Source organism: Zingiber officinale, chromosome 4A (assembly GCF_018446385.1).
Source record: "Zingiber officinale cultivar Zhangliang chromosome 4A, Zo_v1.1, whole genome shotgun sequence".
Lineage (NCBI taxonomy): Eukaryota > Viridiplantae > Streptophyta > Magnoliopsida > Zingiberales > Zingiberaceae > Zingiber > Zingiber officinale.
In genome coordinates, this window is record NC_055992.1 from 160,813,864 (window position 1) to 160,882,815 (window position 68,952).

The window sequence follows — 68,952 nt, forward strand, 5'->3', positions numbered from 1 at the left end:
CTCTGAAAAACATCCCATAAGATCACCCATCCTCATCTTTCAGCGTGCTTTGTCCTCACTCGTACGCTCCCTAAAAAACATCTCATAAGGTCATATATCTTCAGATTTCTCCAAGTCAAGCACACTTAATTTTAAAATTCTTAAGTTTAAACTTCCGAAAAGGAATATGCACCTTGATGATATAAATAATATCATCTAACCTTTTAAGTCATACTTAACCAGAAACTCAAAATTAGGATATATATATATATATATATATATATATATATATATATATATATATATATATATAGTCCAACCCTCTAGCTAAAATATATATATATATATATACACACTAAGTCCAACCCTCTAGCTAAAAGGGGTAGCAGTGCTGCAATTGTGAGGAAACCATAAGCTCTTTGCACATGATGATGCTGCATTTCTTGATAATTTCAGTCATATGCACAATGCAAACACTGTGAGTTGGTCTAACAAACAGACATTAGAGGGGAAAAAAAAAGGAAAAGAAAGCATAAAGAACAAGTCTTTGTAAATGATGATGCTTCAGCTACTAATTTCAGACTGCTATCAACACTCTCGATACAAAGTTCCAAGATTAGCAACTTCTCATCAGTTCTTTTGTTACAAAGATTGCTGCTTTGCCATTCTCAAACTGGTGGCCAGAGATGTCTGGATTCTGAGCAGACCACATCACCATGTGGTATCATTTAAGACACTTTAGATCGAAAAATGAAGTTGCTAAAAGCTCACTATTTTGTCTGTAAATGAATAACATTACATCATATAAGAAAGGTACAAATAGGAATGGAGAATATGCAGAGGATGAAAATTCACTTTGGAGAGTTCTTCAGTATGCTTCGGCAAGGGAGTCTCTCATACCAGCTCCAGCAAAAGGGGATCCCCTGCGGCCATCACTCTGATTAGCTTTATGAAATCATACTCGCTGTGCACCTTCAGTGGGTACACGGCAGGAGCTTGGGCAGTGTAATAGCTCGTAAATGGATCAGTAGCCGTTGGTTGTGTCTTATAGACAGTCGTCGCTAGAGCTTTAGAATCAAAATTCTCTTGTGAGTCCATTGCAAGAAAAAACACTGGCACGGCAATCCGGTGATGGATATTTAGGTCTCCCACGATTCCCACAAGGTCGGAGAAGTCGGTAACAAGTCTTCGAGGGATGTAGAATATCTCACCGCTGCAGATGATGACCCTCCCCACAGTTGCACTTTTTTTGTAACTTGTCTGAAAATGAACTGGGAAATTGTCTACTATCTTCTTGACCAAATTTGCTTGACTGACATGCCAATCTGTATCATTTCCATCAGTGGAAACCGAAATCCATGATTCGGAAACCTGAATGTAGCGAATGGCTAGTCAGCTTGATGCATACCGTATGAAGTAATCAACAAAAGTTTTACCTTGTTTGTTATCCAAAGCTTCGTCTTGTCGGCTTGAAGTAAGTTCCAATAGTTAAGAATCATATCATCCTGAAGACAGAGAAATCCTTCTGCTTCTTGAAATTTGTCGAATACCTTAGGCAAATACCTATTTCATGCCAATGCTGAATCAAATTATGACCAAAAGCAAAGCTCAGGAAAAAAAAAACCATTCTGATTCAGAAGAAGAAAAACTAGTAACATAAACCAAGCACTTTAGTTTATCGTCAGACAACGTGCCAGAAGAGTTCAGCTTCAACTAATAGAATCAACATTTAAACATATTTATAAAAGGATTTGTTGCAGTAGAAATCTAGCAACGAAAGTCTTCTCGGCATCCACGTGAACAACACATCTCAATTTTATAACCAATGTAATAAACAAGACATAACATGGTAAAAGTGTCAAAACTCAGTTTGAGGAAAATTAGCATGTTCACTTCATAAACCTAACCATAGTCATAAAATGCATAAAACCAAGATTAATGAACACGCACATGTTGATCTAACCTAGTAAGAGTTGAGATGAAGATAAGATGTCTCTTATTACTGTCATTGCTATTGCAATGGAGGATTCTACAGATTGCATCAGAGTAGAAGGCTTTCCAATAGTCAATCGTAGCATAGTGTGCCCATTGGTTTTGGACAATTTAGCATATAGCTTCATGTTTCGTCCATTTTTCAAGCCAAGTGCAATTCAATAGTGAGAGACAAGTCAAACAATAGTAAATCAAGCTATTGTAAACCACAGATGTTGTCATCAACTGGGTAGCCGTAGTTGATAAAAATGTAAATACTATAGCTTGTAGTTTAACTCCTTAACTAGCTCAGTAAAGATCATTTAAAAAAAAAACAGGGAAGACCTTTTTTATGAGAACAGAGACACATTTGAGCAGTTGCAACCAAGTTGGCAACATCTAATTAAGACCAACTTGCAAACATCTTTTAAAGAAAATGGAAAATATTCGATTTTGCAAAGCTAATAGCTCGTCAACATAGTTAAGGATAAATAATTGGTTGACAACCTGCCATTGAGCTGATTGATTACAGTTTCTAGCAATCTCCAAGGTCAGATGTAAAATTCAAATAATTTGAACCAATGAATAAATCATAAAATGTTTAGGATAACCTTAGAACCCTGGGCATCCAATTCATCCTTATCATTGCGACCATGATCATCAAGCCAGGTTTGTCCCAACTATTTGAGATTGGCTGCATGAATCTAATGCCTCCATTAATCTGATCTTTACACAAGGTCCTATCACTAAATATACAAATTAATGTAAATTATTTTTATTACATTAACTAATAGTTTCCTTGGTCTCCCACTATCTTCCACTATAAGAGATTTAACTTTTCTAGCTATCATATTTATCAATCATCTTTGAACATACACATACCATCTCAACCTCTTTTCTCTCCTTTTATCTACCTATCGAAGATATACCTAAAATGATCATGAATCATGTTTTCTAGCGGTCCAATAATCCAATCCACAAAGTATGGCGAGTTATGTTATAGTCTTATAAAAATTCCCTTTTTAACCTTAGGAGAGTATGATAATCATGACTCTAAAACCTCCTCTCGATTTCGACACTCCCTTCTTTATCCTATTAATAATATTTTTATTAAAATCACCTTCTTGTTAAATAATAGATCAAGGGAACCTAAAATTCTTACTGGAATTTCAAGTGGAAGCTACTTATTCTATCGTTTTTTTATTCATATTAATCAAATTAAATTTTACATATTCAATTTTTGTTCTACTTATCTTAAAACTTTTTGTTTGTAAAGTTTTAGAATTCAAGCTTCAGATTTAATCTTAAGATTCATTCATGGCTTTAGCTAGAGTTGTCTAATGCAACCTTTAACCTTTTTTTACTTCCAATTCTAAGTTCAAATCACTTTAAATCCCACAACAATTCAATCGTGTGAATAGAGCAAATACTGGCCCAAAGATTTCAATCGCCACAGAAAAATTCAGCAGAGCGATAACTAAAAGTACTATGATAGTGCCAAAGCAATTCAATCGTAATTAGTCTTATCATTCCATATCTTTCATTAGGGAAAAAATCTTACTTCAGGTCACATAGTCATTTCCAACAGTAAACTAAAGACTAAGCAATTCATAAAGATATCAAGCGGAATATACAAGATCGAGATTTTTGGTCTCTCCATGTCAGTTACTGCTACACTAGGCATGAACAGATCGCATTTCTCAGTTCTCTAAGAGTAATGAAAATAGATTGTAACATATGCAAGATAGACTGGTTGGTACGAGACAAGAATGCTACTACTACAATTTAAATTCTATAGTTATGAGAATTAAACAAACAATAAGCATAGAAAAATATAGGAACTAGCGGTCACAAAGTCAGATGTAAGGATAGAAAAGAAAAATAAAGCTGCAAAAATTTAAACATTAAGGCTCCGTTTGGTATGCATGATAGGATAGGATTATATTTTCAAAAAAATTTTAATCCAGCGTTTGGTAGAGTTGATTAGGAGTAGGATAATGGATGATTATGGGTAGGATTCATAATCCCTTGGCCTCAAGAGGGATTATTTATCCTACCTTTAATCCTATTCTAATCAACCCAATCTTATCCTATCATGCATACCAAACGCAGCCTAAGTAAAGATTGCTGATAAGAAGACTGCACATGTTGTTACATTGAATGAACTATGGGGTAGTAGACTACAACAGAAAATCATTAATCTGGAATGACTTACTTGTATGCTTCATGTATTTGTCCATATTCCACGGCAAGACCTGGGTCACTCTGTTCTGAAAGAATTACCACTGTTTTGAATATCCTTCCATAGAGTAGCCTCCACTCTAGGGCAATTCGATCGACAGGTGCACTGCAAAACATGATAAGAACAACATTTCCGAAATATTTTCTCCACCTTATGAGGTTTCCAATCTCATAGTTAACTGCCCCAACCTCCTCCACTCCAAGGTGCACAGAAGGTAGTTTCTTGGGAATGAACTCCTTGGTATCTCCCTCTCCAATGTTTGCTCGAGGTCGACCCAACTCCAGTGACATAAGCCTCGGTTGCTGGTATCCAATGGCAAGCAAGTCCTGCAACCAGGCAGCTGTGAACTGCACATCCTGCTTTGTCCAGAACCCTTCCTCTGCCATTGCATAACTCAAATGCAAGATCCTCTCAAATAGTGTACGCCTGTTTGATCTCCAGGATACTAGAAACTTGATCAGGCGACCAACATTGACATGGAGGTCCTTCTCTTCTGCGAAAGGATACCCCTCTGCGGTGTCTGCCCGGTGGATGGTTGGCGGATAGACAGTCACAAACCCACCAATCTCCCATAGGATTCGCTGTGCCCAATAGCCCCTTAGCACATCAGACGCCATCGAGCTCACAGAGACAGGTAACATGAGGCCCCAGAATGCTTGTGTGTGGAAAATGGTGTTGAATGAGTTGATCGGCACCATTAGACCCTGAGGCAAAGCTACCTTGGGTGCTTCCTCATCAAAGCTAATGTCGAATGTCTCCAAGGCTGAAGACTTGCGGGTGTAGTAGAAGACAGAATCCACATCAGGGAGACCATTGGAAAGGCCTTGTTGGATGAACTGTCGGCCACCAAACACTTCCGTGTAGAATTCCTCATGCCCAACCTCTCCAACATTCTCCAATGGCAGTCCTCTCGGCCACACTGATCGCTGCCCAAAGTGAATGTAAGGATTCACGACAGTCCGGTTAGGGTCAGCATGGCTATACTGGAAGAGGACAGGGTGCTTGGCCCCTGCCGCTTCGCCCGAAAGGTCCACATCGAAGTGGCGCCCGAGGTCGGCGCCCAGGACCTCGGCACGGTCGTCCGCGTCAAAGATCACTTTCGCACCATGCTGGATCGCGAACAGGTAGCCGATGCTCTTCCGGACGTGAGAGTGATAGGGAAGGAAGTCGACGGTGCGGAAGCCGAGACCGGCCTGCTGATTCAGGGAGAGAAAGATGGCACCTTTGAGAGACCAATCGGGTGGCGTGGCGGAGTTTCCCACGGCAAGGAGCTGCCATCCCTTGGTCCTGGCCAGCGAGCGGAGGGAGTCGGTAGGGTAGGCGGAGACGGACACGACGATCCACCGATCGGAGCGGAACGAAGCAAAGGGCGCAGCGGAGAGGTCAAGCGGCTTGATGGGAGGAACGGATGACCAGGACACCTCTGGGTAAGGGATCCGGGAAGAGGCGGACGAAGCGGAGCCGGAGCATTTCTCGAATCTGAGGAGCGTGATGGCGTCGCCGGAGCTCCGGATGAAGAAGATAGCGACCACGGTGAGGGCGAGGAAGCAAACAAATACGATCTTGTAGAGGTTTTCCGAGGCCCAGGTGGAAAAGTCGAGGCTTTTCGCCGGGACGAAGCGGCGGCTGTGGGCGACGGTGGAAGGAAGCACAGGAGGCGGCGAAGAAGCGAGCTTGGAAGAAGGAGGAGACCGATCTTGGACTAGCATTGCCTCCGTCGAGAATCCACCGCCAACAACCAAAAATCCAGCAAAAATTGTCGGTTTGCTTGCGTAAGAGAAAGAATCGGAAGAGGAAGCGCTATAGATCTGCGCTGTTGCTACCGCCTCTTCCCCTCGCTTTCTCTTCAGGACTAGGTGATGATGAAGGATAGGGCATTCGGTTGGTGGTGCCGACACAAGCAACGAAGGGAGGAAGATTGCAGTTGAAGTTTCGCGATCGGTGGCCGGATCCAAGCAAACCAAAATAGAAGAACACTTCAGTGACTCGATTGATTCGCGGTGGGTGGGAACTAAGCGTCCATCGCCAAGCTCTGCCCTTGTCTCGCTTCTCTTCTCTTCTCTTCTCTTCTCTTCCTTCCACTCCAGCGAGTTGACTGCAAAATTTTACCGTAATTGGAAATTTTGAGAAACTTTCATTTCGCTCCCATAATTATATATGTCCTTCAAACTTATCCCTAAACTTTTAATAATCTAATCACAATTTCACAATCTTCCTGAATTTTAGGGATTTTCATTTTACCCCTGCCTAAACTTTTTTTTGTTAATTGAAAAATAAGAAAATAAGTTAAGAAGATAAATACAATAAATATTTAGAATTAACTTTTTTTTAAGGCGTTTAAATTTATTAGAGAAGAATGAATAATAAATATTTTTAAAAAATTTGAAGTGATTTATTTTTGAATAATAAATAGAAAATTTGATTGATAAATTAAAACAAAAGATTGCGTGGGAGACAACAACGTGCCACCAACTCAAAATTTTAAAGAGGGACAAAATCTAAATATTAATTATGCCTCCGTAAAATTATTAATTATGCCTTTAAAAAATTAGAAAGTTTGAGTTTTTTATTATTAAAAAATATCATGTTTACTGTTTAGGTCGTTCCTAAGTTCTTGGTTATTTTCTAGATGGGGAGTTCTTCAATAAGGAAGCGAGTTAATTTTCAATTTAATCTCTCAATTTTTTTTTACTCGGGGTCTTGATTTCATCTTTCATTTTTCAATTGACTCAATTTTAATCTTCCAATTTTTAAATATTTTTCCAAATTAATTGACCCAATTTAGTCTTACTAATTTTTTAATGTTTTTTCAAATCGATCCTCCAAACCCCTATTAAAATAAATCAGAAGACTTGTCTAACTAATGGAAGTAACATATTATATTATATAAGTTGTTTTTATTACTAGTTTGTTTCTCCAATTTGTATTGACCTAGAAATTGTAATCAAAGACTTGCTCACCATTTCTTCCCCTAATTGTTCATCGATGTAAGAAGATAACGTCTTCTTTCAAAAGTTTCACGTTCAAATTGTCCATTAATCACGCTCAAATTTTCAAACTCTTTTGAGTAAACTCATTGAATTTTCTAATTATATTTCATTTCTAACATTTTCTCTTCAAATTCTAAGTGACAGCAAGAATCGCTTCTTCTTGTAATCACTTTATTAATTTCTTTTAATCATATCTTCTATTTTATATAAATTTAATCTCTATCTCAACTTTTTACGGCTCTTTCTCAATCATTAACAAGCCCTAAACCTTTAATCGATTTGTTCCTCTTCTCCCCAAAATATGTAAGTTTTCTTCTTTTTTATTCATTTTTTCATGATATTTTTTACTTTATTCTCGTTGATTTTGCATATGTGAATCAAATTTCACACTCAGAATTATGGGTAAAAATTTCCACTCGTACAAATCAAACGAATTTAAATATTTGAACCTTTTAAGAATTCAGTGTATGCTACAATGTTCTACCATAAAGAGCAAACGAGACCTCATCTGAAAAATGTGACACATTCATCTTCACACAATCTACTCGAGAAGTTGGAAGCAATATGAAAATCTATTAATCTTGACCAAAGAAAGCTAAAACGGAATTCCATAGTTTTTTTAGGCGGAGGGGAGTCTCTAATTTGATTTTTTGAGGGACTAAATTTAGAATTAACCCATAAGAAAGCTTATAAATGACTCTTCTCTTTAGGTTGATTTTGATATGAGAAGAGGTTAATTTAGACGACATGAGCGGCTGTGATTTTTTTACCGATAATAATATTTTTATAGTATAAAATATAAAAGGGATGATCGGTCCAGTTCTAAAAAAATTTTCTACTGATCACTAGAGAAATTTGAAAAGTGCAAATTGGTCACAGGAATGGTTCACCATCATAAGTGGTTTGAGAGACGCAAACATTTATTTGTACTATATGGAAATTGAATTCTCATTGTTGAGAAATTTATAGGTTCACTTACCATCGCCGCAATCCTCGAGGGCATTGATAACAATATTTTAGATATTTTAGTATTTAGAAAGGTTAGAGTAGACCCGATTATGATTTTAAATCGACAATTCAATCATTCAAAATCACCAGTTCAATTATTTTTTACAGTTTAACTCTTAACTTTAATTGTTTAAAATAGTTATGATTCACTATTTGAAACTGTCGAGTTCGTCACAATTTAAAATTATTATTATTTTAAAAAATATTTAAAAATTATAAATTTATATATATATATATATATAAGGGATTGAAGTTGTATACATATCTCTTATGATTTTATAAGAGTATTTTGAATCACCGTAGATAAAAATAGTTAAAAAAAAATCTCCTCAACTCTCCTAACGATCAGGATCATCAATCTAACGTCCGGAATTAATTTTATCCTTTCCCTCTAGATTTTAAATTACACTAGCATAAACAAACTATTATATATGTAAAAGTTTTTTTTTTTTTTTTTGCTTTGTTACTTTTCTTTTAACTACTAAGAACAATGATATAGTAAAAGAAAATTATTAATTAATTATTGAATAATTAACTAACATATAGAAATGTTTAAGTTAGTGGTGGATTTTAACATTGATTTATCTAATTTTTATTATGGTAAGATGACAAATGAATTTGGCCAGAGAATCAAATAGGATTATTCATTAAAGAAAATTTATTAGATATAGATGTCTAATGTCATATTTTACAAATTGACTATTATAATTTAAAAAAAAATATTTTGAATGAATGGTAAATTAATCTCTATCAATTGTATTTTTAAAAATTAAGGTTGAAGGACCTAAGTCATGAAGTGCATGGATAAGAATGCAAGTCCATGGGTGTAAGAAATAAGCTGATGATTCCTAAATAAGCTCGCATAAAAAGTTTGGATTCATAACAACTTTCTATAAGATAATTACATCCTCAACGGGTGGGATGAGCGCAAAGAATTTTTTTTATTACCTATTATAAAAAGGTTTTTATAAATTTTATTATTATTATTATTATTATTATTATTATTATTTTACTTTCATATACAAATTCCAACCCACCTCCTTTTTCTATCTCCTTTTTCTTTTTAAAAAAAAAAACCAATTCAGATAACATCGAATTTGAAATAATCAACCTCATCCTATAAAAATTTTCCACCGACCTTCTACGTCTTTTTCTTGAATCTGTCCGAGGTGGGATGATGTCAAATAAATTCATTAAACATCTTCTTGTGCCTCGAGGGCGTAGCGCAAACGGTGGGTGCATGGTATTTTGTTTACCTCGTCATGCGCCTATGGCCTGTATACCTGTATGAACCTCCCTCCATATTCGTAGAGTCGACACTAGGAGGACTATTAAGGTAGTAGATCTACCTTTTATTAAAGATCTTCTTGACTTAAATTTAGGATTTAGGATTTAATGAACGGTTAAGATTCTTTAACTCTAAGTCAAGTCTTCTAAGAATTACAAGTTTATGCAATGTATTCATACGACTACATTAATTAATTAGATCGAATCTTTTCGAGTGATTGTGGTGATTGAAAAAACATTGCCACTATGGAAAAACTTTCAAAAAATTTCAAGAATCATCTCAACATGAATTAGATGCGTCCTAAAGACCTATTTAGGATATAACAATCCTATAAAGAATGATTTAAACCAACAATTTAGGACATTTATCTTATTAACTTTGAATCAAGCAAGGACTCCAAAGCAGCTGGTCCTAGCAAGTGTGTCAAATTACCTCAAGCCAAATGGAAAAAAAAAATGATTAATCAGATCGATTACGTCGAGTTTGGGGTGACCGATTCGGTCCTACGGAAATTTTTCATCGACCACCAGAATAAATCGAGAAGTGCTCGCAACGGGCAGCCCAAGAGCCCAGCATCTTTTAGTTGCGTGTTCCATTTGGAGAAAAAAATCTTACAAATTCATCATAACTAGGGTTCGAACCGCAAATACCTAAGTGACAACCTAAATACCCTATCGCTATACCATAATCCAGGGGCACCTCAAGCCAAATAGAGAAGAAAGAGATGTGTGCTTTTGAGGAGGATTATTGACATATAATTGTAATCAACACTAAGTTACTCTCAATTCTTTTGATGCCATTTTAGCATACATACGACATTTGTATGTACTAGATAAAAACTAAGAATATTACAGGAAAAAAAAAAGCCGAAGTTTTATGGTACGGCAGATGATGTGGAACTTTCGAGTTGGATGAAAGTTAGAGGATCGGTTGACATGACAGTAAAATTTAAGGAAGGGTCCATTTTTAAAGTCAGTATAACATCTCGACTGAGAGGTTATTCAACCATACCATTAGGTCAATTAGACATCGAGTCCATCGAGTCATTCGAATACCGAGTCTATTAGGTTATTCGACAAGACCATTAGATCGGTTGGACGCCGAATCCCTAAATATTGATAAATAACTCAAAACGAGTCATCACTTTTCGGAGTGAAGACTTATTTGCCACTTGAAAATAGCACGATTAACTAGTTGGATTGAGTAGTCCTCGTGATCGAAACTATAGTCCGATCAGACAGAATGGACGCCCAATCCAAATTGAACCCTTTTGGCTAAACAAATAGGCCGAGTGAAGGATGAGTTCCCGACAACACTCTATAAGTCTGATCAGTTGGTCCTTATGGGCGATTGTTAATCGGGTCATAGGAAGAACTTGGTCAGTTGGCCATGTAAGCATATTGTGAACCCTTCAATTCAACAGTCTTATATTTCTTTTTGACATTTTGTGTTATTAAGGACGGAGAATTTTCTACCTACAAGTTGTACATAAGATGTTTCCTTTCTGTCAAATACAGAGATTGACACAAAGAAATCAAAGAAATCAAAGCATCTTTATGATCTATCCTTTTTTGGACACGCTTTGAGATTTATGCACAGATAAATAGTAACACTAGAAAAGATGTCTTCATCTATAGGTGCAAATACACGAGACTACACAATTTTACACACTCATAACTATTGTTTCTCACATTATTCATCTACTCGACTTGATCACTGATTTGAGAGTTGAAGGATCTACGTCAAAGACTCCTTCCCTGGCCCAATCACTAATACTTCTTTTGGCACATAGGAACGCTTAGAGCCACTTTTTATTGAATAGGAATCTTTAAACAATTAATATCAAAACCACATTTCTAGTCAGTCATCTTATCTATTTTCAAACAGAATTATAATACTCGTAGGAAAAAAAAATCCAAAAATACACTAAAGTATACATACTAATAGATATATTTAATAATAATAATAATAAAATAAGATAAAGTTCATTAATGGTGGTAGAGTAAGCAGAGTTCAAGAATCCATATCATAGGAAAAAGGTGAAATTATTGTTATTATATTGTTCATGCATTTGTGGACTAAGCTAATGAGGTGGGTACTGAGGAAGGTAAATACCACCTGAACCATAAAAGGAGGCACATGCCACCAATCATGAAGTAGATGACTGATGGGAATCTCCATGAGCAATTGCTATCTTTTGCCCAAAGCTCTCCCATGGGTTGGCCCTCAGGCCTCACACTTTGGGTGCAAAGTGGCTGGGTCAGTGTTGAAGCCAAAAGGCATGGCATGTGTTGAAGCACCGGCGCTAGCAAAAGGGAAGATGGCTGTTGAGACATATGGTCGAGCACCTTGTGTGGCGGAACCATTTGTTATATATATTTTTGGCGTTTGATTTACTGCCTTCACACACACTGTTTTCAGCTTTTCTTAAAGACCATCTCCTTTTGGCGCATATCCTCTTTGACTCTTCTTTGCAGATTGCTCTTAACTGTTTCTGTTGAGAATCCTGTCGCATTTAAAATGCTAAAGAGAAAGTTGCTCTTCTTTGCTGCACCACCTGCTTGTCTCATATTCATGGCTTTATGTGGATCTGTGCGATTCCATGCATTGCCATGGTTGATCATCCATCTTAACAAGCAGTCGCCGAAGGTCACAGCTATAAATTCGGGGTGGCAGCCACATCCAACCCCACCATTCACAGAGGAAGAGAAAAGAGCTCACCCTCTCCGGACAGCTCGGAGCAATGGCTGCAAGAGAAGTCCTCCAAGTTATTCTCTCCTTGGGAGTAGCTCTCCTTCTTGCGGCCTGTGCAGCTGCGTACGGTACGAAACGGGCAGATTCGTAAACCCGCCCTTTTCGCTCTTCTTGCTGACCCTGAACTGAATTGTCAGCAGACACGGTGAACTTCACGTACAGCGGAGCGAATGGACCGGCCATGTGGGGCAGTTTGTGCCCCCAGTACCGGCTCTGCTCCGAGGGCAAGCGCCAGTCTCCGATCAACATTGTGAACGCCGATGCAGAGTACAACCCCAAGTTGATTCGCCTGCGCCGGAATTACAGAGCCTGCTCGAACGCCACCCTCCTCGACAACCACTGCAACATCGCGGTTCGCCGTCGCCTTCTTTGTCGATAACCCCAAATTGATAATCTGAGTGTATGGTTTGCGTTCTTGGGTGCAGCTTCGGTATGATGAGGATGTGGGCTACGTGGTTGTGGAAGGGAAGAAGTACAGCTTGTTGCAGATGCATTGGCACTCGCCTTCTGAGCACACGATTGATGGAGAGAGGTGTTCGGTGGTTTGTATATTTCTTTCAAAATTCAATTTCGGAGCTGATTTCCGATCGGCGTGGAGGACAGGTTCCCGGTGGAGCTGCATCTCGTGCACAAGAGCGTCGACGGCAACATCACGGTGGTGGCCGTCCTGTACCAGTTTGGCCGCGCGGATCCCTTGCTGATCCAAGTAATTATGAATAAACTGGACTTCATTTGTTTTGTTTCCTTCCGTTCTGGGAGACGATGATTAAGAAATCAATTGTGACCGGACTGCAGCTGAAGGACAAGATGGCGGAGCTGAAGAAGGAGGTGCTCGCCGGCGATGAGCAGGCGCGTGTGCCAGTCGGCGTCGTGAAGATGAGGTCGCTGAAGCAGCACACTCGCAAGTACTACAGATACGTCGGATCCCTCTCCACCCCACCGTGCACCGAGAACGTCGTCTGGAACGTCCTCGGCGAGGTAATTAATCAGATCAGCCACTTCCGTCGAACACCTCGCTAGGGCAGTCGCCGGTGCCAGTTTCAGTTTTCCTGCTTTACGAGTGTACGTTGGTGGCGGTGATTGGTTGCAGGCGAGGAAGATGAGCAGGAGGCAAGCGGCAGAGCTCCAGGCCCCGCTGAAGGAGGCGTACCGCCGGAATGCAAGGCCGGCGCAGGCGTTGAACGGAAGGGTGGTGCAGGTCTACGACGAGAGCCGATCCCAGTAACTAAATTGTCTTACCGATTGCTATGTAGTTGATTTGCTGATAAATGTTCGATCTCCCCTGTAACGTGCCATGATTGATCATGAGAAGCCATGGGTGATTGGAGTTTCAAGTGTGTAGTTTTGTCACACAAATTTGTGGATCAACCTGCAAAAAAAACAAACAAAAAAAATTAGGAGGAACGAGGAAAAGTAATCAATACAACGCAATTACAAATCAAATCAATCACTAGTGGGCCACAAACATCAATCTCAATGTATCATGCTTAACTAAGGAATTTAATTACGATGCATTAGAGATATCACTCGAGGTATACATTTGTCACCTCCAGAAACAAAAACATACATGACTTTTGATCTTGATCTCGTGGAAATAGTTATAATAGCATTGAGATAACATATCTAACAATGGCCTGCCACTTCTATGGCTTTGACCGGAATACTTATTTGCCGACTGTGCTTATCCATATATTTACATTCATCGAGTTACCGACCGACCGACTACATGAACAGTTTGTGCTGCAGGTTCTCCTAGCAACTTCTTGTCTCTCATCACACCCCGATGCACTGCTTTATGAGCACCATTGGGTGATCTGAAGCTAGAACGACTTGTCCCTTCTCAGTTATAAGCGCAGTAATACATACAACACTGGTATAAAGGCCAATCTCCGAAATGAGTTGTTGTCCGGAGCAGAAGCTGCACATGTCCAAACAAGATTGTTGGCAACCGTATACAAGAAAGTAAACAATGCATTAGATTCAATGATGTATATGATTGTTGAATTTCGATCTTGACATAACCAGTGGTCATTAGAAACTATGCTAAAGATGTAAGGAAAAGTGGCATTACACTACATGTCTTCATTGTATGAGAAATGACATAGTTTAAGCTACACTAATTGGTAGCTAGTAAATTGTAAACTCTGAATTGAACACTAATTTGCAAGTCATAATCACTCTTGTGTAAAGCAGTTCTACATTATTATACTTCATGTGTTTTCCATTGTCTGATTAGTATTACTACAACCTCTTCTTCGATGTGAATGTAAAATTGTGTTTTTTTACTTTGTTATATTATGTTATTCATTTTTATCCATATAAATATTTTTAATATTTTTACTTTGTCATGCAGTGGGGAACTCCACCTGCATACACTTTATGAAGCCTTGAGAAATGCAATTGAGTAAAGTCATCAAGAGAGATTTCAACACAATGATGATCGTGTTCCTATGTCTGCGGAATGAATTTGGCATTTGGCAATATACGAATTGGATGGTTAAACTTAAAGGAACAGAATTTCTGACAATTTAAATACATGTCTAATCTTAAGAAGATACTGTTATTAGAACATAATGCAAAACACCCTTCTATACAAAGATGCACTACCTAGAAGGTTGACTTTGATGGATTTAATTTAAATAAATTGTGAAATTGGACAAAGAAAATCAGGCTCCAAATTCGGGATAGGTAAGACAGTTGTTTGGGCAGACATTAAGATATGCAAGATTAACAGTGAACACGGCACTGATTGTCATTTTATGATTTTAAACAAAAATTATATGGCAAGAAATGGACATGAGATTAAGAAAGAAAACTAGAGATCAAAACCAAACAATATTGGTAATTCACTGGACACTCATCATGCTGTCAATATATCAACGGATCAAAACAAAGGAACAATGTTGAATACACTGCAAAAAAATTTTAGTATTCCAGGATTTTTATTTATATGCCACTAGTTTTTTTGTCAAAGCACTTTGATATTCTAACTGTCCTGAAACAAAGAAATGAGGTGGTGCAGTTAAATTGTGCAGGGAGAACTTCATAATATCATATCATATATTAACTCTTGCTCATTTCAGTTATTTTAAGCCCTGCTGCAGATATTGCTAAAAGTTTATGAGTAGTCACAGGAGAAAATACTCACATGAATATGGACTAGGTGAAATTGATGGTGTTGGGCCAGGAGCTTTGTTATCTTTTACACTTGCACGAGGTGGTACATGTGGAAAAGAAACATCAGGCTTTGGAGATGATGATTGTATGCTGGGAGCTGGAACAGCCATACTTTCATGTGCACGAGGAGAAAGTAAATGCCATGGAACACTTGAAGGAACACTAACATGATGTGGAGCACTCACAGGCCTGTTACCAGAATGCTTCCCAACAGCTGCTGGACCAGAAGAATGCTTTGGAGCACTCACAGGTGAAATCAAATGCTTCAGAGCATCAACAGGTGAAGCAGCAGGAGCAGAAAAACCCTCTCTTTTGTTTGAAGATCCATGTCGACAGCCAGAAGGGGCTGAAGTTTTGTAACTATGTTCTGGAGCAGCACCAGGAGAAGGGGCAGGAGCAAGAGCACGTTGTGTGCGATAATGATGCTTATGGTGTTTATGTTGGTGGTGCGGGTGATGACGTTGATGGTTTGTCTGTGGCTGAGGTGCAGGACTTGGCGAAGCATTGCTGCTTCCCCTACTTGAGGAATGCTGAAGAAAAGAAGAAAGACGTACTTGCTTTACTCTACCAAATACAGTGTGATTCAGGCCAAGATTTCCAGAGGAAGAACCCCGAATCTTTTTAGCCAACTCCTTCCACCTAGGGAACGAAGGCTGTCGATTTCCAACTGTAAGTACAATTGAGGTTTTCACAATTGTTGGAGGAGAAACTGTACTCCCCTCTGAATTAATCAAAATCATGTACAGATTCTGCAGCAAGAAAAGAGGAGGTAAGCATCTCAGAGACTATTAATCTCAGAATCTGCAATTTGTGAAGAAAATCAGATTTACTTGTCAAAGCTTCAGCTTATATGGCAGAATGGTAAAAAAGCACAAAGCAAAAACGATGCCAGTGTAGATATACTCATGCTAGGCAAGCTATGTCAGATATACTCGTGTAAATTCACTAGAATTCCAGTGAGCAATGCACTCAGTACAGAATGGTGCAAGTGTCACCCTAATGCCTAGGGGTGTAAATGAACCAAGCCGCTAGCTATTCAAAGTTCAATTCGATAAAAGCTCACTTGAGCTCGTTTAATGAGGCTTGTTAAGATAAACAAATCAAGCTCAAGCTTCACTCTACTTATGAAAAATAATAGTTTTGATATTGAATTTATAAATTTTACACTCTACTTATGAAATATATAAACAAATATATTAAATTTATTTATTAGAATAAAATTGTAAATTTTAATAAGAATATTATAATTTTCTCTAAATATATAATTTAATTTTTAATAAATATTTAAATTTATAATTTATATTTATTAAGCTCGTTTAGGCTCGATAAAAGCTCGAATAAGTTTGTGAGCCATGAATATATTCGTAAAATAAAGCTCGAGCTCGGCTCGATTATAAACGAATCAAACTCAAACATTCAAGAGTTCGGCTCGGCTCGGCTCGATTACACCCTTACTAATGCCTACTTTTCGGCATGTGGTAGGATAACTATGATATAAAGAATGATACTAGAAACTGTCAATTAACTGGAGGGGAAAAAAATTGAAACATCTCACTATTTCTAAGTCATGGCTATCCTTGACATGTGAACTAAAGAAAATGAAAATAATGTTTCGAGACACTTGCAGTAGTGGCAAAAAAAAGGCCAAATAAACTTATTATATTATATTTTACATGAGAACTTGAAGCAAGGTCCCATGAAATAGGATTTTTAATAACACTGGATAAATTTCATCACTATCAAGCATTCTGCAACAATATAAAGTTGTAGGAAGATAGCCAGGTCCAGATGGCGTATTTAAGATAACAAATGTTATGCAGTATACGTAACTTGAATTGCAAAAAAAAACATTAAGAAAAAGAAACATTTTGTTTGCAGAACAGAATAACTTGGGCAAACCTCATTGGTGTTGAGAAGTAGTCCAGACTTCATTTGATCCTTCAGTTCACTGAATTTATCTTGGATCCGATAGATAGGAAAGTTTAATGTGAAATAGAAAAGCATTTGCACATTCTGTAAAGGAAAGGTTCTTTGAAAAGGTATTATGACGATGCCTCCAGAAAACTTGAGCACCTCGAAGAAAGATGAGTTTCCAAATAATGATGTAGTCAGGTGAAGAGTTGACTGTCTTAAAACTAAGGACACAAAGGAAGCTCTCAGAATGCTTAGCTCAGTCGATGATAAATATGAATTCTTTGGATAAGGCCATACTGAGAAAATCACATTTGTCCAATTTGATCTACTTGTAGGTTCCAGATCAATAACAGCTACCTGTTTCATGAAAAGCATTTGTGATTAGAGCAACTTTACATTTGATAAACAAGGGAAGGATGCAAGAATAAGAGAAACCTTACCGAAGAACCAGGAACACCAATTTCATCAAAGATATCAAGCTGAAGCTTTCTAATATTGGACTTCAAGAAATCAACAGGTTTTTGCAGCTTGAAACTTGCAACAATATCAGCTGAAAAAGATTAGTTAGTTAAATACTAACCAAGATGATACAAATAAAGAAAAATATAAATAAAAATAAAGTTGTAGTTATTGATTCATGCTGTTACTATGGATTTGAGCATATGTCAATTTATATATGACAAACAAATCATGCTTAGAAGCAATTGTATAGAAACAATTTTCCTGAGATTTTAAAACAACCTGAGAAGAAACAATTCACCATTGGCTTTGTTGCTTTAAACTGAACCAATCAATGAATTGAAGATTAACAACCTCATTATGTTCCAAATCCAAATATCCAGTGACCTTAATAACTCAACTGTTTTGCAGCACCAATAGATGTCCATTTAATTGCAGGGGCTAAGAAACTAATAGCTACACTGCAACAGACCAAACAATGGCTGATTTAACCAGTAAGTTCATTCATGGCCGTCAAAATCTGCATAATCATGGAGATTGGATGATCTAAATATGGTCAAAATGGTAGAACTGTTGGAATCGAAATCTTGGAAAATATTAAAAAAAGTATATATTATATAATTTGATATAAAAAGATGACAGATAATGTTTGATCATAATAATTATATATAATATTTTTCATGATATAGCATAGTGACACAACATAACAAGCAGAATAGATTTGCAGTATGTTTACCAAGTCCAATAGGTAATCAAATTGGTCCAACTAACCATGCTAATTGGTTTCTAGAATGTCTGCAACGGAGTGTTAAAATTGTGCTAGCCACATCCCCTTCCTCATTGTACCCAACATTTCCTCAGCTTCCATTATCAGGGAACCCCCTTCATATCTAAATGCACATAGACATCTTAGTACCCTTGATTCATGGAGCTTCTCAGCAAGCAGTTTTAGCAGCTTGGTCATAGAAGTCCAGACTGCAACCTCTTTTCTAAGCTATTATGGAACAGAAGGTATGCTAATCCAGGAAGTGAATAGAATAAGAAAACTTGTTAAAATCGAAATTTCTTATAGCGACATAAAACTTGTTAAAACAGTCCTTCCCCACAGCAGAGATGAGAAGGCATTGTATTTTTCTTCTTGGACAACAAGAATCCACAATTAGAGTGAATCCAACTAATTCACCGAAATGCCTCAAAAAAAAAAAAAGGCCAAGATCCAAAATTTCAAATACCTCACCTGAAAACCGCGAATCCCGACCAGGGCGACCAGACCCATCGCGCGACCGCAAGAAGGGTGGCAACCAGAACACAGCCGACAGCAGCATCGCAAGGGCGAGGATCAGCGTGACCACGCAGCGCGGCCGCACGATCCGCCCGATGCAGCAGCAGCGCGGGCACCCATCGCAGGCATTACCCTCCGGAGACTCCGTCGCAGACGCCGGCGGCTCGGGCGTCGCTTGTTCTTCCTCGGATTTCCCCATCGCGCCGCCCCCCAGATCTGCTAGTCAGCATCACCTCCGCCGAACGGCTCCTCCAATGCGCTCATTGCCGCGACGAAGGACGAGAAATTGGGGACGATGTCGAGCTCACGGGTTGGCGGATTAGGGTTAGTAGGGTGGAGGCAGGGGCGGGGAAGAGAGAGAGAGAGAGAGAGAAGGGGGAAGAAGAGTTAAACTGGCGAGGTCAGTGGTGCGCAGTATCGTGCTTTTAGCTTTAACTTCTTTTTTTTTATATTGCGTAACCATGTCTTATTGGAAGATGTCACTTTGCATTTACCACCTTGAAAGTAAGAATGAGGGCCAATTCCTAGTTATATAATGGCGGAAAGGATAATAAAATTGACATAGATGAAACCGAAAATTGTGATTTTTTTTTTAAGAAAAAATAAAGTGGCGGAAAAGTTTAAATTTTATAAAATGATTATTTAAAATATTAAAAAGGTGATTTTTAAATAAAAAACTTGAAAAAAATATTAAGATTGAATGATGAATTAAAATTCAAATATTTTGATTTAATTTTTTTATTCCATTTAGAAAATTAGTTTCCAATTTCGAATGTCCTTCCTTCCTAATAATAAAAAAATTTAAAAATAAATTTAAAGAATTGAAAAGAAATATTAAATTATTTACTTTAATATGTTACATATTATAATAGTTATGTTGTAAATATTTTAAGGATGAAAAATATGTTAAAATATTATTCATAAATGATAACACAGACCGCTCTTTACAGAATTAGAAGTTTTTATGGGGTCTCGTTGCAAATAGCCAGCGGCGTTTGGAAGGCTCCCGTGACAGATGCACGTGTTCTTTTCTTTGTGGCGAAGGGAGAGTTTCTAAATAGGACTGCAACTCCGCCATTTATTACCAAAAGGCCATTCAGTGTGATATAGTTTTTTTTTAAATTCTTTGGATAGATAAATCTTTTATATGATAAAAAAATTTTACAATGCACCACAATTTAAATTCGATTTTGAATGTTTGACTTAACCAACATGCTCCGGGACACTGTGATAATGAACCGCGTGCGTCGTTGGCCTTCACAGTGCATTAAGATAAGCAATTTCCGAAATTATTTGGGGATAATAGAAAGTTAACAGTGATGCCATGAAATGGCTCAGCTTGTGGTCCAATTGACCCTTAAAGACGTGGGTCAATTGACGGTGGCTTGAAGATTGTGGTCCTATGGATTGAACCGGTTTGCCCATTCAAACAAATCAAGACCGGTCTGACAATTACATACATCTCCTTTTATATATATACTAGTGTTATCGTGCACACGCGTTACGTATGTAATATAATAATATATAAATTATTTGAGCCCCAGCAATAAACTATTGTAATGGACTTCCCTATGAAAAAAATTATTTTAATTTAATATTACATTTATCTTAGTAAAAAAAATTAAGAAAAGTATATATTTTAACATCGGCTTAAAATATTTATAGAAACTTCTTTGATCATAGTGTTATCAATTCTAAAATATAGAACTAAAGATAACTTTATTTTTTTATATAAAACAATCAGAGAAAAATTCATAATAATACATCGTAGCTGAGTCTCGAACTCTAGATCACTGATTGTTTCGCTTGTGGAATTACTAATAAATCTTGAAATTATTTTTAATATGAATAGAAAAAAGGACAGTAACGTAAATTCATTTTAGGCTTCACAAAAATTAGTTAATAAAGGAGGAAGATTTTTAATAAAATAGTAAGATATATATAATTTATTATTATTAAAATAATATTTTATCCCTTTTTATTTTTAAAAACACTCTTATTTTTTAATAATATTATAGCAATTACAAAATTATAAAATAACTTTACCTCTAGTACTATATTATTAACAACGATCATAACTACCCTACAATAACAACTATTAAATGGTAACAGTTAAATCTATATTATGTAATTGTAATAATTATGAAATTACTATTATTACAAATTGTGCAACGATCTCATAATTACTAGAGGTGGATCCAGTAGGGGGTGGTATCGGTGGTCGTCCTCTCTTGTCGGCGATGAAAGCTCTAGTATTATAGTTCCACCAATAAAAATAGAGGATATTATTTTTTGTTCCGAGTAAAATTTATTCCTTCATCTTTCAATTTCTGGATCCGTCTCTAATAATTACTATAATAATTTTAAGAAGCAGTGGGTCAAATAAATCTTTAAAAGACATGTCAATCATGTCCATGATTTGACAAGCAACATGTTAATGTCATAGCCACACTCTTGTTGGAACACAGGAACAGAGGTTGACCATGCTCTTGTCTGCAAGTTTGGAAACAATAAAGAGAGTGCAGCAAAGATAAGCCGTAAAAATTTGAGTTTTGCGAATGCTCAGAGCTCCAAAAGATGGTTGCTTCACTCGTATATCTGCAGATTCTAGAGTTGCTTTGGCAAACCTAAGTACACAGACACACAAGAAAAGTGCTTTGTAGAATATGAGCTCACATAATTTAGCTTAAATCCAATTAAAAAAAAGAGTAACAGCCTGATGTAGATCAGTCATTATGTCCTGTTCTGACTGTTGTTACATAGGCAACATCACATGTGGATGGGGTATATTGAGTTTACAATGAGACAGTACATATTTATAGATTCATTGACTACTTTAAACAAGAGAAGAAAAAAAATACAAACAGTAGATTCTTGTTGCATATAGTGACTCATTTCAAGCTGGAGCAGGAGAGGAAAAACATCCCAAGACTCTTTAGTTTACAACTGTCATGGAAGACCAAAAAGGAATCATTGACCAACCAACATAATAATTTGACAATGTCGGATGAAGGATCACTGATCTAGGCTGCTCAAAAGCATTAGCAAATAAAACAACAGGGCTAAACATGCCATCAATTTTCCTCCGTTATGTGTATTCCCTCATGCACAATCAAAAACTGACGACCTGAGGTTTATCCCGCCATGCGCCTATGACCTGTGTACCTGCATGAACCTCCCTCCATATCCGTGGGGCCGACACTAGGGGGGCCGTTAAGGTAACAGATCTACCTTTCTTAAAAGACTTCACATCTAGGCTAATATATATCAAAACGAAGCTTTAGAGAAGTAATTCAAAGTGATTCATCATGCCAAAGAAAACTTGTTATTCTAGGATTTCAACTCTAGAGCAAGGCCTCTATTTTTGGGATGCTTACATTAGTTTGGTTCTGGTTTAGGCCAGATCACATGATGTATAGCAGTTATGAATCAATTATGCAAATTTACCAAGCCACTGAATTTTATTCTCTATACTAGATAACCTAGTTGTTATCGATACAAGAAGTACGAACAACTAAGCTTTTTTACATCTATAGCTCTCAGAGCTTCACATACAAAGAATCTATTTACTGAAGAGTATAAAGAAATTGACCGAACAAGCTGAGAGAATGCAAGCCGAGTTGTCGGCTTCTTTGGATCTATGGATAGAAACTATCAGGACTCCATGTATCAGTAAAGAAAGCTATTGACACAGTCTCACCATTGCGGTGAAGTTGCAAACTACAAACTCCAATGGCATTCATAACTGAAGCATTGTGAAACACTTTGACTTCCAGCCTCGTTTTTTTTGAATCAGCTATGAAGAAGCTTACCTAACGCTAATAATCCATCCTTAAATGAATTACCACGAGTAGGTCCATGATTTTGGTTGAAATAAGTAAAATCTGTTCATGGAGCTAAAGAGCTCAAAAATGATATAGAACCAGATTATATATATTCATCTAATTCTAATTATTATATGTATACATTCAACTATCAATTTGACATAATGTATTAAAAATAATAATTTTTTAAATTTAAATCATTTAAATTAGAGTTTTTTTAATGGATTACTATAATATAGCAATCCCTTCGTATCACTATTTATTCACATATCTTGAATAGACTACCCCACTCGAATTAAGTTTTTTTTAAATTCTTTACAGAATCGATTCGTATTAAAAAAATCATCGCTCTCAATATATTATTTTAAATTAATATTTGAGCGTACAAATATAATCAAGAGAATTACACGAATATATAAAATTTGATTTCATGTCATTCTGAATCTTTTAGGTATGGAATTTACTCTATCATAGATTAACCAGATTGAATAACGTCGAGTCTGGGGTGACCGATCCGGTCCTACGGAAGTTTACCACGTCCAAGAGCAAGTTTACCCAGCATCCTTTAATTACGTGCCACATTTGAAGAAAAATTTCTATAAATTTATCATAGCTGAAATTCGAACCGTGAATATTTGAATGATAATCTGTCATGCACCTTTTACCTGTCTATCAAAATTTATCTTCCTGAAATGATGAATCCACCTTTGTATTTATCTATTTCTATTTATTATATTCATATCTTCGAATATAAATTTAGAATAATATCTTAATTGTTCTACCGTAGTAATGATTAAGGTAAATAGGAGGGTAAAATGGATATGATGTTACTATTTTAAAAGTTGGGCAGGTGATCTAGATAATTGACAAAGTTACCTACACGTAAAATTTGACCCATCGAAATCAGGTTTTCTCGATTGAACCGGACCAAACCAAGTTGGTCCAGTCCTGACTCAGCCGAGTTACTCCTTAATTTGAACCCGATTGGATTTCTTAAACCGGACCCAACTTGTTTCGTAGGGTCAAATATCACTCCCCGTCTTTTGGTCCTTCAGAATTCTAGCCACCAGCGAAACGGATCGATCGGGCGGCGGATGGTCTTCGCGGCCGTGGCCTCGGCCGCCGCCTCTCCTCTTCCGGCGTTCTCTCTGACGAAAAGCCCGGTACACTCTGCCTTCCTCCTCCTCCTCCTCCTCCTCCTCTCGCCGTATCATCTATTATCTTGATCTCAGTGATCTCCTCCATGGCAGTGCATGAGCGATGGCTTGGCGAAGGAACACACTCAGTCGGCAATGGTGTCGCTTCCTTCCTCTCACAAGTGGCGCATGGTCATCGCCTACGACGGCACCAAGTTCGCTGGTTCGGCTCATTCTCCTTGCTATCGATCTGATTGATGTTCTTAGCCGCTTTATCCTTAATCTTGCGTTTTCAAAACTCGTTCACAGCTTTGCTTTATGTTCTACATTGACAAAGGAGTAGTTTCGAACACAGATTTATTCATTTTGTCGGATCTTAGTGAACCATTGTTCGACGCATAATTGCACGAGAGTTCTATGTCTGTACACTTGAACTCAATGCCTTTAACCTGTTTGCGGAAATGCTTGTTCCAGGGACAAGCATCCCATCCCCTGTCTATTAAGTGTCATTATAAATATCTGACAAAAAAATCTTCCATTTTTTCGATATATGAATCTCGATCTTCATCTTTCGGCAGTTTTCAAGTATGAATTATTAATTTCAATAATGCATCTTAGGCTGGCAATATCAGCAGTCACCACCAACAATACAATGTCTCATTGAAGATGCCTTGACACGCGCTACAAAGCTCTGTCGAAAAGAACTTTGCTTGGTTGGTGCGAGCAGGACTGATGCTGGTGTCCATGCTTGGGGCCAGGTTTGGTTATCCTTTAATACTCCTCAAGTAAACAATTCTAGTGATGGAAATTGAAGGTTAAGCTCAATATTCTAGTTATTATCACCTTTGCTTTTCAAGGCAAATCAGTTGCTTCATCTTTGATGTTCTGAAGAAGTATACATTAAGTTGCCTCCTCCTTTCTCAGGTTGCTCACTTCGTCACACCTTTCATGTTTGATAGCTTGGATACTCTTCACGCTGCTTTGAATGGCCTTCTGCCTCAAGAAATCAGAGTGAGAGAAATTAGTCCAGTCCAACCCCAGTTTCATGCTCGTTTCTCTACAACGAGCAAGACATATCACTACAAGATATACAATCATGCGATAATGGATCCTTTTCGGTGTCTTTTTGCCTACCACAGTACTTATAAGCTCAATCCAGTTGTCATGAGGGAAGCTGCCGCATATTTTGTTGGAAAACATGACTTTACCTCTTTTGCCAATGCAGCACACAATGATCGGCTGGGAAATCCAGTGAAAGAAATTTTTTGTTTAGATATCGTTGAAACGGTAATCAATTACGCCCAATGCAAACAATCAACTATTTCGAGGAAATATACAAGCAAATTGCATTTGCAGGGTGCCGTTTTGCAGCTTGAGGTTGAGGGTTCTGGATTCTTATTCAGACAAGTGCGCAACATGGTAACACTCCTTCAACAGACTGTTTTTACATCGAAGCTAATTAAAATAGCCAAGTAAATTATTGAATTGAATGCGAATTTAGAAGCATTCTCCTGTCAAAAGGATGCTATATCTTGCACTCTTCTAGGGATTTTTGAAGTTCATTGTGAATTCACTGGTTACATGACCGCAGGTAGCTTTGCTGCTTCAAATTGGAAGAGAAGCACTTCCTGCAGACGTCGTTCCACAAATAATCTCGGCTCGAGACCGCAAAGAACTTGCGAAAGTGGCTTTATCAGCTCCACCACATGGTCTATGTCTCATGTCTGTGAACTATAACAGTGACATCTTAGAACCTCCTCAAGGTTGCCCACCAAGTAGCTTCGGCAGAACTCATTCAGTGAGCAAATGTAAGCTTCCATTTTATTGATACATTTTTACTACATGAATGATATCTTCAGTTTTTTTTCTTAAAGTTAAAGGCCCATAAGGCCTTGTTCAATGATTTGAATCCTCTGCTCTTCCAACAATTAGTTAAAACTTCTCTAATGTGGTCAGAAGTGATCCAATTTAGTCAAATAATTTTTGAGTGACGTCAACTGCAGAGTAAATATCTAATGCAAAATATACTTCACACAAATTGAAGAATTCAAGTTTGAGTAAACATTTTAATACTTTTTGCATAATCCAAGTTTGAATAAAGCTCAAGGGTGTACCAAAAAGATGATAAGGTGCTAACACAAAACGTTCAACCTTCATAATTTAACAAGAAAATCAGAATAAACTGATTAAACAAGCTACTAGCAAAATTCAAAACATAACGAGATGCACATAGCTCATTCCTCATCCTCCTCCTCGCCGCCGGCAGCCTTCTTTGCTGCTGCCTTTTGGTTCTTTCTCTTCACCCTTCCAGGACGGCCACCGCCAAATGGACTGGTCAAGGAGAAGTCGATGTGCTTTGCGGAGTCGACCCTCACCATAAATGATGGGATATTTACCACCTGCCTACCAACTCTGCAAAGATAGTTTGTATAAGAGACCAAGAAAAGTTTGATGAAGCAATGAACCTTATTACTTATCATCATTCCTTAACAACTATTGTGGATCAAGGAACTACGGAAACTAATTACAATGCGACATTATGATTTTTAAGAGGAACAAGAAGGTATGGTTGCCAGAGTTGAGAGGAGCAACTATCATGTACAATGGCACTAAGCAGCCAAATTCCATCAAATTTCAAATGAAGATTGGCTATGTTTTCAAAAGATCAAATATTAAAACTGTATGCTTCTACTTTAGGCCCTAATTAGACATTTAAATGACAGCCTAGAGCACGAAACTCCCGCCAATGTGGGCGGATCACATTAAATTTATTATACTCAACCTTATTTGAAAGGCAAGAGATTATTTCGTGACTCGAACAAACCCATGACCACAAGGTCACACAACATTTACAGATTTATTAATATGCTAAATTCTAAATATCCCAAAGAATGTCAAATTTGCATCTATATCTCATGTGAATATTGCTTGCGCATGTGTTTTAAAACCTTGTAAAGGAATAGGTAGCATTATTTAACTCATTGATGATCAAAGATAAAAAAATTTATCTTTTGTATGAAGAAGATAAATCATCAAGCATGAAATTAACATATGATGTGAACTAATTGTATGAAGAAGAGAGGAAAATGTGTAGCAGGTTGATGATCAGAGAACTATAGGTAGAGATAAGTATGTTGCTCATGGTCAAAAGAATGACAATTACATTTTGATGAGGAAAATCTATTAGCACGATCAAGAGGCAACAAAGAAAGTGAATAAAAATTAGGGTTTGAAAATTTCAGGCAATTCTTGCAATCAATTGAAGAAAAAAAGAGGTGTACCTTATGTGACGCTGTCTGATGAGGACCCTCGCATGGTGGATGGACTTTGCCATCCCCGACTTGAAGACGATAGTCTGCAGACGCCGCTCCAAGAAGTTCTCCACGGTGAGGGCGAGGACGTAATCAAGCTTGTTCTGTCCTTCCCCGAGGAGGCCATATCGGTTCATCCGGCGAAGCAGGGCCTCTCCTTCAAAAATCCGGCGAGGGTTCTTTTCGTCTAGCGTGAGAAGTTCCCTTGCAGCATTGCGAATCCGGCTCAGCGCGTATTGCACCCTCCACAGCTCCCGCTTGCAGCGAAGCCCATACTCGCCGACCAGCTTCAGTTCGGCATCAAGCCGCTCCTTCTCGTAGGGACGGCGGGGCTTCTTGAATGTCTTCCCGTCTGCAAGGATTCAAGCGGATAGGTTTAGCGGTTGCGAGCCGGAGATTAAGCACCAAATCCAACACCGACATTCATCAAAAAAAAAAAAAACTGGATCTTTACAACGAGAAGTTTCAGATCGAGGACAACAAACTTTAAAATTGTAAGGAAAAACAGATTTCGAGAAAGAAAGAAGATCTCACTTACAGTTTCGGTAGAAACTGACATGAACCATGGCTGGTTCTAGAGCTCTACCTCCGACGGCAGCCGAGATCAGACGATTGCGCGAAGGGAGGTCGCACGGGTATTTATAGTTGAGCTCCAAAACCCTAAAATCCGGGTTCTGTTCTTGTGGGTCGAAATCCAGACAGAATCAGACTTATGAACCGGAACGAGCCGGCTTTAGTAGGATTTAGTTACATATTTTCAAAAATAAAATTTAATCACCATATTTTTATTATAAAACCCTGACTTTGTATTATTTCAAGAAATAAATAAATATAATAATTTTCATTTTATTTATTTTTATATTATTTAAATAATGTTATTGTGATACAATCTAGGACAGTAAATGAATCAAGCATTCATGAATAAATTTAATGTTCGGCTTGATAAAAACTTGTTTATGTTCATTAAACATACATAAGATTAATTAAACAAACAAGCTTAAACAACTTGTTAAACTAAATAAACAAAATTTAACACATATATGTTTAGTTCTGAACAACGCTCGTGAACAATATTCATTAATAAAACTCTTTAAAATATGTTAAATAAATAATAAAATAAATTTAAATTATCAAACTTAATAACTAATAAAATTCCAAACAATCAAACAAGCTTTAATTGAGAGCTTGATAATATCTAAACAACCAAGTTCAAGTCAAACTTAGATTAAGAACTCAATAACATCTAAATGAACCAAGCTCAAACCAAGCTTCAAACAAGCTCAAGCTTTCTCAGGAACTAACGATCTGAGATTTATCCCACCATACGTCTGACGCCTGTGTATATGTATGTACCTCCCTCTATCCGTGAGACCGGTACTAGGGAGGTTGTTAATGTAATAGATCTACATTCAAACAAACTCGAACTTATAAAAAAAATAGACCAAACTTAAACATTCATCTCAAAAATTTGGTTCATTTTAAACTCAACTCGATTATCTTATTAAACAAACATGAAAAGCTTTTAAACTCAACTCGATTACCTTATCAAACAAACGTGAAAACTCCAAAGCTAAGGGTGCGTTTGATTTGCTCCATTTTCATTTTCATTTTCATTTTATGAAAAACGCGCGTTTTTTATTTTTTAGAAAATAACTTTTCCACGTTTTTTCGTTTTTTTAAAAAACACTTTCTCATTTTCGTAAAAAATGAACGTGAAAAACACAAACCATACGCATTTTTTATTTTTTTAGAAAATGAAAATAAAAAACAACGTAAAAAACGTAAACCAAACGCCCCCTAAACTTGTTTACCGTCCTAGTACAATCTAAGAAAAAGGATAATTTAATAAAATTATAAAACGCCCGTGATAGATATGATTTGTTTTGCATAAGATAAAAATATTTATATGAGATACTTTAACAAGAAAAATTATTAAAAACTATAGTAAAAGTAAATCTCTTCTCTTGATAGGAGGAATTTTCGTTAAGCAAAAAAAAAGAACAATGAATGAAAAAAAAGGCATTAATCAACTTTATAAAATCATGGCTGACGACAGTGTAAATAGTTAAACTTCAATGACATGATTAGCAAAGACCAACAATTTTCAACAATCATTCAACCATAGAAGCTCATCTCATAGTCTCAACACCACACGAGATTGATAACCAATTCTAAAATTTGTCTTGTCTAAGATGGATGATTTAAAGCACTAGATACCAATTTAACATGTTCCTTTTAATCCAGATGGTAAACCACAGAAATGGTGCCAAGAGTTTCCCATGCTTCAATCTGTTTCTTTTTTGTCATCCGACAAGTTTTCTTGGGTCTTCGCATCTCCAGGTGCATGTTCAGTTTTTTCCGCTGGCTCTGTTAAAAGTAGAAGGCATTCAGTGCACATGTTTACGATATCGAGCAAAAGGCAAAGCTTCATTGAATATATACTACTATCAGTATTCTAGTGCTCACTCCAGGTTTGTTTAATTGAAAACTAGATGAATACTAACATTGACATAGAAGGATAGAGTTTGAAAATTCCCAGCCTTGTGAATTATGATATAAAAATATGCAACACTACAGATATTGATGGCAGACCAAGATCACAGTGGCTTATTCCCTCACCATGGACATCAAAAGGCGGGAGAAGAGACAAACCGTGGGGAAATTATTTCCCTAGCTTTCCCATAAATCACTCCATCCGATAGAGAAACCAAATACCTCTCCCCCGTTGAAGGTTAATCTCTCCTCCATCAGCACAAATGGAGAGGGCACTGTTCTTCCACTCCCAACACATAACAAGACAAGATAGGAATTATGAAAATTTAAAATGGAAAAATAGTGATTGTTTAGTGTGCTTCCTAATCCTTTATACACTATACCCTCCTTGGTAACTTGTAGACCTCACCATAATCTTTTTAAACAGGCTTGTGAATCTCTTCTTCCCAAAGATCTGCATGCCTAATTTCATTCTACCTAATTCATTTGATTATTTGAACTTGATTTGTCAAATATACCTTCATCTTATTATCTCGTATATAATGCATACAATGGAGAAATCATTGTTTACATGAGAGAAAAAGTAACATTAAGGTCAAGGGGTATTTTGTTATGATTTTATAATATATGGAGGTAAGATGTAATATTCTAAACTGAAGGATAAAATGAAAAAGCAAATTATGAGGTCCGAATGAAATTTTATCAACATAATAACATAAAAGGAAGTGAAGATAATCATCTATTCTTTGCCTTCTACCCTTACTTTGTTATTCACTATTTGCTTTATTTTAACATTTCTGCATTATACAATCCATCATTTTCCCCCTTCAGGCTGTTCTATATCCTAATTCAGGCCATACTAATTTAACATGGCTAAAATCAAAGTTCAGCAAATATTTCAAATGGTTGTAACATTGTAAGCTATATAGTGATCTCCTTGAAGATAAATATGAGTTATTCAGCTCAAATACATGAAAGGGTGTGGACTATAGGAGGCAATCAATTATAAAGCTATTAGAGTCCTTCAGCTTGGTCTGACACAAAGTTCTTAACAATAAACTTTCATGCAGCAAAATGGATCGCTGATATTTGGATATCAGAGCATAGGAACAAATAAAGCAATGAAATTAAATTACTATAAGGAATTAACTAAATGGTAGCTTCTACAACTTTACCTTCATCATCGCTGTCTTCAAAATCATCATCCATAGCACCACCACCCATATCACCAAATTTCTGGAAATGAATATACAAATAAATCTAAGATCAACCGAATTAAAGTTTGCAGGAAGAAATATGGGAGGTGACCATTACCGAAAAATCCATGCCTCCCAAATCCAAATCAGGCTGACCTACTATACAATCAGGGGGGAAAATTCAGTAACACCAATAGCATATGAATTGCAAAATTGTTCATAGAAATAAAATCTAGCCAATGATTTGTCAATTAAAAATACGGAAGAACAAAAAAACCGATTGAAAGCGTTGAGCTAATTCAATTATACATTAAATATATCCAGCAGGTAAGCCCAAGTGTCTTAAGGTTAAGCAAACTAGTACTTTAGTAGTAGCATGAACAATACTTTCTACTTGGTAAACTGAAGAAAGTTATGTAGTCTAAACATCACCTATGAAAGGTAATTAATTTCTTCACACATTAGCTGGAAGAGGCAGGTTCAAGATCAATAAATGATACTGTGAAAATATCAACCTGAAATGTTCTGGTATTCATCTACATTAACAAGACAAAAGCATTGGCAAATAAATTGATCGCATAAAAATCAAGGTAAAAAAATCCTTAATAAGCCCTATTTCTTAAGTAACATGACCATAATATCACATGAATGACTAATTATCTGAGGATATGAACATCATTGCATACCCAAAATGTTTTAGTGTCATTGATCTGTTTGTGGAAACACTTTCAGAATTCACGATTTATCTGGTTTTTGACAAAAGCATTGATGGACAAGATAATAGGAAAAAAATTGGATGTGGACAAGAAAAAGCAAATTTGTTCTGAGTGAATACATGCATACAGGAAATAAAAGTAAATAAAAAATCAAGTGCCATGGCACTTGCTGACTGGACATTCATCATCTGACTTTTAGCCAAACTAAATGAACCTTAAATTTTGCATCATACACCTCCAAGATATACATTCTACAAGCATCCATGTGTAGAAAGGAAAAGAAATGCATGATTTGCATGCATATGATAGAAGTATTCATCATGATGGTGCCATTTTGTTACAACCATAAGCAAGAAAGTACAAGGGAATATACCATCATCATCTTCATCTACCCACTTATCCCAATCAACTTTCACATAGTGAGGAGTCTTTCCCTCACCACGCAGTAGCTTCTTCCACCACTGCTGCTCTGCTTTTTCAATCACACAAAAGATAGACCTGACACCTATATTAATTTTGCTTTCCTGGTAGGTAATGCATTACAAGTTAGGTGATGAGAAACAAGAAAATATCAGTTGATTAAGAAGGAATTAGAAAACATTACCTCTTTATTTACTTTATCAAAAAGTTCTAATTTTAGCTCGTAAAAATTATTTGAAACACCAGCTGTCGCAGAGAAATTGAAAATGCCATCAGGCTCTAGATTAACTTTCACATCTCTTGCATCAGGCAATTGAACAGTGATGTAGACCTTGTCAATACGCTGTGCCCACTTGATTTCAGGGAAACGACTGACATGTAAAATAATTCATAAGAAAATCATTTTTTTTAACTATAGACAATCAAACTGGCAAAAAATGCCATGTTTCCATAATGGATTTCTTATCCTTTATACTATATTAAATTAACAGACTAATACCACCATCATTGAGCTTAAGGAAAAGCTGCATAAGGGGATGAGAAAATCCTTAGTGCCAATGTTCAAGCACCTTAAACTTTTCCACGTGAGAATTTTGATCAGGCATGACCCAGCTAGCATCTCATCAAAATGTCAAGTGATATTTGATGAACTACATGCTCGGCTATTGCACAAATTAAAACATGGACAAAATAATGAGTTGAGAAAAAACTTTCAGAAACAAAACAAAAAAAAAGTGCCGTCTTTCAGATACTTTACAGGAACATGACATGCACTTTCTTATCTAGCTCACTTATTACTATTCACTCTTTCATCATTGTTACCTCGACAATTTTTTGCCTTCCTTACCTAGATAGAATCTAATGCAACATCACTTCTGTTAATTCCACTTAAATTAATCTTCATTCATGCTAGATGCATAAATACAGGATCTCTAATAAACTTTAAAAGCTCAAGTTATCAATTTAGAGAAAATATAATTTTATCTTCGCTGTCTTTTTTTAGCCTACGGTCAGCCAAGCTCATTAAGCATGAAAAATTAAAAGTCAAGGAAAAACAATTATGTTGAGACTACGACAATAGGGCATTGATAAAATGTTCAATATTTTCCAAGTACGGGGATCAAAATTGTTTCCAGTATTTCAAGTAATCTCCAATTTTATGTTCCATGTACCCTAAAAGATGGAAATTTTCCCCTGAAAAATTGCAAGTCCACTACACTCTTATGGCAAAAACAACTAGCTTAAATAATGCAACTAGATGTTGGTAAGTGATGCTCCAAGAAAATTATGGACTATTTAAATGTACGAACAACAATAATTGAAGCTCTGGTGGTGGTAGGCGACAAGAGTTCCCACGGGCATCATTCCGTACTCTTCGTTCCCGCAGCATAAAACCAAGAAGAGAAAAGACGAGAAGCACAAGAGCGAAGAAAGATGCGGACTTCCAAAGTGGAAATTACACAGACCTCATTCTTTTTGGCGAGCTGCAGCTGTCGCGGCCACAAAGCGAGACGAGCGAGGCGGCGACCTAAACCCTTGCTCGAAGCAGGAAGGTGGCTGTTCCGATGGCTTCCAATTTAAGGAGACGTTCGCACGTGTGATGCACGTGGGGTAGAATCCTTCGATAGGTGCCACGCTTTGATTTTGACTACTTTACAGTAAATCAATTTAAAATGAGCTTTGCACAAATCAACTGCGTAAGTCGTGACGTGGGGTCACTGGACCCTCAAGATGACCTTCGTTATCAATTTAAGACGTAACCCGATTGGCTGGGTACATTTTTAATTTGGTAGGTATTTAATTACTTTAGTTTCACAAATTACTATTTGAGATTATTAAATGCTAATGTAGAAATTCGAAAAGCAAAATAACTATGGAGAAATCAATAAATAATATTAACAGCAAATCATTCAATACCAAGAGCTACATAATATGTTTTAATGATTTAGACGAATCGATTCGATTTTTATTACCTTTCATTTCGTTTCTATAAAGCATAAATAGTAGTCTTTTTTTTTTTTTCAAAGTTCTCAATAAATTTACTTGATGAACTATTTATTTTAGATAAAAAGATAATACTAAACTATGGTAACTCAGTAAATAGGAATAAGTTTACACGACCAATTAGAAGGAAACCACTTGCTCTAGTGCAATCAATATCACCCTTTCTTTAGTTGTATGGGTTTAAGAAACCAAACACATGGTGATTCAGAGGCGCTGAAACGCAACGGTGCAAACACGAGATCCTTCTATGCCACCAAACAAGATAGTTGGATAGGTTCGAACATGATCAAGGTACTGGAAAACCACATTCTCATCACTTCCTTCCTGGTCCTGGTCCAGATCCTGTATATCAAGCATTTTGTGATTGAAGTTTTCAACTTCTTGCAACAGCTCGTCTTTTGTGCTATTACATGAGGTAATCACCTGAATAAATCACTACGTGTTCAGTAAATGGTGAAAGGGGTAAGAAAAGTTTAGTGACTTATAGGAATATATCAGAACCAGTTAATTTCCAAGCCGCATCAGAATACATTAGCCTAGAACGATAAAAGGTAAACAATTGAAAGAAGTTAGCAGTTACCAGGATCCCACCAGGTGCCACCAAGTTCGATACTGATTCCCAATACATTAGCCTAGCAATAAGAGAAAAGGCATTAGCCTAACTGAATGGGCTAAATATTAATTTATTTAAATCCTTTTATATCTAAATAACAATAATTTTAAGTAAATGCATTTGACACAAAATCTAACTGGTAGACTAATACAAATTAGACTATTTATTCCGCATGAATCCAGATTAAGATTATTTATTCCCAAAAATAACATGAACGAATTTCTACCATGCTTTCCCTCCCCAGTATTGGAAGAGAAATGTTAGGTACCCCACGAACAAACACTTCCCCCAATCCACCTATTCTTTCAAGTATCGAGTGAAGGCACACAAGTGATGGCAAGGCTAAAACCAAGATCAAAGCAAAATTTCCAAATGTAGAATTATACATACCTTTTCATTTGACCATCAGGGTGCAAGCCAATGGCATCCAATGTTCCTTTGTCCATTACAAGATGGAATTTTCTGTTCAGTTTTGTCTCCAAAACATCATCAACCTAAAATCACCCTTCTTTGATCAATCAAAAAAGAACCACTGTCGGAACTCAAAATTCAAATAACATGAACAAGTAGATCATGCCTAGATATCTTGAGGATCAATAACCATATTATAGTTTCTAAAAGACCTACAAAGAGAGGGGCATAGTTTAAAGCAAAAATTTTGATGCATGAGTAGTTATTATAGATATTTAGATAGTCATTTAGCATATTAACTGTTCAGGTGCAATATAAGAAAGGGTGAAAATTTAACTGGATAAGTTTAAGTATTCATAAATCATACATACAATTAGACAGAGAATATAATATACAATCTACTATATATCATATATGATAAAGAAAAACCTGGGGGAAAAACAAAGAACAAGCCTTTTCAGGTAACTAGACAAATTTTGGGCCAAGTCCAGTTTGTTGTGAAGGCTGACTGGATAACTGACCTAGTTTCACCCCTGAGTATACTAGACTTGAAATTCATCTTGAAGTCAAACATTTCCCAAATTAAATGAAAATTGAACAGGTCACACATTGAACGTAAGTTCCATTTTATAAACATAGATTGAGTAAAAGCTTATGGATAATGAGCTACGTTATATGATCCTTGATTTATATATAGATTATAAACTAAATAAGAAAACCCCACAAAAGAAACTCCCAAGTTAAACTGGAAATTGCTGATCAAGTGACAAAAATGCAAAAAAAAAAAAAAAAAAAGCGTATGTCTTCAACATAAACTAATCATGTAAACTTAAAGGACAAAGTACCACACTATCATGTTGACTAGCACATATCATACAGCAAAGGAATGTTGGCATACATACCATAAAATTTATATTAGGAAAACCATTTCGAGTGGCAATCTTTTGTGCAAGAACAATTGCTCCTTCGCTATAATCTGTTCCAGTTAAATCAGAGAACCTGAAATTGGGGCACACAAACTCACAGCAGATTGGCATAAAATACTACCCACAGTCTGCTCTAAATATCATTAACAATAATCACATAGATGGCACATACTACTTAGTTCTATGAGGAAATATAGTGAAAAACACCTCATGGATACAAAGAGCCAAAAAGAATTTCCAACAGAGGCAACAACCAAATCTATATTTACATCATGTTTATTTATGAAATTGGTAGGGTTTTGCCTTAGAACAGATGAGGTACAAGTATAAAAATATAATAAACTCCAGGCAAATGCTGGATGCATTGTGCCATCGAATTCCTTATGGTTAAAGACATTGATTTTGTAGTTTCCTTAGTCCTTTTAGTAGCATTCCCTAGTGCCTTGTATGCATTAGTGTAGTTGCCAGCAATAACCACAATTTTTGTGGTGATAATTAATGAGGATCAACGATAAAGTATCTTACATAGTTATAAACCATCGAAGTGAAACATGCTGTTGAAATAACTTTCAAAAACACTTTACCAATATTTTGAAGGTATGCAAGGTAATAAGTATCAAATATAGTACCCTTGTTTTGCTAACTCTTGCAGCAGCAAACCATTCCCAGTTCCAATATCAAGTACACCCCAGCTAGAGAGATCTTTAGAGATGCTAGCAGGATCAGGTCCAGAGTTGCTACTGCCTTCTGATTTATGTGACTGAGAAATGTTTGCACACAAAATTTTGGTCCAAGTTGCAACAGTATCCATCACTTCAATTCCAAACCTATCAGTTGAAGAAGTTGACTACATATGGTACTACCACAAATAGCAACATTGAATGGAAAAAACAAAGAAAAGAACCATACAACAAAATTTTACCTCAAAAGCAACATAACAAAGAAACAATTTGACACATAAAGGGTTAAGAAGAGATGTTGATGATGAAAATTTGCATGATCTGTGAGTTTGAATGATAAAAACATTACACACTAGTCTATGCAACTTATATTTAACATCTTGGGTTCATGTAATTTGCAGATGATATTATTTTCGTTGATGAGAGGATGATTTGATCAAATTTGAATCTGAAATTGTGGATAAAATTTTAAGAAATTAGAATTTTTTAGATAGCAAAATAAAAACTGATATATGAATTGTGGATAAAACATGACATTAATGCAAATGGTCAATCAATGGAATACTCATGGAAAATTTACAGCAATTGAGTAATGCCATATTTAGGTACGACATGCTACATGTAAGAATAACTTAAAATGGAAAGAAGCATAAAATTGTGCGAGTGTGCTATAGTATCAACTTCTCAAACTAGGAATATGACAGAGTTCCATATAAACTAGGCTCACCAAATTTCACCAGCTTGGCCATGTTCATGAAAATTTGCAAGATCCTCGGCGTAAGAAGCATCCCAATAGCTTTGTAACCCCAGTAATGATGCTTCAACCTCATTTGAGTCTGGCCCCTCCTTATCAGAACTGTTACATCAGTCACAAACAACAAATGAACTGGAAATTCAGCAATAAACAACATCAGTCAATCCAAAATGACAGATGCAACAAATCAAGCTTAACTTGTCGTATACATTTTTCGATGTTTAATAGACTTTAGGTACTGGATCAATGCCAGAGAAAGTATTGAGGCACCAGATAGACAACCAGCTAGAGCCTTCAGAAAACTAAAGATTTATCTACTTTGTTGCTTTTAAATATAATAGAAAAAAAAAACTATGCATTGGCCTCATGCATGCAAAGACAACAAACAGCAAATGTGCTCATCCATGCTGGAAGATTGCAACACATTGCATGCCCTGGAACGCGACAAATGGATGAGGAAAGGTTTTTGTGTTTCGTTTGATAGAACGTGGTGAACTAAGTAGCTATTTCTGAAAGAAATCTATTTTCAGATGGTACAATAAATAAAAAAATGTATTTCCAAAATAAGATAATGCAATCAGTACATTATGTTTACTATGCATCCCATTAAGCAAGGTTTCAAAAGACATATGCTAGTGATATATAGTCACACAGCGCATATATATTATTAGGCAGGAGCATATTGTTGAAGTTAACAATTGCAAAATAATTGTTGCAAAATATTATTGATACTAAAATATTATAAAGTATTTTTATTAACATATAAGGTATTTATCACTTGCAAAATAATTGTTGAAGTTAACAATTGCAAGTTACAAGTTACTAAAAAAAGTAGCTTAATTAGTTTAGATGAAGCAAAATAAGTTTTTTTTTTACTGCATATGTTAACTGCGTTTGCCATATGGAACCATATGGGGTCGCTTTTCAGTCCCCTTTCAAATCCGCCTAGTGGATACAGGATATACTTTCTTTCGTTTTTGTCTTTCACAGCACAATTCAAACCAAGTCTCAAAGTGATAGGTTTATTTAGCAGTACAAACGAGGCACTAGACTTAAAGAATGCTATAACATCCAATCCAATGAGAAATAAGTTGCAGGCTGGAAATCATTTAAACACGGGGCAACCGAAAGGCCAACAACACTGAATTACCCACTGAAGAAACCAAGATCATTTTTTAATGTCGAACAATCGATTCAAAAGGCATGAAAGCGAACAATACAATGGCAAAAAAAAAAAAGGCGCAGACAAAAGGGAAGATGGAAACCTGTAATCGGAGGCGGCGGGGAAATTGCAACCGGAGAGCATGTCTACGGCGTCAGCGTGGCGCTGCTCGTCATCCAGAGTGCTTCCGTACTCGCTCTTGATGGACCACGAGTCGGCCGCCACCGAGCGGTCATCGTCGGATATCATCTGCTCAGCTGCGGCAGCAGCGGCAGTCGCGGCCGCCGGCCGCGGCGGGTTCAGATCGGAGTCCTCTGGAGGCCACCGGACTCCCGCCATTCAAAGATCGTCGGAGATGAACAGGAGAAGTAAAAGAAAACCCTAGAAGAATTGAGTCGGGCGGACGCGACTGGCGAGGTTGATGGATATATAAAAGGCTGGCAATTGATTTGAGGGGAAGCGTTGAAATGGAGAGAAGAAACACTTTATTAATTAATCCAATTTGTTGGAATATTATGAAAACAAAGTAGTGGCTTTTAATCACGATTATTTATTTATTTATCCCTTGTTTTTTTAACTCATTAAAATAATAATAATAATAATAATAATAATAATTGAAAATTCACTAAAAAAAACGTTAGTCCATAAATAAAAAAATAATAATAAATAAATAATAATGTAGTTTTTTTTTTCAAACTTTATTTTTTATTAAAAAAATTATTAAAAGAAGGGGCCATAAAATACATTTTCCCATAAAATACTCCAGTGAATACTTTGACGTGTCAGAAGGGGCCCAGTTGGGCATCCTCGTGTTCAACGATATTTCCATTTCTACCCTCGGACGAATTTTGAGCCGGTCAATTTAGGAGGGCAGATGAGTCATTTGGGCCGTCGCTCTCGAGCGTGGTTCTTCGCCTCTCTGAGTCCAGATCCTCTGCGCCCGCCTCCCGTGCGCCCTCTGCGTCCGTTGCTACGCGACAAAAAACCCACGCGCTAAGCACATACGTTTCTCCGCTCCAGTAATAAAACCCAACTCCGCACACATATCCTGATCGATCAACAGACCGATCAGCATTCCAGCATTATTAACTTTTTTTATTATTATTATTTTTTTAAATCAAATAAAATAATAAATAAAAAGTATTAGAGCAGGAATGCTGATCGGTCTTGCTGACCGATCAGCATTCCAGCATTATTAACTTTTTTTAATTTTTTTTTCTTTTTTTTTTAAAAAATAAAATAATAAATAAAAACGTTTCTAATACATATAATAATTATACAAGTCCAATATACTTCGATCCATATTAATCCTAATAAAAAACGATCAGTCTGCTGAAAAAGCCCGCTGAAAAAGCCCGCTTCTCCTCTCCGCTTCTTCTCCAGCCGACGACGGAGCTCTCTTCGCTTCTCCAGCCGAAGACGGAGCTCCCTACGACCGCAGGACCTCGCGAACCCTAGCTCTCCGCCGATTCCCTCTACGCCCTCTGCGCCCGCTGCCCCGTGTGCCCTCTTTGCCCGGAGGTAACAAAGATTGCATCATAACGAATTATGAATTTTAGTTGGCCTTGATATTTGGGTGGCTACATTGATGTTTCAATAACTTCCTTATCATTTCTAATTTTGTAAATGTCACAGAAAAATCCTGTGCTCAACCATGTTACTAAAATCCTAGATATTGGTTTTGTATTTAAGGACATGCTTGATCCTTATGTTGGAGTAGGAAACCTCATTATTTCTCTGTTTAACTTACTTGCTCATGCAAACTGGAACCTAAAATTTTAAGTTGAACTAATGGTAAATTACTGCTTCAAATCTTGAATTTTTTTGCTAATTGGCCGCAGCCTCACGCTCTGTGAATGAAACCTGTTGTGATTACTGAAAGCACAGCACTTTACAGTATATGGTCCATTGTTCTGGATCAGCTTGAAGTGCTTGCACAGTTTCAGGATTTTTCTGTGACATTTTTTCACATGTTAAGTTTCCTAGAAAGTTGTTCATTGCTATTTGTTAATAATAAAACTGATATTACTTAATACTTATTGTAGAACATATCAGAAGTATCCTCTGAAAGGTGTTCTTGTTAAGTCATGGAGGGCGAATCTACGAGTTGTCATAGGTTGAATTTTGATGAGTCAATTAAAGAGTATTCTGAAGCAAACCAAGGCTGTGGTGATTATGAAGTTAATATAGAAGAAAGGGCTGGTGAAGGTAATAAGATTCATAGTGCGTTATATTGAACTTTATATACTTCGTTTTTTACATAATTTGATTATCTATGTACATTATTAATTGATTTGTTTGCATTAATTGATTAATTTTAAAGGCAATGAAGATGATACAGAGATTTTCCCTCCATTAAATATAGATGAATTGGTGCCAAAAATTAGTATGAAATTTCAAACAGAAGAGGAAGCGTATGACTTTTATTTGAAATATGCTAAACAAGTTGGATTTGGCATACGAAGGACAAGAACCCATAATGATAATTCGGGCAGATTAATTGACAGGACGTTTTGTTGTAGTGCACAAGGAAAAAGGGGAAAGGACAAACGAGATATTTATGTGAAGCAAAGTCGTGCTGAGACAAGATTTGGTTGTGATGCTAAACTGAGGATTAGTTGTCGAAATAATGACAAGTTTTGTGTGGTGAACTTCATTAAAGAGCATAATCATTATCTTTCAAGCCCAAACAAAACACATCTCTACAGATGTCATAGGAACATATCTTCTTCTGCAGCGATACAAATTGAGATGTCAAGTGAGGTGGGAATCCCCCCAAAAGCATCTCATGATCTTATGATGAGACAAGCAGGTGGGAGGGAGAATTTAGGGTTTATTCCTGAAGACTATAAGAACTACTTGCGATCTAAAAGAACAAGAAATATGAGAGTGGGGGATACAGGAGGTGTTCTAGAATATTTGCAGAAAATGCAATGTGATGATCCAAATTTTTTTAATGCTATTCAAGTTGATGAAGATGATTTGATCACAAACATTTTTTGGTCTGATGCTAAGATGAGAGCTGATTATGGCAATTTTGGAGATGCTGTTTGTTTTGACACAACCTATAGGAAGAACAATGAAGGTCGTCCAATTGCATTGTTCGTGGGTGTTAATCATCATAAGCAATCCATAATTTTTGGTGCAGCTTTATTATATGATGAAACTACTTTGTCATTTGAATGGTTGTTTGATACCTTCACTAAAGCTATGTCTGAGAAAAAACCAACAACTATTCTTACAGATCAAGATGCTGCAATGGCAAAGGCTTTAGCTTCCAGATGGCCTGAAACGCATCATCGTTTATGCATTTGGCACATTTATCAAAATGCCGCAATACATTTGAGTGGAGTTTTTTCTCAATTCAAAGAGTTTGCTAAAGATTTTGCCTCTTGTATATATGATTTTGATGAAGAGGAAGACTTTCTTTCTACTTGGAACTTGATGTTGACTAAGTATGCACTTGAAGATAATGATTGGTTGAGACGTTTGTTTAGCATAAAGGAAAAATGGGCGTTAATATATGGAAGACAAATATTTTGTGCGGATATGACTACAACCCAAAGAAGTGAGAGCATGAATAGCATTTTGAAAAGGTATGTCACTTATCAGCATAAGTTTTTAGAGTTTTTCAATCACTTCGAAAGATTGCTTCAGGATCGTCGATATGAAGAGTTAAAAGCATATTTTAGATCCAATTCAAGTGTTCCATGTTTATTGTATCCGGTTGAAATATTAAAACATGCTAGTTATACTTATACTCCTGAGGCATTCAAGTGTTTTGAAAAAGAATGGTATAAATCTCATGATTCTATTGTAGAAATTTGTGAGATTGTTAGATCACATGCAACATACAAAGTTACTTCGCACAAAAAGAAGCACCATCATATAGTTACACTCTATTCATCTTCTGAAAAAATTCAGTGCAGTTGTAGCTGTAGAAAATATGAATTTGCTGGGATTTTATGTTCTCATATTTTGAGAATATTTTCTATGAAAAATATTATGAAGATCCCAAATGAGTATATTTTGAAAAGATGGACAAGAAATGCAAAAGGTGGATACTTTGAAGGTAATGATACAATTGTGAACAAAGATAGTTTGGATCCAAAAATTCTTCACAATATGCGATATAGAGATTTGTGTGGGTTATCTGTTCAATTGGTTACCAAAGCAGCAGAAAGGGATGACACCCACATGGTTGTTAAAAATGCTATGTTGAGCTTATGTAAGATGGTTGATGAAAAATTACAAGTTAATGAATCAATTGTGCATCAATCAAATCTTAGCCAAGAAGCTAGTCAGTTGGTTCAATATCTAGATGACACAACAAGAAATTTGAATGAAACAGAGTATCAAATTGGCGAAGGAAACGATCTTACAGTCAAAGGAATTAAACCTAAGAAGAAAACAGTTTCAGGCAAGAGGTTGAAAAGAGGCATAGAACAAATTTCTAGAAAAAAGAAAGGGGCAAGCAAAACTAACCAAACTCCAACAATTGTTCAGGTTTCATTCTTACTAATATTAGATTTTTTTTGTTTGATGTTACATTTAAAAAGCATATAGAATTAAATAATTTTATTTTTTTAATAGGGTATAGAAGATCCCAATATAGAAGATCAATTTCCACCACTTTTGCCAACACAACTATCTCAGGTTTACTTATTTTTTAACATTCCAAAATTAAATATTTATTAATAAATTCAGGCAACTATCTCAGGCTAACTTTGTTAGTGATTATTATCAGGTGACTTCCTCAACTTCAAAATTTCGGACTGCTATCTCAGCTTTGGACAACAGATTAAACGAAGAACAAGTAAGATGAATACCACCTGCTATCATATTTTATTATGATAGTTTGACATTTACATTATGTGTTTATTACAATACATCATGAGTATTATTGTCTTGCCTAATCTGCTTATTATTGCTTTGCCTACTCTCTACTTCTCACATAGTTATATTCCCCCCCCTCCCCTTTTGCAGCGAAGATATCCACCTACTGGATACCACTCGCTGGATACCACCTGTTGGATACCGCCTGCCAGATTTTTTCCTCCAGGACATCCACCTACTGGATATCCACCGTCAGGATATCCCGCATCTGGATATCCACCTTTCGGATATCCTCCAGTTGGTTATCTACCTTCGGGATATCCCCCAGTTGGTTATCCACCTTCTGGATATCCACTCTTTGAGTATCCTGGTACATCAGCTCCACACCACGGTGAGTCTCATTTTTTATTACCAATATTCACATATCAAGTTTATAGGTGACATATATTTACATGTGGGCATATTCTGAATACAGGCGGACAGCACGGGCATCGAAAGGAAAAACATGGTACCTCTTGAACAAATAGGAAAAACATGGTACCTCTTATTCTGTAGGTACCTCTCGATCTTTTGTTACAGTGTAAGATTGCTTATGTAGTAGGAATTTGGTAGACCTCAAATTAACTGCCTTAATTAGAAATGCTACATGTATTATGTAGGTATATGCTAAACTGCACAGATTGTTTCCTTCCATATATAAACAAATTTCTCAATTCAATTGGATTTTTTTTGTTGAAAATATTAGTTCTTATTATACAATTCCTTTTGGTGATGTTTAGTAATGGCTAGTTCCTTGATTCAAGTCATACAGTTTTGTGTTTTGAGTTTCATTAATATTATTGACGATCCTTTACAATGAACACAAAGTACTTGTCATTCGTGTTAAAAATCTATTTGATGTAAGTATATTGTCTGTTCAATATTATTTCTATCTTGTGTAGGAAAGTTCAGCTTGGGTTACTTCACATTTTGGGCAATCATTGCCGTCGCCTGGGGTTCTATTGCCTCCGCCTTAATCATAGTCTTGCCAATACTGGAAAGCTGGAGGACAATTACATGTGTCTTGAGTGGCATGTTCACCAACGATGCTTTGATTGAAAAGGTTGATGAAATGAATATCCGGATGCGTGCCATCATGTTGGCAATGCCAGAAATCGAGAGACACTACTTGCTGGAAAAGGGCACGGCCAAGAAACTTGATTCCTTTGAAGAGGCAACCCCCGGTGTCACAGGTGGTGGTTGCTGAACTGTGGCTGCTTGCTATGAGGAACTTCGCGACTTTGTATCATCTATTATGTGCTGTGTAAACTACTTACTAAAGGTGCATAATTTGTTGTACGCTATGCTCTTGCTTTTCTCCTTCAGCTTTGTTCAGTTTCCAAGATTTTAATGGCAAAAATATTACTGTGTTTGACATAAGATTTATTTTGAAAATGGTGTAACACTTTCAGTGATTTGAATTGACCCCTATCTTCGATCAATTCTACCACAGCCCATGTTTCCTAAATTTTGTGGAATGATGCCCATGAATCTTATATTGAGCATAAGAAAACTGTTAACTTGAACTATTATGTTTTGTTAAAACTATCCACAAAACATTATGGCATCTGTTCAACAGGCTCACACTTTAGTTCCTCATCATGTCACCCATCATATTGTGAACTCAAAGCCAGGTGGTTATCTGATCGGTCACCAGACCGATAAGTAACCGATCAGTAACCACCGAGAATTATTGATCGGTCTACAGACCGATCAGTAACCGATCAGTAACCACCGAAAAGTTACTGATCGGTCTGTGGACCGATCCACAGCAGGCAACGGAGGCAACGGAAGGATAGGGGGATCGGTCTGTGGACCGATCCACAGAAGGCTGATCGGTCCACAGACCGATCAGCAGACTGATCGTTAATGCAGTATTACAAAAATATAACATTCCTAATATTACAAAAATATAACATTAGTATTTACTATTTTTTATTAAGATTAATAGATCGAAGTATATTGGACTTGTATAATTATTATATGTATTAGAAACGTTTTTATTTATTATTTTATTTTTTTTTAAAAAAAGGGAAAAAAATTAAAAAAAAGTTAATAATGCTGGAATGCTGATCGGTCAGCAAGACCGATCAGCATTCCTGCTCTAATATATTTTTATTTATTATTTGATTTGATTTAAAAAAAAAAAAAAAAAGTTAATAATGCTGGAATGCTGAGCATTCCTGCTGATCGGTTGACCGATCAGGATATATGTGCGGAGCTGGGTTTTATTACTGGAGCGGAGAAACGCACGTGCTTAGCGCGTGAGTTTTTTGTCGCGTAGCGACGGGTGCAGAGGGCGCACGGGAGGCGGGCGCAGAGGATCTGGACTCCGCCTCTCTTCGTCGTCTTCGTAGCGGAGCTCCACGTAGGTCTTCGTGGAACGGAAGGTGCTCCGGTCGTGGTCACTGGCGGCGTCGGGTTCGTGGGGAACCATCTGGTGGACTGCTTGATCGCGAGGGGGGACAGCGTCATCGTGGTGGACAATTTCTTCACGGGGCGGAAGGAGAACGTGCTGCACCATTTGGGGAATCCCAACTTCGAGCTCATTCGCCTTGATGTGGTGAATCTTCTGCTCTTGGAGGTGGATCAGATCTATCACCTCACCTGCCCGGCATCGCCGGCCCACTAACTAGTTCAACCCCGTGAAGACGATCATATCCTTTTCTCATCCTCCATTCCTTTATCATCGCTTTACGTACCAGCGACAAAGATGGATCCTTTTAGGGTTTTTTTTTTCCAATGAAAATCTTCCATTTCTACTAAGATTTGTCCTTTCTTCGTTCTTTCTTGATTTGAATTTGTTTCTAAAAAAGCCTATCTTCATTCTTTTTGGATTTATGTCGATCTTTCCATTTTCTCATCTTTTTCCAGAGAAATTTGTGTCTAGTAGAAAAACATCGATCTTTTGATTGAGCAAAAGCAGGAACAGATAGATGATTCTTGTTAGTTGTGCAATGCTTAATTCACTCTTTTTTTTCCTTTTTTTTTTGCGCTGCTGTGCACAAGAACAATGTGGTTGAAACTCTCCACATGCTCGGCCTGTCCAAGCGAGTCGGCGCCAGGTTTCTTCTCACAAGCACCAGTGAAGTGCATGGTGATATCCCTGCAACATCCACGAGTTGAGGCCTACTGGGGCAATTCCAATTCAATCGGTAGACTCTTGTCCTCAACCACTTTGGTGAATTTTCTCTTCAGTTGTTTGCCTACTGAAAATTGAAGTCTTGGACGGAATTCTTACTTGCATTTCTGTGCTCGCCAACTATAGGTGTTCAGAGTTGCTATGATAAAGGTAAGCGAACAGCAGGGACTTTAACCATGGATTAACATCGCGGAGTCCAAGTGGAGGTCCTCTATCACCATAGACCAAAGTGCAGTAACTGCAATGCAACTAATTCTTTTAAATGCAAACTTGATCCATCCTTGTTTCATGTTACAGGTCAGAAAAACTGGGATCTTCAACACTTACATGCCTCAGATGTGCATTGATGATGGTCGAGTTGTGAGCAATTTTGTTGTTCAGGTGTGTTATAGAACACATTGAAATAAATATTGAACGCACGCTCACGTTTACATACCATTTGAAATTTGTATGGTCTAGGCTTTGATGAAGGATCCTTCAACTGTCTAGGGAGATGGAAAGAAAACCAGGAGCTTTCGGTCCTTCTCTGATCTGGTAGTTCACTCCGTCTGTATCTCTGACTTGTTTCAGTTAGACATCATCATTTACTTAAGCAATATCTATGTGGTTTCCGGTTTCTTTTGTTTTGAAACTGGATTGAATCTCAATAAGTTGCAGTGCTCGCAATAATTTACACTCAGAGTAATTCCTTCTCACATTACTGTTTAGATGTGTAAAACTGACAAAAAGAGGGAACAAGCTTTTGATTATCTCGTGCAACAAGCTTTGCTGAGTAGACCTTTAAGCTGAGAAATATTACAGGTAGAGGGGGGCTGGTGAAGTTGATGGAAGGAGAACACACCAGTCCATTCAACCTAGGGAACCCCGGAGACTTCACCATGTTGGAGCTTGCAAATGTGGTGCAGGGCATGATTGACATCACTCGGGCTGGGAGCCAAAGATCTCCCTCCGAGATGGTCTTCCCCTCATGTGTATCTTTGCCGACCACTTAGACAATGATCCAAGCACCACAACTACTGCTCTGACTGAAAATGGATCCTTCTGAAAATGTATCAGTATATTATCAACAATTATTTTGTTCATCTAGTAACTGAGTTAAATTTGTAGAGCTTTTTACCTGCGTGCAAGGTTTGAATTCATAAAATGGCATATCATATTTCTCAAATGGATAATAGTCTCACATCTAACATGAGATGGAGACACCTCATGGTAAAAAACTCTCAAAACCATTACTATAAACAATTTAAGTAAACATCATTTTAAACGGTTTCCTTCAACAATTTTAAAAATAATTATCAATAGTTCTATAAGTATTGGTAAAATCTGTCATCTTCTCTGGTTCACTGAAGGAGCTTAATTGTTGTGTGATTGCAAATGAGTTGATGCTTCTTTTATATATATATATATATATATATATATATATATATATATAGGATAAGAGGGCATATACACAACACAGGTCATGCATGGGCATCTGATTCTAGTCCAAGATTCTTGAAATAATTGTCGTAGTTGGAACAATATTTTTAAAGATTCAAAGTATCAGTAGTGTGTCCAGATGATAATTACTGTTCTTATTCTTCAGAGTTCAGATACAATTTGGTGCAGGCTATTACTGCAGAACAACATGTACTATTAAAATTGACTTTCCTGTATTTGATTTCAAGTGTTTGTGATAAGTAACAATGGCTTCCAGATCATGGGACATGAACTGCATATAATTAAGACTGAACATCTTATCTGAATTTAACTAGAACAGGCAGATAAGTTACAGAAAGCTATGCACTTCCGTACATAATCTTTACACAACTTGTAGACATACTGCAGTTCATGGTTACACTGTCATTCTTAGACACCATCAGAGCTACTATAACAGCAACACATAGTTTCCATACCTTCCTTATTAAAAGTCCCTAGCACTTGTACTATAAGCCACATTTTGGTGGCACTTTAAGCAACGTTAGATCCTTTAGGAAACATCACACACAGAAATCCACCATACTTCTTGACTACCTGATTGCTTTCCAGAACTGTCTCTTTCTTTGAAGGTGTGAAGTACTCATGGTGGTGGTCGTGCTTCTGGGGTAAGTGTAAGTTTCGCAGAGGGGGCAGTGGAGGCGGCGACCACCTTCCTCTCGATGCTGGCAGGCTCCTTTCCAGGTCCCTGAATGCTTCCATTCCTATCTTGTTAAGGTCTGCCATGGAAATTCAAGTACTTCTCTGTTAGATTATGAGGAGTTCATTGTGTGGCAAGCCGGTTTTATAGCAGATATTTTTGTGGGCCTTTTGAAATAGGGTAAAAATCAAGGAGCACTCTAAATTATGCAAGTGGGTGTCCATTTTTCAAAAGAAAAGTTAAAAGGGTCTCCCATTGCATGATATATCTCGAGAATACATTTAATGTGTAGTATACTTTCAATGTGTAGTTGCTATGAGTAACTATTACAATGTATAGTAATTATTCTGTAACTGTTACAATATGTATCAATTATTCTATAATTGCTACAACATTGTACCTTATTTTTAGTATTATTATAACAACTACAGTGTTATTATAACAACTACGATTAGTTGTTACAATATATAACTGCTATAATATGTAACAACTAATACAATTGTGTAACAACTATTTCAATAGCTGTTATAACTTTTTTAAAGTAATTTTTATGAAGTTTAAATAATTTTGACCAAGTTGATAAAAATATTTTAATATAATTGTATTGAGATTTAGGATTTAGCACTCAAAATTTTTAAATTTAGGATTTAATTATAATGGTGTAACAACTACCTAAGTTAATAGGTATATAAGTTAGGTAGTTATTGCAACTGTAGGACAACTACCTAAATAGTTACTATAATTATCTTAAAATGATTTTTACTAATTTGATCAAGTTTATAAAAAAAAATATTTTGATATAATAATATTTTGTGCATTTGTAATCCTTATTGAGTAGTTGTTACCATAATACTAAAATAAGATGTATTTTGAATATTAAATATTAGATTGGTACTATTTTAACTTTTTTTTTAAAGCACTTTGACAATTTATATAATTTAGGATTTAGAATGTTTTTCTCCTTTGTTATTTTAACAGCCTCTCTAGGACGGTCTTATGAAAGAGAATAAATCATGAGAAATATTTATCTTAGCATAGTAACTCTTTGCATGAGAAATGTTAGACATTGAGTGAGATATTTTTATATTCGTTGAAAATTGATCTCAAAAATTGATTGTAGTAAATATTCATATCGATGTATACTAACTGAACTAATCCATAGGTATCTATTGAGAATTATATTTATTGGGAGTGTGAACAATAGATTGGCGTATCTTGTGATTCTTGCATGACTCTTGAAACAATTATAGTCAATGGACATTAGTAGGGATATGTTTTGCTGGTTTCCAGATACACTTTGTGGAGGATATTGCCGAAGAATATTTGATAGTCCAACTTTATAAAGAATCAATATTAATGCAATTACTCCACGTCTTCTTTGGAATCAGAATGAATTCAATTTTATCTACGGTTTATCCAAGGGTCGGTGCAAAAAGAAGAGTCAAAAGAAATATCTTTTTGACACCTTCATTTTTTTTTTTTTTTTGCCAACTTGTAAAAGTTCAAAAGACAGTGATTAAAGTTTAAATTAGTGTGTATAAATTATGTTTTGTGCAAAAATTAGAAAAAGGGTTTTTTTTTTGTTGTACAGTCCAAGAGCATTTTTTTTATAAATTTTTTATCAAAAGGATGCCCATCTGCCTCGTTATAAAATTACATAGGTACATTAGTGTACTGGTCAATTGATTTTGATTTTCTCATAGTCGATTTTAAGTTTAAATCTTGAATTGATTGGCCAATTGTGTGGACAAGATAAGTTTGTGGTGAATGTTAGCGAATAGAATAAATTTGTATTGTTGTAATTATAATTTCATAGTTATTATAATGTAAATATTAAGTAAATATGTCAAGTCTGCATTGTAGTAACTATTAATTTAGTTGCTATAATATAAATTATAGTAGTTATGAAATTATAATTGTTACAATATAAATATGATTGAACAAGTCAAGTTGTACGACTTGTGTAAACTTAAATTTGATAGGTGTTTAGTATCTATTTCACTGTTAAAAAAAAAGTGTTTACCGTTAAGAGTGTTGTACCTTTAATTTGTTATCCAGAACAACCATATGCCTGTAATCTCAAATGGAAAGTACGAAAACTGTTTTGTTTTGCTTCTCTAAAAATATGTTCATTGAATCTTCTATTAAATTCAGGATGGGAAGTTCAGGGCTAAACGTGTTGCAAGAAAAGGTTCTGGTATGTGTTGGATTTTCATGCCACTCTGGAAGGTTAGCCTCAAAAACTTTTTAAACTCTACCGATTATCTTTGATTAGGATTTTGTTGAATTCATTGTGAAACTATGAAATGTGATGAATTAGACTGTAAAATGTTCTGGTTGCCACTATTTTTACACTTCTTTCCATCCAAAAATCTCCTAGCAAATTGTTTGAGTTGAAGAAAGCAAAGATCCATACAGCCAGTTTCAAATAATCACAAATAGTATGGGTTTGTTGCATCCTTCAAAGCGAAGATCTATATATCTATATCTACATATATGCATATATTATGTTTTTATTGTCTGATTCTTTTTCCTTGTTCCGATTGCAGCTCAAAAGAGAGGCCGTGAGAAAGAAAACGGCCTTCTGGATGGGATATTTAGGAATGTGCCTACTGTTGGGATGCACTTCATATATATTTTCCCTGGTGAGTGATAGTGTATACATGTTGCAATGAATGATCGATCGATCGATCGATCAAATATGTTTACGTCACCCCCTTTGTAATGTGTTTGCATTGTTCTTTAGCTAGATGTGTTCCAACCCGGCCACCATGTACAGTAGAAAACATGATGGAATGCCATTGGATATAGTGGAAAATGATGAAGACGGTCAGTGGAAAATTCCCATTTGACCTCCATAAAGTACCTCTTCTTTGAAGATTTTCTTTAGAATTTCAATACCATCAAAACTCCAAGTCATTTCTTTTTTATCAAATGACTTTGTAGCTCTTCAAATGTTCAACTTTGCCATGAGACTTTTTTTTTTTCAGTTTACCAACTTGTAAGATGTGTGTAGACTGAATTTATGAATTCATGAACAAAGAACTACAAAATATTCTTATAAATAATCCGACCACAGCATACTATCTACCACGCTTGCAAGTTTTATGTTGTGCAAAAATTATTAATAAATGTAATTACATTTGATCTACTATAATAAATCGCTTGACATAGATGATTTGATAGATAGTTCATTGGTTTAACATATTATATACGTCATTAAGAACCCAAATGACTCATCTAATTTCTCATGTTTATAATTGCTAAAACAATGTAATAAGTTTGACTAAATCTTACCAATGTAACCTAAGGGATTCAAAGCAAAGGTCCAGTATTGTCAACCCTCTGGTTATATATAGTCATATAGGTAAGTAAATTATGGAGGATATTTTGTGTCACATCTAATGGGATATTTTGTACACACTAAGAATTGATCCCAAAATCTATTAGAACAATTACTCGTATATATAATTGCCAACCGTGCCAATCCATAGGGGTACAACAGATTTAACTTTATATGTTGAACCAGGTAACATTGAACTTAGGATGACCAGTCTGATCCTATGGAAGTTTCAGGTTAAATCGGGAAGCGCTCACGACGGGTGGCCTAGAAGCCCAATATATCGTGGTTGTGTGCCCTATTTGTAGGAAAAAAATCCCTACAAATATTAGGGATTGAACCGTGAAGAATTGATTCTAAGATCTATTGGAACAATCATCTATGTAATTACCAATCGTACCAATCTGTAGGGTCATAATCCGGATTCAACATTATATGTTGAACTAGGTAACACCGAACCTAGGACGACCGCCCACAAAAGTTTTTTATCTGCCGTTAAGGTAAATCAGAGAGTACTCGTGGTAGATGATCTAGAAGCCCAGCATACTATGAACGCACCATTTAAAAAAAAAAATCTTATAAATATATTATAATTAGGGATCAAACTATAATTAGATGATAATTTGATATCCGTTCATCGTAACCCGGGGGCACACAATGGATTCAACATTTCTGCATTGATGGAAGGTTGTTGTACTTGGTCAATTTTCTTGACTGGACATATCTAAAGAAAAATTAAAAGACATATATGATTCTTTGTTGGACATTCATAGAATAATTAATCAAATATTTCGTTGACCAACTTTAGTTCATTTCTATTAAATTTTGTAATTGAAAGTTAAGGCTATTTTGATATTAATAAAACTTTGAGGGTGTTTTGTGTAAAATCTATTAGTTGCTGGGGGCATGTTAAAATTAAACCGCAGGGCGACATCATTTGGTTCATTGGCCGGTTCGATCGGACGGTCAGAGTGGCTCAAGCGGAGAGGTCGGCAACAGATGGGGCAATTCCGTCCATGCGATCACCATCCTACGGTGCGCGATTATTAAAGCATTCCCGTGGGCCTCGGCCTCCATGTGGCGTCTCCGTCTTTTCCTTAACGGCGTTTCTCGGCTGTGACGGCCATTTGACGACGCCGTCGCGCTTCGAGTTTGGGGAATCCACACGGTGGTTAAAGAAAAAAAGGAAAGCCCCCAAATTTCCTCTCCAGTTCTTCGATCCGGAGTCGCGCAAAGGCAGCAGGCTTTAGAGGGCGAAGGAGCGACACGATTGGTGAAGAAGAGGAAGTGCGGTCTTGGTTGGAGATGCTCGTGGAGGCCGAGGTTGCGCCCTCAAACTTTCCGGTCCCCGGCGTGCAGTGCCGGTGCGGGTCCGGAGTCGTACAGGAGGTCGCCGAAGTGTCCTCCGCAGCTGCGGATGCGACGTCGACCTTGGGGAATCCGTCTCCGGAGGTTCGACTGGACGATGGCGGAGCAGATGGTGCGGATGCCGATCTTGCGGTTTCGGATATGGTGAGATTTGGATTTGGATTTTTTTTCCCCCGCTAGATTTGTAGGCCACTCTTTCATGTAGTTGTGAGCTCTTTTATTGTGTTCCTTCATTATTTGTCGATTCAGTTAAATTTCTTCAGTTTCGTGCACGATCTTGAGAATAGTAGTAAGAAATTTATATTAATCTGTGTTTGGTTAAGTATAGTTGGATATTTCCTTGGGCTATACCGAAGTCTGGAAATCAACACTAATTATAAATTGCCTGTTTTTGTAAATGAAATATAAATATGCACTTGAAGTTGAGACGTGGTTGTTGCTGTTTTCATTTTTGAGTATTGAGACTGGCAGTACAGATCTCAGACATTGTTAACTATAACGTACTAGAAATGCTGGTTTTACAGTATGTAAAGCCGCACAGTATATGTTGTGCGAATTTGTTTGTTTGGCTACAACTTAATATTACTTTGTAGGTAATCTAGTGCTATCATGTCTTTGAGATCATACAATCTCATTTGTTTATATGAACTTTTGATTTTTCAGGCAGATTCTATGCATGTGCTGTTGACATTGATGGATGAGACTTTTGTTATTTAGTTATGAATATGTAATGACCCAAATATTTGGTTTCAATTTATAATGTTTATTTTGTCATAATAACCTTCCTAGATTTCCTTGAGGATATATTTGATAATAAAGCTAGAAATGAGTGTTCAATTGATTATAGTGAAATAATCTTTTAAACTTCCATTGTATATCACTGGCTTATTATTTATTTCATGGAGATTTCTAGCTGTAGTGCTGTAAATAATCGATGTTATTTTCTAACTGAGATAAGATTAGATAACATTTCATGCTTATTGTTGGTATAGGTAATCAGGAATATTATTGGTAAGTGTTATTAGTCTAAATATTCTGAAAGGGAAATCACATGCAATGGTCAATCACATCCATTAGAACTTTCCTACTAAAACTCAAACATGCAATTTTTACCTATATAGTCATTGAGAATTTGGAAAGCCTAAAGGTTAACATGCAATGTTCTCTTGAATATAATGTTACCAGTTGTCACCATCGGTGGTTCTTGTTAGCTGATTGAAGGTGAATTGAATTCAGGTTCTGTGAAACACAATTAATTTTTTTGATTGTTCAAGAAAGCAGTCGTATTGGCTTTTATGTTGCCGCATGGGTGTAAGCGATGAAAAAATTTATGTTTCCATATATGACTAGAACAAGTTTGCACACACCTTATGCGAGCTGCACACGGATTATGCAAGACAAGCATATCATTTATAGTTAATGTCCAAGTTGAAGTTCAATCTAATTGTGATTTGGTCAAATTGGTTTCATCCAAATAAACTAACAATTAACATGATTGCTTAGGTTATGAGAATGTTCTTTTATTGTATTTGCTTTGGTTAACTAACACATATCGTATGCATATTATCTTATATGACTGCTCGAGTTCATTTGGGAAGTTTTTCTGAATGGAACTACAGATTACTTAGGTTGACTAAAATGTGATGTATTAAGTAAACATTTCTACATGTATTGCATAATTGATTAATTTAATATATTTTGTGTTCGATGTGGATTTATGCATGCTGTCGTAGACAACATTCTTCCTTGTTGCCAGTATAATCCTTGTTAACTGACATTTTTCTATGGACTGTTTGGTTAACAAAGCAGTTAGAACATGGGAGCTGATGTCTGAGTCAGTAGCCCAGCTTTTCACACCTTAGAGCTTAAAATAAGGAGAAACCGAACAGGACCTTTCCTCTTCCCATGAATTACATGAATGATAAATGAAATGAATTACATGAAAAGCATGCCTGCTGATTGAGACCCAATACAAAATTAGATAAGAAGAAATTCATACACCTCCCATATTGCCACTTGCATATATGTCTGCATACTGCTAAAGGATTATGTTGTGGCTTCACGCATATTTATGGTCTGTTACCTAGTTTGAAAACATTTTTAGGGTCCGTCCTTATAATCCTAAGTTTTGACCAGTTGAGTCATTTATCTCAATTCGTGGTATGTAAACTTCTCACACATCGCATATAGGGACTGCATGTTAAGTTTAATGAATTATTAGAGTAGGATTGATTTTGCTTCCATCCTATTTAATTTATATAATTTCTATGCATTTAATTTTGACTAGAAATAACAGGGTGCTAGTAGTGATTTTAATTTATGGTTTTATTCAAAAGAATTCAGCTGTCTGAACATGAACTTTCAACTTTTGGATTCATTAAAAACATTTCCCTGAAGTAACAATGACCTAATTGGTGCGCTTTAGGAACACCTGAAAGGATATGCTTGAAAAGTGCACATGATTTGCTTTCCTTATTTTATGCTATTAAAGACAACATTTCTCACTATATCATCAGGTAACTTAAATGACAAATTGAGCCCATATGGGACCACCTCATTATATTCAGACAACAGTATCATTGTAGCTTTTACGTTTCAGTATGTTGCTTTTGAACCTTCAGTTTTCTTCAACATTCATTGATAGGTACTTTTTTCTATGTGTTGCTCATTAATTATTTATGTTGTTATTTCTTGCCTTCAGAGTCACAAGCTTAAATTTACTTCATTTATTATATTTTTCAGAATAATACTCTGTATTTCTCGTAATCCATCATGTTTGTCTTTTACTAGTACAATTAAAATCCATTGACCTTTGGTGGCAGCTTATTGTGGTCAAGTATCTCAAAATTAAGAATAAAGGAAATTGATATTGTTTGGATCTATTGCAGAGTTTTTTTATAGAAATATTCTCCATTTTCTCTTTTATTGCCTTATTGCATTCATGACAAATGACAATATTAACATATACAATCACCAGACATGAGAATCATTCATTCTGTAATTGCGCTTGTATTGATGTGAGCTTCACTGAAGCTGGATATGATTGTAATAATATATTGTCTTTCCTTTATTGAGAACCTTCCTCTTTAGTCGGCAGGTTACAATGACATAAAAACATATTATTTAAAATTTTCTTGCCCTGTTAATTTGCTGTTGAAGACTTATCTTTGAAAACTAATAATGTGTTAGGCCGCTGAAGACCCAGTCAAAATCCTATAGAATAACATTTGACTCATCTATTACCTTTTCTAGTTATTCATTTGGCTTCTTCTTTGAATTGGATGCATTTTGCTTCTCGTTATTTGTTGCTGCATGTATTGATCTAGACAATTTGGTTATAAATCACATGGTTGCTTTGGTTCCCAAAAGAAATTTGTGCTCAATTAATGAGTTCTGCAATTTTTTTGCTATGATTTTGACTCAGGGCACAAGATCATCACTTGTTGCAGTCGATCCCATTAGATCATATCAATTTGTTCCTAACCTTCGTTCTGGTAGCTTTGCCAATGTTGGACCTAGGAGATACATGGAAGATGAATACATTCGCATTGATGATCTCTCAGAAAATCTGGGCTCTATGCTTAGATGCCCAACACCTAGCGCCTTCTATGGGGTAAACCATATAACTTCACTCGGTAAATGGCCTCAATTATACTGCTGCAGATAATAGTTTCATTACAAGAAAAAACCTTGCTTACACAGATATTTGATGGCCATGGAGGTCCAGATGCATCCGCCTATATTAAACGGCACGCCATTAGGATTTTATTTGAAGATGCTGGCTTTCCGCATGCAGATGAACCTGATGAGGATTTCATGAAATCAGTGGAGAACTCAATCAAAAGTGCATTCCAGCTTGCTGACCTTGCTTTGGCCGATGAGTGTACTATTAGCAGCTCTTCTGGAACTACAGCACTTATAGCACTGGTGTTTGGCAGGTATGTAATTCTGAAAGTAATCACATTGGGTCTTTGATGTAGTAGTGTAAAGTGTGGGAGGGTGTTAAAAGGCAGTTTATGATAATCTTCTTTCTTGTGAGGTGGGTGGTTATATATATCAGATTTTTAGATATACATGAGCCATAATTTTACATCTCGAGGAATTTTTTGTCTCCTATTGAATTTGATCCAATGTTCAATTGGTTTTGCCTGAGGATCTCGTTTGGTTTCTGTTGTTGGTGGTTCAAATGAAGAATTCTATTACATCTCGTCTGCTCTTTTTCAATCAGGGATTTCCATTTATTACCTCTTTTTCCACAGGCTCCTCATGGTTGCCAATGCCGGGGATTGCCGAGCTGTTCTATGTAGAAAAGGTGAAGCAGTTGAAATGTCACAAGATCACAGACCCACAAATGCAGTTGAGCGTCAGAGGATTGAAGCATCTGGTGGTTACATCGATGGTGGTTACCTCAACGGTGTGCTCTCCCTCACCCGCGCATTGGGAGACTGGGACATTAAAGAGCCTCGAGGCTCTCCTTCTCCTCTCATTGCAGAGCCCGAGTTCAGGCATGCTCTTCTCTCAGAAGATGATGAGTTCCTAATTATCGGATGCGACGGCATATGGGATGTGATGTCGAACCAGCACGCTGTCAACATCGTGAGCAAGGGCCTGAGGCGGCATGACAACCCTGAACTGTGTGCCAGAGAGCTAGTCTCGGAGGCACTAAGGCTGAAGACATTTGACAATCTTACAGTGATCGTCGTGTGTTTTTCTGATGAATACTCCATGCCACAAGGCGACCAACCTCAATTGTGCAAATTTAGGTGTTGCAAAAGCTTGTCGATCGATGCCCTTTGCAACCTTAAGAACTGGTTAGGTAAAAATGGCCGGAGTTGAAACTTCCAAGATCCTTGTAGATAACTCAACTGGAATGCACCACAAAATCCTGAAACATACTCTCTGATCCTCTTTCGTCTAGTGAATTAGAATGGCCATAGAGCATGGCCATAGAGCAGCCAACCAGTTTTGTAGTTTTTTTTTTTTGGCCATTATTTTGATGGTGATAATTTTAGAGTGTCTTCACTTTTCTCTGTAAATAATATTAAACTAGGGATGATGCATCAGATTGACTCATTTTTTATGGCTGAGTAAGTGCGTGCATTAGCAGACTTGATCCATATGTTTTTAGTGAGTTTGACATATTCAATAGCAGTTGAGGAAATATATTAGAGCATCAAATCCAAAGACAATCTACCTTTTTTTTCATAAATTTTATGATTCGATCCATTTAATTCAAATTTTAGTGTATAAGAATCATGTATTTTTTAGTTAGCTACGTATATTCGGTTCAAAAGTTGTTTGAACCGAATAATTATGAGATGATTGATTTAATTTTATGGAAGTTTCTCATTAGTTATCATTCAAACGGTCAATATTCAAATTTTAGATTTCTTGATTATTTGTTGTATGTAGTCTTTAATGACAAGGATTATATATATATATATATATATATATATATATATATATATATATATTATTTTTTATAGCAAATAAAACTCATAGCAAAAATATCCTTATAACATTCTTTCCTATGCTCGCCTTCCTATATAGAGAATAATATCTCGTGAGAATATATAGAGATCGGTGATCGGAAATGGAGTTGGGAAGAGGAGCGATCTTGGTGGCCTTCTTCGCCATGGCCCTGTGGATCGGTGGCATAACAAGAGCAGAGGCTCAGCTCAAGGTTGACTTCTACTCCTAAAGGTGCCCTCATGCTGACACTACAAAAAAACTGTAATTTAGGGATGAAAATTTGCAACGAATAATATTCGTTGCAAATTTGCAACAGCATTTGCAACGAAAAACAAATTTGTCGCTAATTAGCAACTAAAATAGCAACGAAATAAATTCGTCGGATATTAACAACAAATATATTTTCGTCGCAGAATTCGTTGCCAATCAGCGTCAAAATCTAAATTTCGTTGGAAAATTTATGCAATTTTGCGACAAATCTCTGGATTTGTTGCTAATTGGCAACGAATATATATTTGTCGCCAAATTTAACGCAATTTAGGGACGAAATTTCAAATTCGTCCCTAATTTACTGTTTTTAAGACAAGTAGCGAAGGATTCGCAAGAAGCTTTCTTTTCTCGAAACAAATTTCTATACATTCGTATCGATCTTATGATCATAATGACGACACGAAATTATTTTTTTAACTAATATTTTTGGGTTTTTTAAAATTTGAAAATGAATATTTTAATTGTTGATAAAAAATTTTTAAACCCCAAAATATAGAGTGGAAAAAATGTTTGGGACCATCATTGCGATCAGGAGATCGATACGAACGCATAGGAACTGGTTTCGTGTCATTCTGAGGTGTCTAGGTCATGCATCCGTATTTTTATTGTTTACTTTTGTAATTTAATAAAATTAGATATCTGGGACGAACTCCTGAATTCGTCCCAGATCTGGGACGAACTTTGGAGTTCGTCCCAAACTGTGAATATTTGAAAATTAGGTAAAAAATCTTTCAAAAAATGAAAACTTGACCTATAGAACTCGGATTGGTACGGAACAAATTTCTATGCGCTCGTATCGATCTTATGATCATAATGATGACACGATATTATAATTTTAGCTAATATTCTCTGGTTTTTTAAATTTTGAAAATGATTATTTAAATTTTTGAAAAAAAAAATTATCAACCCCAAAATATAGAGTGGAAAAAATGTTTGGATCCATCATTGCGATCAGGAGATCGATACGAACGCATAGGAAATGGTTTCGTGTCATTCTGAGGTGTCTAGGTCATGCATCCGTATTTTTATTGTTTACTTTTGTAATTTAATAAAATTAGAGATCTGGGACGAACTCCAGAATTCGTCCCAGATCTGGGACGAACTTTGGAGTTCGTCCCAAACTGTGAATATTTGAAAATTAGGAAAAAAATCTTTCAAAAAATGAAAACTTGACCTATATAACTCGGATTGGCGCGGAACAAATTTCTATGCGCTCGTATCGATCTTATGATCATAATGATGACACTATATTAATTTTTTAGCTAATATTTTCGGGTTTTTTAATTTTTGAAATTGATTATTTAAATTTTTGATAAAAAAATTTATGAACCCCAAAATATAGAGTGGAAAAAATTTTTGGGGCCTTCATTATGATCAGGAGACCGATAGGAACGCATAGGAACTGGTTTCGTGTCATTCTGAGGTGTCTAGGTCATGCATCCGTATTTTTATTGTTTACTTTTGTATTTTAATAAAATTAGAGATCTGGGACGAACTCCAAAATTCGTCCCAGATCTGGGACGAACTTTGGAGTTCGTCCCAAACTGTGAATATTTAAAAATTAGGAAAAAAATCTTTCAAAAAATGAAAACTTGACTTATAGAACTCGGATTGGCGCGGAACAAATTTCTATGCCCTCGTATCGATCATATGATCATAATGATGACACGATATTATTTTTTTAGCTAATATTTTCGGGTTTTTTAATTTTTGAAAATGATTATTTAAATTTTTGATAAAAAAATTATGAACCCCAAAATATAGAGTGGAAAAAATGTTTGGGACCTTCATTACGATCAGGAGATCGATACGAACGTATAGGAACTGGTTTCGTGTCATTCTGAGGTGTCTAGGTCATGCATCCGTATTTTTATTGTTTACTTTTGTAATTTAATAAAATTAGAGATCTGGGACGAACTCCAGAATTCGTCCCAGATCTGGGACGAACTTTGGAGTTCGTCCCAAACTGTGAATATTTGAAAATTCAAAAAAAAATCTTTTAAAAAATAAAAACTTGACCTATAGAACTCGGATTGGCGCGGAACAAATTTCTATGCGCTCGTATCGATCTTATGATCATAATGATGACACGATATTATTTTTTTAGCTAATATTTTCAGGATTTTTAAATTTTGAAAATGATTATTTAAATTTTTGTAAAAAAAAATTATCAACCCCAAAATATAGAGTGGAAAAAATGTTTGGGGCCATCATTACGATCAGGATATCGATACGAACGTATAGGAACTGGTTTCGTGTCATTCTGAGGTGTCTAGGTCATGCATCCGTATTTTTATTGTTTACATTTGTATTTTAATAAAAATAGAGATCTGGGACGAACTCCAAAATTCGTCCCAGATCTGGGACGAACTTTGGAGTTCGTCCCAAACTGTGAATATTTGAAAATTAGGAAAAAAATCTTTCAAAAAATGAAAACTTAACCTATAGAACTCGGATTGGCACGGAACAAATTTCTATGCGCTCGTATCGATCATATGATCATAATGATGACACGATATTATTTTTTTAGCTAATATTTTCGGGTTTTTTTTATTTTTGAAAATGAATATTTAAATTTTTGAAAAAAAAAATTATCAACCCCAAAATATAGAGTGGAAAAAATGTTTGGGACCATCATTGCGATCAGGAGATCGATACGAACGCATAGGAACTGATTTCGTGTCATTCTGAGGTGTCTAGGTCATGCATCCGTATTTTTATTGTTTACTATTGTAATTTAATAAAATTAGAGATCTGGGACGAACTTCAGAATTCGTCCCAGATCTGGGACGAACTTTGGAGTTCGTCCCAAACTGTGAATATTTGAAAATTAGGAAGAAAATCTTTCAAAAAATGAAAACTTGACCTATAGAACCCGGATTGGCGTGGAACAAATTTCTATGCGCTCGTATCGATCTTATGATCATAATGATGACACGATATTATTTTTTTAGCTAATATTTTTGGCTTTTTTAATTTATTAAAATGATTATTTAAATTTTTGATACAAAAATTTATGAACCCCAAAATATAGAGTGGAAAAAATGTTTGGGGCCTTCATTACGATCAGGAGATCGATACGAACGCATAGAAACTGGTTTTGTGTCATTCTGAGGTGTCTAGGTCATGCATCCGTATTTTTATTGTTTACTTTTGTATTTTAATAAAATTAGAGATCTGGGACGAACTCCAGAATTCGTCCCAGATCTGGGACGAATTTTGGAGTTCGTCCCAAACTGTGAATATATGAAAATTGTAAAAAAAATCTTTTAAAAAATAAAAACTTGACCTATAGAGCTCCGAATGGCACGGAACAAATTTCTATGCGCTCGTATCGATCTCATGACCACATTGGTGAACTCGAAAACCCAATATAGTTAGTGAAGATTAAATTAAAAATATAAATTTGATAGAACCTATGACTTGGTAAAAATAAGAGTTGTTTTGAATAAGGTAAAGTCATTTTGATATTAGAAAATTTCTGATCTATATTTGTTAAGATTTTGAAAAAATGTTTGAGGCCACTAATGCGTTCATGAGATCAATAGGAGCACATGAAAATTTGTTCCATGTCATTTCGAGATCTTTAGGTTAGTTTTTTATTTTCGAAATAATTTATTTTGAATTTTTAAGAAAATAGAGATCTGGGACGAACTCCAAAATTCGTCCCAGATCTGGGACGAACTTTGGAGTTCGTCCCAAACTGTGAATATTTGAAAATTAGGAAAAAAATCTTTCAAAAAATGAAAACTTGACCTATAGAACTCGGATTGGCGCGGAACAAATTTCTATGCGCTCGTATCGATCTTATGATCATAATGATGACACGATATTATTTTTTTAGCTAATATTTTCGGGTTTTTTAATTTTTGAAATTGATTATTTAAATTTTTGATAAAAAAATTTATGAACCCCAAAATATAGAGTGGAAAAAATGTTTGGGGCCTTCATTACGATCAGGAGATCGATACGAACGCATAGGAACTGGTTTTGTGTCATTCTGAGGTGTCTAGGTCATGCATCCGTATTTTTATTGTTTACTTTTGTATTTTAATAAAATTAGAGATCTGGGACGAACTCCAGAATTCGTCCCAGATCTGGGACGAACTTTGGAGTTCGTCCCAAACTGTGAATATATGAAAATTGTAAAAAAAAATCTTTTAAACAATAAAAACTTGACCTATAGAGCTCCGAATGGCGCGGAACAAATTTCTATGCGCTCGTATCGATCTCATGACCACATTGGTGAACTCGAAAACCCAATATAGTTAGTGAAGATTAAATTAAAAATATAAATTTGATAGAACCTATGACTTGGTAAAAATAAGAGTTGTTTTGAATAAGGTAAAGTCATTTTGATATTAGAAAATTTCTGATCTATATTTGTTAAGATTTTGAAAAAATGTTTGAGGCCACTAATGCGTTCATGAGATCAATAGGAGCACATGAAAATTTGTTCCATGTCATTCCGAGATCTCTAGGTTAGTTTTTTATTTTCGAAATAATTTATTTTGAATTTTTAAGAAAATAGAGATCTGGGACGAACTCCAAAATTCGTCCCAGATCTGGGACGAACTTTGGAGTTCGTCCCAAACTGTGAATATTTGAAAATTAGGAAAAAAATCTTTCAAAAAATGAAAACTTGACCTATAGAACTCGGATTGGCGCGGAACAAATTTCTATGCGCTCGTATCGATCTTATGATCATAATGATGACACGATATTATTTTTTTAGCTAATATTTTTGGCTTTTTTAATTTATTAAAATGATTAATTAAATTTTTTATACAAAAATTTATGAACCCCAAAATATAGACTGGAAAAAATGTTTGGGGCCTTCATTACGATCAGGAGATCGATACGAACGCATAGGAACTGGTTTTGTGTCATTCTGAGGTGTCTAGGTCATGCATCCGTATTTTTATTGTTTACTTTTGTATTTTAATAAAATATGAGATCTGGGACGAACTCCAAAATTCGTCCCAGATCTGGGACGAACTTTGGAGTTCGTCCCAAACTGTGAATATATGAAAATTGTAAAAAAACTCTTTTAAAAAATAAAAACTTGACCTATAGAGCTCCGAATGGCGCGGAACAAATTTCTATGCGCTCGTATCGATCTCATGACCACATTGGTGAACTCGAAAACCCAATATAGTTAGTGAAGATTAAATTAAAAATATAAATTTGATAGAACCTATGACTTGGTAAAAATAAGAGTTGTTTTGAATAAGGTAAAGTCATTTTGATATTAGAAAATTTCTGATCTATATTTGTTAAGATTTTGAAAAAATGTTTGAGGCCACTAATGCGTTCATGAGATCAATAGGAGCACATGAAAATTTGTTCCATGTCATTCCGAGATCTCTAGGTTAGTTCTTTATTTTCGAAATAATTTATTTTGAATTTTTAAGAAAATAGAGATCTGGGACGAACTCCAAAATTCGTCCCAGATCTGGGACGAACTTTGGAGTTCGTCCCAAACTGTGAATATTTGAAAATTAGGAAAAAAATCTTTCAAAAAATGAAAACTTGACCTATAGAACTCGGATTGGCGCGGAACAAATATCTATGCGCTCGTATCGATCTTATGATCATAATGATGACACGATATTATTTTTTTAGCTAATATTTTCGGGGTTTTTAATTTTTGAAATTGATTATTTAAATTTTTGATAAAAAAATTTATGAACCCCAAAATATAGAGTGGAAAAAATGTTTGGGGCCTTCATTACGATCAGGAGATCGATACGAACGCATAGGAACTGATTTCGTGTCATTCTGAGGTGTCTAGGTCATGCATCCGTATTTTTATTGTTTACTTTTGTATTTTAATAAAATATGAGATCTGGGACGAACTCCAAATTCGTCCCAGATCTGGGACGAACTTTGGAGTTCGTCCCAGAATAGGGACGAACCAGGGGACGAAATAAAATTCGTCCCCAAATTTGCCCTAATTACAGATCCGATTATTCCTCTTCCTTCTTGTCACGAGCTAACTTTTTCTTCCCTCTTTCACGCGAGCAGCCTCTTCTTCCTTCTTTTCACGCGCGGCGACAGTGGACGTTCCTCTCCGGCCACGATTCCACGCTCTCCGGCAGGTAAGCTTCGGGTCCTCATCTCCGGCGTGTATTCTCACTTCTTTCCCCTCGCTCGACAGCTGCGGCCTCGCCTTATCGTGCGGCTGACTACGATCGCCAGCTAGGGTTCCTCGTTGTCGAGGCTACCCATGCACAGCAGCCGCAAGCCGCCGGATCCGGGCCTTGCTCGGCGCTGGCAGCCACTGGGAACCGCCGGATCCGGGCGCCGAGGGCCTTGCTCGGCGCAGGCAGCCACTGGGAACCGCCAGATCCGGACGCCGAGGGCCTTGCTCGGCGCTGGCAGCCACTAGGAACCGCCGGATCCGGGCGCCGAGGGCCTTGCTCGGCGCTAGCAGCCACTGGGAACCGGCGGAGCATGCTATTGCTGACGGCTGGTAGCCGCCGATTGCCGGATCCGGCCCTTCCTGGCCGTTGGCAGTAGCTGGTAGCTGGTGGCTGCCGGATCCAGCCTTTCCTGGCCGTTGGCAGCCGCTGGTAGCCCGCTTGCAGCTGCACCTTGCCGGATCTAGGCCTTACTGGCCGCTGGCAGCCCCGCGCCATCGGAAATGGACCTTCACATGGCTGCTAGCAGTCGCTGCCCTAGCTGGTTGTTGGCAGCCGCGCCCTAGCAGCCACTGTTGGCCTCTAGGGCTGCTGCTTGCAGCCCCATAGTGTAGTAATTAATGTTATTTGTGGATGTCAAATAATATAGTTACTTGTGTACTCTAATATATTATTGTTTATGCAGGTTAATTTGTATTTGACGTGGCTTGGATAGACGCTCATCTTTGTTCTTCGTTGTGAGGTATATGTATCTATATATGTTATTTTAATTTAATCATTATAGCATTAGTGTAAGGATGAAATTAATGTGTTTATTATAATATTTGATGTTATTGTTTTCTTTGTTATATATTATTTCATTTGTATGTACACTAAGTACATATTCATCATTAGTTTATTATCATTAGTAATATTGTTTATTTGAAATAGACAAAATGCAGAATGAAAGAAGTTGGATGTATAACAAGAACTTGCCTAATCGTCGCGGTTTAACGGATGAATTTATCACGGGCTTGCGATATTTTTTGAATTTTGCATCTAGTCAAGTTGATTATATGGATGGCAATAAGATAAGATGTCCTTGTAAAAAGTGTCACAATGGAAAATTTTTACTCTGCGATAAAGTTGAAGAACATCTTTGTAGATTTGGATTTACTCCGAAGTACTATAATTGGACATCTCATGGTGAACCGTTCATATCTGATGATGATTATGCACGAAACATACAAGTCTCAATTAGTGGTGAGCAGAGTTATTATGATCAATTAAATCCATATCAGAGGATGGTTCTTGATGCAGCAGGTCATAATTTCAATCCTGACATGCATGGTACAAGTTCTAGTTATCCTCCACCAGTTGAACAAATGTTTACTACTTATACATCACCTTTGGAGGAGGCAGAAGTACCAGGTGTTAATGAAACATATACTAAATTTCAAGAAGTGTTGAGTGCTGCTGATGAACCATTATGGGCTGGTTGTAACACTCACACCAAATTATCTCTCACTGCAAAACTGTTGAATGTCAAGGCTGAGTGTAATGTGTCAGAATATTGTTTTAATAGGTTTGTTCAAACTTTTGAAGAGGCATTGCCGCGTGATAATATATTGCCTAATGATTTTTACAATATGAAAAAACTTATTAAAGAATTAGGTCTTCCAGTGGAAAGAATTGATGTATGCAGAGATGGTTGTATGTTATATTGGGGAGATGATGCAGATGCAGATGTTTGTAAATTCTGTAATCAAGATAGGTACAAGATCATCAGAAGAAGTCAACAACGACGTAAATCATACAGTCAATTGTTTTATTTGCCTTTAACTCCTAGGTTACAAAGACTTTATGCATCAAAGACAACTGCTGAACATATGACGTGGCATGCAAATCATCAAACAAAAGATGGACTAATGTGTCATCCATCAGATGCAGAGGCGTGGAAAAATTTTGATAGAACATATCCGGAATTTGCAAAGGAGACTCGAAATATTAGATTAGGTCTTTGTGCAGATGGATTTGCTCCATTTGGCAAATCAGGGAAAAATTATTCATGTTGGCCAGTTATTTTAACTCCGTATAATCTTCCTCCTGGGATGTGCATGAAAACACCTTATATGTTTTTAACATTGGTTGTACCTGGGCCGCAAAATCCGAAGAAGTTAATAGATGTTTATTTGCAACCTTTGATTGCAGAATTGAAACAATTATGGGATGAAGGTTCTCCTACATACGATGTGCATACTAATCGGATGTTTATAATGAAAGTTGCTCTTCTTTGGACCATAAATGACTTTCCAACTTATGGTATGCTATCAGGTTGAGTACTGCTGGGATCTTAGGATGCCCAATATGTATGGAGAGATCAAAATCAATTAGATTGAAACATGGGAAGAAGCCGAGTTATTTTGATTGTCATAGACAATTTTACCACTAAATCATAAGTTCAAGGAATAAAGATGAATTTACTAGGAATAGAATTGAAAGAACACCTCCTCCAATAAGATTGGCAGGTCAAGATATTTGGTACAGAGTGCTACACTTTTCATCTGTTATTGAAGACCCACATGGTACAACATATGATTATGGAAGTACACATAAATGGACAAAACGGAGTATTTTTTGGGATTTGCCATATTGGTATAGTCATTTAATACATCATAATCTTGATGTAATGCATATTGAGAAGAATGTTTTTGATAATCTGATAAATACAGTGATGGATATCAATGGGAAAACCAAAGACAATCTCAATGCTAGAAAAGATATGCGATTGATTTGTAAAAGACCCACTCTTGATGTCGATGAAAATAGTAGGGGACCAAAGCCAAAAGCAGTTTATACATTGAATAAAGATCAAAGACGTGTTGTTTGTGAATGGCTGAAATTTTTAAAATTTCCAGACGGTTTTGTTTCTAATCTTGGAAGATGTGTTGATATGACAGAATACAAATTGATTGGTATGAAAAGTCATGACTGTCATATATTTATGCAAAGGCTTATTCCTATTGCTTTTAAAGAAGTATTACCAAATTTTGTATGGGGTACAATTACAGAGTTAAGTATTTTTCTACACGATATTTGCTCAACTGTTTTGAGACACTCACACATGGAGACGTTAGAGAGAGACATTCCAATTATTTTATGTAATTTGGAAAGGATATTTCCACCCTCATTTTTTGATTCCATGGAACATCTTTTGGTTCACTTGCCATATGAGGCTAGAGTTGGAGGACCTGTCCATTTTCGATGGATGTATCCATTTGAAAGGTAAAATTTTCATCTGCTATATTCCGACAAATTGAATGTATCAAAATATACTCATTTTATTATAAAATTAATTTAATATAATTTATTTTATTGCAATCAGATTCTTATATCATTTGAAGAAAAAAATCAAAAATAAGGCACATGTTGAAGCATCTATTGTTAATGCATATATTGTGGAGGAGGTAACAACTTTTGCTTCATATTATTTTGAGCCTCATGTTCAAAGCAAACGACAGAGACCCGGAAGAAATG

General features: G+C 36.3%; 9 protein-coding genes, 1 long non-coding RNA gene and 1 pseudogene across 15 annotated transcripts; 6 read left to right on the plus strand and 5 right to left on the minus strand.

Annotated features, from left to right (window-relative positions):
• Positions 1-730: 730 nt before the first annotated feature.
• Positions 731-6,295, minus strand: LOC121972011 (probable glycosyltransferase STELLO1). Its single transcript, XM_042523584.1, has 3 exons — positions 4,166-6,295; positions 1,416-1,542; positions 731-1,350 (listed from the first exon to the last, which is right to left on the minus strand). The coding sequence occupies exons 1-3, from the start codon at positions 5,899-5,901 to the stop codon at positions 874-876; spliced, it is 2,340 nt and encodes a 779-aa protein (XP_042379518.1). The 5' UTR covers positions 5,902-6,295; the 3' UTR covers positions 731-873.
• Positions 6,296-11,662: 5,367 nt separating this feature from the next.
• LOC121972013 (alpha carbonic anhydrase 1, chloroplastic-like) lies at positions 11,663-13,566 on the plus strand. 2 transcript variants are annotated; one of them, XM_042523587.1, is made up of 6 exons: positions 11,663-12,300; positions 12,370-12,584; positions 12,658-12,764; positions 12,836-12,938; positions 13,028-13,210; positions 13,323-13,566. In XM_042523587.1, the coding sequence occupies exons 1-6, from the start codon at positions 12,222-12,224 to the stop codon at positions 13,455-13,457; spliced, it is 822 nt and encodes a 273-aa protein (XP_042379521.1). In that variant the 5' UTR covers positions 11,663-12,221; the 3' UTR covers positions 13,458-13,566. The 2 variants fall into 2 exon arrangements, with proteins under 2 accessions (XP_042379521.1, XP_042379522.1); XM_042523588.1 differs by having other exon boundaries at positions 11,667-12,300; positions 12,373-12,584.
• Positions 13,567-13,716: 150 nt separating this feature from the next.
• LOC121972012 lies at positions 13,717-19,487 on the minus strand. Of its 2 annotated transcripts, XM_042523586.1 has the most exons (6): positions 19,020-19,487; positions 18,065-18,302; positions 17,764-17,873; positions 17,309-17,680; positions 15,381-16,158; positions 13,717-14,150 (listed from the first exon to the last, which is right to left on the minus strand). In XM_042523586.1, exons 2-6 carry the CDS (start codon positions 18,084-18,086, stop codon positions 14,077-14,079), a joined length of 1,356 nt encoding a protein of 451 aa, XP_042379520.1. In that variant the 5' UTR covers positions 18,087-18,302; positions 19,020-19,487; the 3' UTR covers positions 13,717-14,076. The 2 variants fall into 2 exon arrangements, with proteins under 2 accessions (XP_042379520.1, XP_042379519.1); XM_042523585.1 differs by lacking the exon at positions 18,065-18,302.
• A 4,428-nt stretch (positions 19,488-23,915) lies between these two features.
• On the plus strand, positions 23,916-25,897 carry LOC121972014 (tRNA pseudouridine synthase A 1-like). Of its 4 annotated transcripts, XM_042523592.1 has the most exons (7): positions 23,916-24,051; positions 24,139-24,247; positions 24,643-24,782; positions 24,949-25,162; positions 25,250-25,311; positions 25,381-25,443; positions 25,616-25,897. In XM_042523592.1, the coding sequence occupies exons 1-7, from the start codon at positions 23,983-23,985 to the stop codon at positions 25,850-25,852; spliced, it is 894 nt and encodes a 297-aa protein (XP_042379526.1). In that variant the 5' UTR covers positions 23,916-23,982; the 3' UTR covers positions 25,853-25,897. The 4 variants fall into 4 exon arrangements, with proteins under 4 accessions (XP_042379526.1, XP_042379524.1, XP_042379525.1 ...); XM_042523590.1 differs by having other exon boundaries at positions 24,949-25,311; XM_042523591.1 differs by having other exon boundaries at positions 25,250-25,443.
• Positions 25,898-26,076: 179 nt separating this feature from the next.
• On the minus strand, positions 26,077-28,023 carry LOC121972016 (40S ribosomal protein S9-2-like). Its single transcript, XM_042523593.1, has 3 exons — positions 27,874-28,023; positions 27,306-27,687; positions 26,077-26,436 (listed from the first exon to the last, which is right to left on the minus strand). The coding sequence occupies exons 1-3, from the start codon at positions 27,899-27,901 to the stop codon at positions 26,259-26,261; spliced, it is 588 nt and encodes a 195-aa protein (XP_042379527.1). The 5' UTR covers positions 27,902-28,023; the 3' UTR covers positions 26,077-26,258.
• Positions 28,024-29,343: 1,320 nt separating this feature from the next.
• Positions 29,344-33,751, minus strand: LOC121972018 (uncharacterized protein OsI_027940-like). Its single transcript, XM_042523596.1, has 6 exons — positions 33,627-33,751; positions 32,345-32,531; positions 32,114-32,264; positions 31,143-31,183; positions 31,004-31,064; positions 29,344-29,702 (listed from the first exon to the last, which is right to left on the minus strand). Exons 1-6 carry the CDS (start codon positions 33,629-33,631, stop codon positions 29,620-29,622), a joined length of 528 nt encoding a protein of 175 aa, XP_042379530.1. The 5' UTR covers positions 33,632-33,751; the 3' UTR covers positions 29,344-29,619.
• A 482-nt stretch (positions 33,752-34,233) lies between these two features.
• On the minus strand, positions 34,234-39,173 carry LOC121972017 (EEF1A lysine methyltransferase 2-like). Its single transcript, XM_042523594.1, has 7 exons — positions 38,814-39,173; positions 37,522-37,650; positions 36,744-36,941; positions 36,091-36,187; positions 35,168-35,271; positions 34,745-34,796; positions 34,234-34,587 (listed from the first exon to the last, which is right to left on the minus strand). Exons 1-7 carry the CDS (start codon positions 39,047-39,049, stop codon positions 34,369-34,371), a joined length of 1,035 nt encoding a protein of 344 aa, XP_042379528.1. The 5' UTR covers positions 39,050-39,173; the 3' UTR covers positions 34,234-34,368.
• Positions 39,174-40,797: 1,624 nt separating this feature from the next.
• Positions 40,798-42,692, plus strand: LOC121973002 (protein FAR1-RELATED SEQUENCE 5-like). The gene is made up of 3 exons (XM_042524603.1): positions 40,798-40,918; positions 41,034-42,306; positions 42,635-42,692. The coding sequence occupies exons 1-3, from the start codon at positions 40,798-40,800 to the stop codon at positions 42,690-42,692; spliced, it is 1,452 nt and encodes a 483-aa protein (XP_042380537.1).
• A 360-nt stretch (positions 42,693-43,052) lies between these two features.
• On the plus strand, positions 43,053-43,497 carry LOC121973848. Its single transcript, XR_006109779.1, has 3 exons — positions 43,053-43,216; positions 43,304-43,366; positions 43,458-43,497. It is a non-coding gene; the product is annotated as an uncharacterized LOC121973848 (long non-coding RNA).
• A 106-nt stretch (positions 43,498-43,603) lies between these two features.
• LOC121973003 lies at positions 43,604-51,908 on the plus strand (annotated as a pseudogene).
• A 1,283-nt stretch (positions 51,909-53,191) lies between these two features.
• On the plus strand, positions 53,192-58,662 carry LOC121972019 (probable protein phosphatase 2C 2). Its single transcript, XM_042523597.1, has 4 exons — positions 53,192-53,695; positions 56,976-57,164; positions 57,254-57,489; positions 57,811-58,662. Exons 1-4 carry the CDS (start codon positions 53,489-53,491, stop codon positions 58,385-58,387), a joined length of 1,209 nt encoding a protein of 402 aa, XP_042379531.1. The 5' UTR covers positions 53,192-53,488; the 3' UTR covers positions 58,388-58,662.
• Positions 58,663-68,952: the final 10,290 nt, after the last annotated feature.

What these genes read in the sequence shown, in the direction of transcription:
- LOC121972011 (XM_042523584.1), bottom strand. Translation starts at nt 5,901, where the DNA reads ATGCTAGTCCAAGATCGGTCTCCTCCTTCTTCCAAGCTCGCTTCTTCG. An exon ending in CAAATACATGAAGCATACAA is followed by an intron (nt 1,543 to 4,165) that starts GTAAGTCATTCC and finishes GGCATGAAATAG; the next exon opens with GTATTTGCCTAAGGTATTCG. An exon ending in AGCTTTGGATAACAAACAAG is followed by an intron (nt 1,351 to 1,415) that starts GTAAAACTTTTG and finishes CGCTACATTCAG; the next exon opens with GTTTCCGAATCATGGATTTC.
- LOC121972013 (XM_042523587.1), top strand. Translation starts at nt 12,222, where the DNA reads ATGGCTGCAAGAGAAGTCCTCCAAGTTATTCTCTCCTTGGGAGTAGCT. An exon ending in CACACGATTGATGGAGAGAG is followed by an intron (nt 12,765 to 12,835) that starts GTGTTCGGTGGT and finishes CGTGGAGGACAG; the next exon opens with GTTCCCGGTGGAGCTGCATC. An exon ending in CGGATCCCTTGCTGATCCAA is followed by an intron (nt 12,939 to 13,027) that starts GTAATTATGAAT and finishes ACCGGACTGCAG; the next exon opens with CTGAAGGACAAGATGGCGGA.
- LOC121972012 (XM_042523585.1), bottom strand. Translation starts at nt 19,263, where the DNA reads ATGGGGAAATCCGAGGAAGAACAAGCGACGCCCGAGCCGCCGGCGTCT. An exon ending in TTGGTGTTCCTGGTTCTTCG is followed by an intron (nt 17,681 to 17,763) that starts GTAAGGTTTCTC and finishes TTCATGAAACAG; the next exon opens with GTAGCTGTTATTGATCTGGA. An exon ending in TACTTCTCAACACCAATGAG is followed by an intron (nt 16,159 to 17,308) that starts GTTTGCCCAAGT and finishes TTCTTGCTGCAG; the next exon opens with AATCTGTACATGATTTTGAT.
- LOC121972014 (XM_042523589.1), top strand. Translation starts at nt 23,983, where the DNA reads ATGGTCTTCGCGGCCGTGGCCTCGGCCGCCGCCTCTCCTCTTCCGGCG. An exon ending in TCTCTCTGACGAAAAGCCCG is followed by an intron (nt 24,052 to 24,138) that starts GTACACTCTGCC and finishes CCTCCATGGCAG; the next exon opens with TGCATGAGCGATGGCTTGGC. An exon ending in TCAGACAAGTGCGCAACATG is followed by an intron (nt 25,444 to 25,615) that starts GTAACACTCCTT and finishes ACATGACCGCAG; the next exon opens with GTAGCTTTGCTGCTTCAAAT.
- LOC121972016 (XM_042523593.1), bottom strand. Translation starts at nt 27,901, where the DNA reads ATGGTTCATGTCAGTTTCTACCGAAACT. An exon ending in TGTCAGTTTCTACCGAAACT is followed by an intron (nt 27,688 to 27,873) that starts GTAAGTGAGATC and finishes GAATCCTTGCAG; the next exon opens with ACGGGAAGACATTCAAGAAG. An exon ending in ATCAGACAGCGTCACATAAG is followed by an intron (nt 26,437 to 27,305) that starts GTACACCTCTTT and finishes CTATCTTTGCAG; the next exon opens with AGTTGGTAGGCAGGTGGTAA.
- LOC121972018 (XM_042523596.1), bottom strand. An exon ending in TTGATAAAGTAAATAAAGAG is followed by an intron (nt 32,265 to 32,344) that starts GTAATGTTTTCT and finishes ATTACCTACCAG; the next exon opens with GAAAGCAAAATTAATATAGG. An exon ending in TGAAGACAGCGATGATGAAG is followed by an intron (nt 29,703 to 31,003) that starts GTAAAGTTGTAG and finishes TACTTTTAACAG; the next exon opens with AGCCAGCGGAAAAAACTGAA.
- LOC121972017 (XM_042523594.1), bottom strand. Translation starts at nt 39,049, where the DNA reads ATGGCGGGAGTCCGGTGGCCTCCAGAGGACTCCGATCTGAACCCGCCG. An exon ending in GGCCAAGCTGGTGAAATTTG is followed by an intron (nt 36,942 to 37,521) that starts GTGAGCCTAGTT and finishes TTCAACTGATAG; the next exon opens with GTTTGGAATTGAAGTGATGG. An exon ending in CAAGAGTTAGCAAAACAAGG is followed by an intron (nt 36,188 to 36,743) that starts GTACTATATTTG and finishes CCCCAATTTCAG; the next exon opens with GTTCTCTGATTTAACTGGAA.
- LOC121973002 (XM_042524603.1), top strand. Translation starts at nt 40,798, where the DNA reads ATGGAGGGCGAATCTACGAGTTGTCATAGGTTGAATTTTGATGAGTCA. An exon ending in AGAAGAAAGGGCTGGTGAAG is followed by an intron (nt 40,919 to 41,033) that starts GTAATAAGATTC and finishes TTAATTTTAAAG; the next exon opens with GCAATGAAGATGATACAGAG. An exon ending in ATGAATAGCATTTTGAAAAG is followed by an intron (nt 42,307 to 42,634) that starts GTATGTCACTTA and finishes GAAAAAATTCAG; the next exon opens with TGCAGTTGTAGCTGTAGAAA.
- LOC121972019 (XM_042523597.1), top strand. Translation starts at nt 53,489, where the DNA reads ATGCTCGTGGAGGCCGAGGTTGCGCCCTCAAACTTTCCGGTCCCCGGC. An exon ending in ATCTTGCGGTTTCGGATATG is followed by an intron (nt 53,696 to 56,975) that starts GTGAGATTTGGA and finishes ATTTTGACTCAG; the next exon opens with GGCACAAGATCATCACTTGT. An exon ending in CACCTAGCGCCTTCTATGGG is followed by an intron (nt 57,165 to 57,253) that starts GTAAACCATATA and finishes TTGCTTACACAG; the next exon opens with ATATTTGATGGCCATGGAGG.